The sequence below is a fragment of the Talpa europaea genome (genome assembly GCF_964194135.1).
Source record: "Talpa europaea genome assembly, chromosome: 9".
NCBI lineage: Eukaryota > Metazoa > Chordata > Mammalia > Eulipotyphla > Talpidae > Talpa > Talpa europaea.
The window spans coordinates 1,218,881-1,279,828 of NC_140076.1; the positions used below are offsets into that span (position 1 = coordinate 1,218,881).

At 69.8% G+C, this 60,948-nt stretch overlaps 3 protein-coding genes across 5 annotated transcripts in view; 2 read left to right on the forward strand and 1 right to left on the reverse strand.

Annotated features, from left to right (window-relative positions):
* The window catches only part of TPRG1L (tumor protein p63 regulated 1 like), a gene marked incomplete at its 5' end in the record, with an annotated part of 2,703 nt that extends 2,580 nt beyond the window's left edge, over positions 1 to 123 (forward strand). The window contains one exon of the mRNA XM_084244237.1: positions 1 to 123. This exon is cut by the window's left edge and continues 358 nt beyond it.
* Positions 124 to 1,262: 1,139 nt separating this feature from the next.
* WRAP73 (WD repeat containing, antisense to TP73) lies at positions 1,263 to 9,758 on the reverse strand (the record flags this gene model as incomplete). The annotated part of the gene is made up of 12 exons (XM_084244045.1): positions 1,263 to 1,405; positions 1,584 to 1,775; positions 2,137 to 2,262; positions 2,887 to 2,992; positions 3,513 to 3,590; positions 3,673 to 3,807; positions 4,007 to 4,093; positions 4,432 to 4,535; positions 5,035 to 5,107; positions 6,476 to 6,592; positions 6,961 to 7,113; positions 9,690 to 9,758. The coding sequence occupies 12 exons, from the start codon at positions 9,756 to 9,758 to the stop codon at positions 1,263 to 1,265; spliced, it is 1,383 nt and encodes a 460-aa protein (XP_084100171.1).
* A 20,635-nt stretch (positions 9,759 to 30,393) lies between these two features.
* TP73 (tumor protein p73) lies at positions 30,394 to 60,548 on the forward strand (the record flags this gene model as incomplete). Of its 3 annotated transcripts, XM_084243295.1 has the most annotated exons (13): positions 30,394 to 30,452; positions 30,765 to 30,885; positions 46,658 to 46,900; positions 55,017 to 55,203; positions 55,457 to 55,572; positions 56,758 to 56,867; positions 57,069 to 57,211; positions 57,479 to 57,567; positions 58,099 to 58,223; positions 58,498 to 58,646; positions 58,809 to 58,947; positions 59,220 to 59,313; positions 60,219 to 60,548. In XM_084243295.1, the coding sequence occupies 13 exons, from the start codon at positions 30,394 to 30,396 to the stop codon at positions 60,546 to 60,548; spliced, it is 1,905 nt and encodes a 634-aa protein (XP_084099421.1). The 3 variants fall into 3 exon arrangements, with proteins under 3 accessions (XP_084099421.1, XP_084099422.1, XP_084099423.1); XM_084243296.1 differs by lacking the exons at positions 58,498 to 58,646; positions 59,220 to 59,313; XM_084243297.1 differs by lacking the exons at positions 58,498 to 58,646; positions 58,809 to 58,947.
* Between the last annotated feature and the right edge of the window lie 400 nt (positions 60,549 to 60,948).

A 60,948-nucleotide genomic window follows, 5' to 3' on the forward strand; every position in this document is an offset into this window, starting at 1 on the left:
CCTGCTCCTTCCCGCCCGGCCCCACAGCATGTCAACCACTGCCCCGAGAGTCCAGGAGCGCACCCGCTGGCACCTCCCTGGTCTACCCCTGGTAGGCCCCTGGTAGGCCCCCTGGTAGCCCGGGGGCCTGGGCCTGAGCCCACGTGCCTGCACACATGGTGTCCAGGTTTGTATTTTGAAACTTGGTCCATTTTCTCAAAACTGAGCAGAAAAGCAGGCAGCGGGCGGGTGGGCTGGGCAAGCGACGTCTGCTGTCAGCTCAGAAAGCAGCTCCTTCTGTGTAAGCGCGTCTGACATTCATCTACACGACTTCCCAGGCCCAGAAAGATCTGCAGGCGGCCATGCCAGGCCCTGCTGTCAGTGTGGACGGTCACCTTAGTGGTGGCTCACGCGAGGCTGCGCTGGCATGTGCCAGCACCCCCACTGAAGGGCCCAGTCTGCCCTCTGGGGCAGCGGTAGAGGCAGCAAGGCCTGCGGTTTTCCCAGGCGGGGGACGCACTCCCCGGCGGGCTCAGGCTGGGACTCGGGGCTTCTCTGGGGCCCTGGCACCCCACACCCTCCTTGCTTGCTGGCTTGATTGGAGCCTCTGTGGATAAACTCTGTGTGCTCGCACGTGTCTGCCTCCTTGTTTCCCGCACAGCAGCACCCACTGGTATGCGAGAGCTGGGCATGGAGCCTGCCCGTGTGGGCCGAGCCTTGGCTGTCTGCCAGTGGAGCCACGGGGATGGGTGGGCGGCCGGCGGCGCTCTAGGGAAGGACCGCGATCAGGAAACGGACCTTTTATGTGGCTGCACTTGAGGCTTCAGCTGTGTCCTGGGAGTGGGCTCAGGACGCGAGGGGCTACCCCCCACAACTGGGCAGACCCGGGTCAGGCCCGCCCCACCCCACCCTGGGCTAAGCCCAGAGGGCTGGCCCTGTTCCCGGCAGGGGCACACCACAGTCAGGCTGGGGACCCCAGCCTGCCCCTCCCCACACTGCAGGGCAGACCCCGCAGGCCGGGCCACTTAGGGCTCACCGAGTCCCTAAAACAGTGAACCTAACAATTTAAAACCAATCCAGAAAACCTCCCTGTGACTGAAATTGCTCCAAAAAAATAAGCATCAACCATTTCATAAATTATCATTTATTTTAAGTAAGAAAAGCCAGTTTATACCATACATATTTACAAAGACCCTGAATATAGAAAAATAAAAGCAAGTGGTTCCGCGTGGAGCAGGCCCGGGCAGCGACCCCCGCCCAGAGGTCCTGGCGGTGCACAGCACCTACATGTGGTCCCCCAGCTGCCCCAAGGCCGCGCGGACCCCCTCCTCCAGCTCCAGGAAGCACAGGCAGAAGTGGTCCCTGCTGAGGAGGGCCAGCGCGTCCCCGCGGCACTGCCAGCACAGAGACAGCACCTGGAAGTCACCTGGAGGACACAGGCCCGAGGGTTAGTGCAGAGGGCCGGGGTCAAAGGTGAGCACGGCCCCTGCCAGACTTCACGGGCGCACGATGGCCACCCCAGTCAGGCAGGGCCCCCTCCTCGCCGTGCCTGGCACTGGTCACCCAGAGACAGCAGCCTCCGGTGCCTGTGGCCTGGGACTCACCTTCCCCGGGCACCTGCACCGACAGGCAGCCGGCGGGCGACCACAGGTACACCTTGCTGCCCGCCGTGCAGACGGCCAGCCGGGGCCGCTGCGGGTCCCACTGGAAGGCGCGCACGGGGGCCCGCTGCTCCAGCACCACGGACAGCCTCAGCTTCCGCACGTCCCAGATCCAGACGGCGTTGGGCACATTGTCTAGGGGCAGAAGCAGCCCGTCTCAGCTCCCCACAGGAGGCACGGGGGGAAGGGGTGGCAGTGCTCTGAGGTAAGAGCAGGCGCCAGGCCCTCCCCGGGGATGGTCGCTCCCTCAGGCTTAAGGAGGCTCAAAAGCACACGTGTGGCTTTTCCGACGGTCCTATAAACGTAGGCCCGTCTCGTCCAGAGCGGGCAGGACACTGCTCTTCACCGTCAGAGGTGGGCGGGGTGGAGATCAGGCCGGCCCTGCTGCCTGCCCAGGCCGAGAGGTTCCTGTGGGCTCTGGCCACACTCAGCAGTGCCCGCGCAGCCCTGGCCTGCCCAGCCCTGGGGATGGTGGGCACACGGTGGTGACACTGACCGTTCCTCGTCGCCAGGAAGCAGTTGTCGGGACTGAAGGCCAGTGCGCCAATGCCAATTTTAGGGTTCGCCCTGTCAGTCACGGGCTTCAGGGCCTGCAGGGACACTGGTACCGAGGCGATCTCGACTAGAACACGAGAGGGCCGCGGTCAGCTCGGCGGGGCGCGCCATCCCGGATGCCTGGGCCTATGAGCGCTCGGCTCGAGGGAAGACAAAGCCTGGACATTAAAAGCAGGGGGGTCCCTGCAGGGGTGCCCGCGAGTCCCCTGGATGAGAGGGCGGCCGTCACCCTGGGGCTGGCGGGAGGGGCCTCCCTGCGGACGCACTCGGCTGGGGGCCTGGCAGCTCACGCCTCGGCACGGAGGCGCCGTCCACAGCTTTCCTCGCGCCGTCACGGCTGCAGCTGGGTTCCTGCTGGTCCGCAGGCCGGCCACGTCTGGCCCCGACTGCCCACTTTGCAGTTGGGACTGGGACACCTGCTGCCCGCTGGGGCCACAGCTGCCCACAAGCCTCGCTGCCTGGACCCCCACCCTCTGGGCTCGTGACTGACGGGAGCTGCCCTAGGAGCTGGGCAGCCGTGGAGTCTGGATTCTGGAGACTCCGTCTGCGCAACAAAAGCCTCCCGGCGGCCCCCACACCGTCCTCGCCACCAGCCGCGTGGCGCCCAGAGAGGAGCGCACACTGAACAGAGCACCCAGCACCCTCGCCCGGAGCACCCAGCACCACCTGGAGGCCCAGCCCGGCTGCTCACACTTGCTCTCGGCCGAGGAGCGGGGGCCTGCGGCGGCCCGGGGCGGCGGGAAGGGGTGGCGGCCCAGCGCCAGCCGCGGGCTCTTCTCAGCCTCCCGGTACACCACCTGGGGGACGCGAGGATACTCAGGGGCGGCGCCGGCTTGGGCCTGGCTCCCCAGGGGCTCCCTGGTGCGGGCACAGGCACCTCTGCCTGCTCCCCGCAACACCCACCTGTGACTCATGGGGGTGCGCGGAGTCCCGAGGGTGGGGCTCGGCCTGCCCCCCAGGGTCTGCTGAGCGAGCAGATGCACACAACCCTCAGGACCTCTGCGCCCCCATGCCCGCAGGCCTCTACTGGCCCCATCACCTCCTCTGGATGTCAGCCCCGCAACCCCGGCCACCCCGGGGAGACGCCCAGGCAGGGCAGGGGACACAGGCCTGTGGGAGGTGGGGGCCGCCCACGGCGCAGACCAGGAGCGCAGCAGCAGCCCGGGGGAGGGAGGCTGCGCTGGCCAGGAGAAGCCCAGGCCACAGGCAGAGGGCGAGGCGGAGGGTGGTGGCGTGACGCCGGTGTCCCAGCGAGTCCCGAGGGTGACGAGAGCTCCCTCCCCCAGGACAAGGCCCAACGAGCAGGCGCACACTCACGACTTTGGGGTCAGTGACGGCGGCGGGGTGCCCGAACTCCGTGAGCATCTTCCAGGTCACGTGGTTAAGGATGCGCACCTGGCGGAGGGGGGGGGGGGGGCGCGGTCAGGCCCGTCTGGCCGTCCGCCCCCGCCCCAGCCGTCACCCGCGCGGTCCTCACCTTCCCGTCATAGCTCCCCACCGCCAGGAACTGACTGCTGGGGCTCCAGGCCACGGCCTTGATGCCCAGCGACCACTCGTAAGCGGAGAACGCGGACAGCAGCCGGCCGTCCAGGGAGTACAGCAGGATCTTGTACTGCGGGCGAGAGCGCCTGTCAGCCCGCGTCCAGAGGCGCCAGCCCTGCGCGCGCCGAGGTGGGCAGTGCAGTGGACAGCGTCCCAGGGCGGGGATGGGGCCCCCAGCAGCACCGAGGCTGAGGCGGGGAGCAGGGCGGCGCGTGGCGGGCTGCACGGGGAAGCGCGGCGAAGGCTGGGCTGGGCCGCGCCCGCACTACCTCCAGACAGCTGTCCCAGGCCGCCAGCACGCAGCCGTTGGGGGCCCACTCGATCCCGGCCAGGTCCTGGGTGTCCGTGTCAAAGTGCTTCCGAGGGGAGAGAGAACAGTCACTTTGGAGCTACTCCCTCCAGCACACCCGCCAGCCCGGCGGCGCCTCTGCCTGGGGCCTGCCCGCGGCGGTGACCGAGGCTCGGCCTCTCCCCGGCTCCTCCCGGCCGGCCGGGCCAGCTCCTTCCAGACCAGCCAGCAGACGCTGCCTGCGGGTGAGGGGCCCTCGGGGCTGGCCGCATTCCAGAGGTTTCCCCCAGACCCTGGGGGCCCATGGCCCTGCCCCGTCAGCAGGAGGCCCCGGTGCGTGCGGACCAGTCCTCCGAGCGGGCCGGGAAACAGCGGCCACCCCTCCGCGGCGCCGCCCCGGCTCACCCTCAGCAGCTGCCAGTCGCTGCAGACGAAGATGCTCACGTAGTCCCGGCAGTCCCGCCGCTCGGCCAGGGCCAGGTAGCGGCCGTCCCGCGTGAAGGCCAGCCCTGCAGCAGGGGCGACACCGCAGGGGGGGCTGAGGGCCGGGCCGAGCCCGCCCCGCACCCCGCCCCGGGCGCAGGGCACGGGACCCCGGCCAGCGGCCTGCCTGCCGTCGCCCTGGGGCCGGACTCCCTGAGGGAAGCACGCGAGGTAAGAATGTGGAAATACACTGGCTGGAAATGAGACACCGGGGCTGCCGGCGGCCGGGTGTCCCCAGGACGCCTGTCGCCTGTCCCTCCCCGGGAGCACGTGGGACAGAGCTCCCGGCCGGCCAGCCTGGGGCGACGGGCCTGGCCTCGGGAAGGGCTGGACCCAGCGCGGCGCGGAGCTGGCAGGGAGGACATGTCACCCCCGTCCTCGACACGGCGTCCTGGAGTCTCTGGGGACAGATGAGCCAGCGCAGGGGGCACAGGCGGCACCGAGGCTGCGTCAGCGTACGCTGCAGCTCCCCAGGAGGAAACGGTCAAAGAACCGCGAGAACGGGCTCTCCAAGAGCCGACTCACCCTGCTGGCAGGACTTGGGGTACTTGATGTAGGACACGGACTTGGTGCACAAGGACCACACGGTGATCCGCAGCTGTTGGGGGGAGGTGGCAAAGGGTCAGGTTCTTGGAAAGACTCCAGACGCCACGCCCGGCGCTGCTCACTGGCTGACAGTCGCGCCCGTGTTCTCGACCTCAAAGCGCCACCATGTCCACCGGTGATCCCAGAGCCCGTCGGCCAGCAGGACGCATGGCCTCCCGTGGGGGACGAGCCCTCTGCTCCTGGACACAGTGACCCCCAGGCGCGGGGGCAGAAGGCGCGTCTCTCACCTCACAGCCGGGGGGGGGGGGCTGCCCTTGCTGGCCCGGCCGCCCTGCTCCTGGGACAGCGGGAACCTGAGCCTCCTGTGGTGCTGGGAGCCGCCCGGGGCTCCTGCCCGCACCCCGGTCCCCATCCTGACGCCCGCTCAGGCAGCCACAGCCCAGACGCAGCACAGCCCCTCAGCTACTGGCTGGGCACGGCCGGGCCCCGGGCCCATCACCATCTCAACAGCCACCACGGGAGACCAGCGGAGCGGCCACCACGCTGGTCTCGGGGGACGCCCGCTCCTGCTGACCCGCCGCAGCTGAGTCCACGTGGGCGTCGCAGGGAGGGCTCTGGGAGACGCACCCCGTCCTGGGGCTCGGTTCTGCAGGTGCCGACCTCCCCTCTGGGGTGCGAGCGGGAGCGGAGGTCACACCTCAGGCGCCCCGCAAGGCAGGACGTGGCCCAAAGGACCTGAGCGCGAAGCCTCAGGCTGGGCCAGGGGAGCTCAGATAACCCCTCTGAAAGCGCCCCGGGGCCTTGGGCACGTCAACGGACGGCAGGCACGTGTCCAAGGGACGCGCGTGCAGCCACACAACGTGGGCGAGGCCTTCAGCTGCCCCTGCAGGGCTGAGACGTGTGCCCGCCGTGCAGGCCAGGCAGAGCCGAGATGTCCCGGAAGGGCGCCCACACGCCTGCGGCTGGGAGCAGCCCCGCGCCCCGTCGCACAGGCCGGCCCCAGCAGCCTGACGGTCGGCAGTGAGGCCCAAGGCAGCAGCGTCACCCCTCCCCGCAGGCCGCCGGTCACGGCACTCCTGCTTCTCCCCGCATTTAGAGACACGGCAACAGCCTGCGGCCGAGGCCCTCCCCCGTCAGGCTGGGGCGCCTCAGCACCAGACCAGGCAGCGTCTAGGCCGGGCCGGAGTAGCGCAGAGTCCGCGGAGCAAAAGGGCGAAGCCGCCACCCCCAGACCAGAGCCCCGGGGGAGCGCAGGCTCGCGCGGCAGCGCCGTCGCTGAAGGAAAGGACGGCTTCAGCCCTAACCACCCAGAGAGGGGCGCTGAGCGAAGACGCATGTTTTCTGAGCTGGGCGCAAAGAGACGACACGCGCCTCCAGACCGCGGAGCTCCGACCCCAGGCGCCCCGCAGCCCCCGCTCACGTGGAACTCCGTGGTGTTGAGGATGTGCCGGCCGTCCGGGCTCCAGCAGGAAGCCACCAGCCCCGCGGAGCCTTCGTCGATTTTGCAGTGCCACTCGGGCTGCTCCAGGGACCACACCTGGGAGCAGGCGCAGGACGCGGCGGTCAGCGACCGTCAAGCTAAGGACCGCCACGCCCCACAAGGGCCGCGCCGGCAGCCCACAGGACCCTGCCCGCACCTGTCTGTCCCGCCCACCCGCCCGTGCGGACAGGCACCGGGTCCCTCCCAAGACGGACCCGCTGGGCACCGGGGGGGCCCTCTAGACGCATCCACGACACCCCTGCTGCTGAACTGACCGTCACGAGCTCAGGATGTTTCTGCATTTGGGAAGCCCGCGTCAAGCTGGTGGAGACCCAGCACGACGTCAAAGAAAACCACACTGCCTTCTCCCCTAAACTAGGAGAGGCCGCCTGGCCCCACGCTGGGGCCCCGCTAAGAGGGGGTACCTGGACGAGCCCCCGTCTGTACATGGCACACAGGATGAAGAGGGAGTCGGCCGACCACTCGACATGCTGGATCTGGTCCAGGCACGTGTACAGCTGCAGGATCTGCAGGGAGTGCGCATCCCGGACCACCAGTCGGTACTGGACGCAGGAAGCCTGGCCATGGGGAGGGAAGCGCTGAGGTCCCACGCTCTCTGGCCCGGCCCCTGCACCCCCACTCTGGCTCGTCACGCCTGGATGGTGCGTCCCCACCACGCAGGTGCACAGTCGGCGCGTCCCAGGCCCAAGCCGGCCGAGACTCTGTGGAGTCATTCCCTACCTGAGCCGGCAGCCTAGACGCCCACAGGAGAGGGGCTGGAAAAGCTCTTCTGTGAGCTTAAGGAACCCTCTCCTAGTTTTACCACCCTCAGGCGATTTATGGGGAGAAGCCTCACGGTCAGTGAGAAGACACGGCTGCCCCTGGTGTGCACCAGGCTCAGGGCCACCCCGTCTGAAAGGCGAGATCTAGGGTTCAATTCTGCCAATGGGGAGTGCTCCACGGGGCTCTCCCACCTACTGAGAAGCCGCCGTAGCACAGGCTGGCCTCTGCCCTGGTTCTCGACTTGGATGTCCAAACCCTGGCATGTCCTAACGCAGGAGCTGGGACCCATGCCGTCCACTGGGGCAGCTATGCGGAGCTTTGGGCGGGGCCTGGACACTGGGAAGACGGAGCCTTGAGGAGGAAGAACTCGAATGTCCCTCCCCCTTACTCAGTGTCCACAGGAGGGAGTCCCAGAAACAGTGGGGTGCACAGTGCTGCAGGTGGGGAGCACATCCATGCTGGAGGGGGCGCCCTGTTCCCCAGGGGCAGAGACCGCTGCACCCGGGCCCCCCAGCCTGTGCCCTCTCCACCTGCTGTCCACCTGCGTCCAATCTCTCACCCTTTCAGACACCGGGACACGGAGCTGCCGCTTCCGAGGCCCATGAGCTTCCCCCTAAACTAACAGAACCCAGGAGGGCCGTGGGTCCCTCTGATCTGCAGCCATGCTGGCCAGAGGTGTGACCTTGGGCCCTGCCACCTGTGACTGGTGTGGGGGCGCAGTCTGGGACTGGCGGGGCCTCCAGGGGGGCGGTGCAGGACCTGAGCTCAGCTGTAAGCTGGCTGGCCACAGAGACAACCGCCATCTGGTGGCAACAGGGGAGCGGTAGCCTCCCAGGGGACAGCAGAGGCCCCCACACCTGTGTCAGCTTATCCCTAGTGCCAACTGTGAGTGTTCACATTACTGCTGTTTCCTTAAAGACAGTTTGTGTTGCGTTTACCAGCAATACAAGTGAATTAAGTGAATCTAAGTGAATTAAGTTTTATGTTGAGTATATTCATCTGCTGATTTAGATTAGTTTTCTAATGTTAATTGCTTCATTTTTTGTAACTCTTATTTAAAGTCAAAGAAGATCATTCGTTTGTATTTTACAGATGTCCCTTAAAAGGAAAGTCACCTGAGTTTTCTATGGAAAAAGGAAGAGAGGCTGCAGAGGGCAACTAGCATGTCACTATTTCCGTCACGCTGTAGCTTTGCAAACTGCAGCCTGTAACAACCACATCTTCTGAAATGGTGTCTCTGTACCAACACTGGGAGAAACCACACTGAATCTGTTGCAAGACATTAAAACCGCTAACAGGGATCTACTTTCTTCAGAGTTTAGGACAGAACTCTGAGAGACCGACTCCAATGAGGTTATTAAGGATCCCAATCTTTTGATCAGAAGGTAAAACGCACCAAACTCAGGGGGGACACATCACCCTTCTCTTTATAATTCACTGAGACTTTCGTAAGTGACTTAAAAATTAATTTATGGGGTGAACTTCGAAAACATACCAAGGTTTCTGGATGCTATTTAAGCTAGACTGTGTCTGGTGCACCTGCGGGGTGCCCCTGCTCACCCCCCTGCTCACCCCCCTGCGGGGTGCCCCTGCTCACCCCCCTGCGGGCTCCCCTGCTCACCCCTCCCTGCGGGCGCCCCTGCTCACCCCCCCCTGCGGGGCGTCCCTGCTCAGCCCCCCCTGCGGGGCGCCCCTGCTCACCCCCCCCTGTGGGGCGCCCCTGCTCACCCCCCCCTGCGGGGCGCCCCTGCTCACCCCCCCCTGCGGGGCGCCCCTGCTCACCCCCCCCTGCGGGGCGCCCCTGCTCACCCCCCTGCGGGCTCCCCTGCTCACCCCCCCCGCGGGCGCCCCTGCTCACCCCCCCCTGCGGGGCGCCCCTGCTCAGCCCCCCCTGCGGGGCGCCCCTGCTCACCCCCCCCTGCGGGGCGCCCCTGCTCACCCCCCTGCGGGGCGCCCCTGCTCACCCCCCTGCGGGCGCCCCTGCTCATCCTCCCCTGCGGGGCGCCCCTGCTCATCCCCCCCTGCGGGGCGCCCCTGCTCATCCCCCCCTGCGGGGCGCCCCTGCTCACCCCCCCCTGCGGGGCGCCCCTGCTCACCCCCCTGCGGGCGCCCCTGCTCATCCCCCCCTGCGGGGCGCCCCTGCTCATCCCCCCCTGCGGGGCGCCCCTGCTCATCCCCCCCTGCGGGGTGCCCCTGCTCACCCCCCTGCGGGCGCCCCTGCTCATCCCCCCCTGCGGGGCGCCCCTGCTCACCCCCCTGCGGCACCTGCGGCGCCTGCCCCGGCCCCCGAGCCCCGAGCCGCTCCGCCCGGGAGGCAGCGACCCCGCCGCCCCGCGGGGTCCCGCCCTGGCCGGGCCCCGCGGACGCTCACCAGGTACTTGCCGTCGGGGGAGAACTTGCAGAGCAGGCCGGAGAGCTTGAACACCTCGGAGAAATTCATGGCCGCCGCCCCGGGGCGCGCGGGGCCGCGCCGAGAGCAGCCGAGCGCCCGCCGACCCGCTGCAACCGCCGCCGCGCGCCCGGAAGTGACGAGGCGGAAGCGCGCGCCCGCCAATCAGGGCTCCCGGCGGCCGCGCGGCATTCTGGGCCTTGTAGTTCGCGCGCCCCGCGCCGCCGGGCTCCTCGCGAGCCGGGATTTCCCGGGAGCCGCGGATGCGCCCCTGGGTCCGCCCGCGGGCGGGGCGCGCGGTCCGGTTTGAATTTCGCGGGAACGGTCGCTCGTTTCTCGGCACGAACCCGTGCCCCGGGGCGCCGCGCGGCCAGCCTTGCAGAGAAATGATCCGCCGACCCGAAATTCAGATCTAACTGGGCGACCGCGGGGTCACCTGCGTTCGGGGCGCGTCCCCGACGGGGAAGTGGGGCGCACGCACCCCGCGCTCCTGCGCCAGGGCCGCCACGGGCCGCGGGTGCGCACCGCGTAGGCTTCACCTTCCAGGTGGGCAAGAGCAGACGTCCGCGCCGTCGGTGTTGGCGCAGTCCGGTCCCCCGGGACCCCGGCCCCCCCTCGGTCCCTCCCCGGTCCCCCCCCCCGAGCCTGCACCTGCCGCAGGCGCGCGAGCCCGAGCGAGGGGACCCGCCCCCCCCGCGCCCTCCCCCCCCGAGGGGCCGCCCCGCCGGCCGCCCCCGCTGTCCCTCGCGGCCTGGCCCGCCCCGGCGTTCCCGGGGCGCGCACCCCGCCCGGCCGCCTCCTGCCCCGCCGCGGCCCCGGCCCGAGCAAAGGGCAGGGCCGGCGAGTGCGCCCCGCCCGGCTCCGCGCCCTCCCCGCGCAGGTGAGCAGGAGGGCGCGGGGGCGCCGGAGGGGCCGCCTCGCCGGGTCAGCGCCGGCCCCGGGCCCCAGAGGCAGGTGCCGGCCCCGGGTGCTGCTCCGGGCGGGGGTCCTCCGAGCCCGGCCGCGCGCGGGCCCGGGGCCCGGGGCCGGCGCTGGAGCGAGCGGCGGGCGCGGGGGGCTCCGGGCGGCGGGGGCTCCGGGCGCAGGGCCCCTGCCTGGTGCTGGGGCGGCGGGGAGCGCGCAGGGTGCAGAGGGGACCTGCGGCGTACTCGGGGGCACGGGGCACCCCAGGACGAGGGGGCCGGGAGGGAGTGTGGCGCCCGGAGGGGCCGCAGGCCAGGAGGCCGGGCAGGGGCGAGCCTGGGGCCGCGCGCCCCAGGAAGAGGAGGAGGAGCCGCGCTCGGGCCACCCGGATGCCGGCGGCTCCCCGACCGCACCCCGGCCTCGCCCCCCGGGCGCCGCGGCTCCCCCCCCGCCCCGGGGCAGCGCCCCGCGGGAAGCCGGGCGCCTGCAGGGCGGAGGGCGGCCGGGGTGGGGGGACGGCGCTGGGGGCGAGCGCCTCGGGCGCGGTGTCTGCCTCCCCGCAGCCTCGCCGCGCCCCGCGCGCCCCAGCCCAGCCCGAGCCCCGCGCCCCCGAGGGCGGCGAGCGCGTCCTGGCCGCGGGGCCGGGGCCGGCAGGGGCGCCGCGCGCCAAAAGGTGGCGGGAAGGCGGCGGGGCGGGGCTCCCGGGACCCCGACTCGGACGCGGCCAGCTGGGGGGGCGGGGACCAGGCCCGGCCCGGCCGGCGCGCCGCCCCCTCCCGCCACGGCTGAGCGGCCCGCGCTGCCTTCCCGCCCGCCCGGCGGCGGGTGCTCGTGCCGGCCGCCCCTCCCCGCGCCTCCGCCCCGCGCCCATATAACCCGCCGCGCGGCCCCCGCCGCCCTGTCTCCCGCCGCCGCCGGCCGCGCCCGCCGCCCGCGCCCTCGCGGCCCGCCCCGGGGCTCCGCGGTGACCGGCGGACGCGCGGCTGGCGCTCGGAGCCCATGCCCCGGCCGCACGGCACAGGTAGGCAGCGCGGGACCCGCGGGTCCCCGGGCGCCCCTGGGCTCCGCCGCCCGCTGCGGCGCGCTGGGGAGGGGCCTCCCGGGTCCCGGCCGCGCCTCGGACCAGTGCCTGGGGCCTGGCACGTGGCGCAGGAGTGAACCCCGGGATGCGGCCTCCCGGCCAGGAGCATCCTCGCTGGGGGACCCGCAGGGCCTCCTCCTGCCGCCCCGCCCCACACCCTGGCATCTGAGAAGGGGCGCTGAGGTGGCCCTGGGGGTCAGGAGTCCTCCAGGCACTGCCCCCGCGCCCAGGCTGGGGAGACCAGGTCCTCCCGGCCGGGGCACGCCACAGCTAGAGCGGACCAGGGACCTGCCCAGGCCGTGGAGCGACACTGAGGGCACCCTGGTGCCTGCCTGCCTCCTGAGGAGGGGCGGCCGGGCCGGCGAGGGGCTGCCTGGCCCTCCCGGCTGTAGCCACTGCCCGCCCGGCCTTCGCTCTGCGTGGGGCCGCTGCCTGCGGCGAGCCTGGCTTGTTTGTCCCTTCCGAGGTCGAGTGCAGGGGCCGGCGTCGAGGTGGGGGACAGCGGGTCAGCCAGCAGGGGCGGGAGAGCTGCCGGCGCCCACTCGGACCCAGGTGGTCAGGTCCAAGGGGGCTGGCGTGGCCGCTGGGCAGGGCCCCAGCACACAGCTGGGGTTTGCTGCCGCCTTGACGGTTGGATTTGGGGGCTGAGCGAGCCAGGACAAAGCGGGCAGCTCCGAGGGCACCACACTCCCCCGTCTTTTGATCTAGCTAAAAGTGGCCGAGGGGGGCGCGCACTGCGCGGAGAGCATGGACAGGTGTGGGGGACGCGTGTGATTTTGAACAAAGATCAAGGCGGAGCGCGGCGCCGCGTCTGCCCACCTGATGGGGTCGAGCTAACGGCAGGCCTGGGGTCAACCCCAGGACGCTTGCCCTGCCTTTGGGTCCTTCTGGAAACTCCCGAGGGCTGCCTGGCCGGACCGGGCAGCGGTCAGGGGCGGAGCCCGTGTCCACTTAGCGGGCATGGAGCAAGCCACCCGCTTGGGCCGCGTTTACCGTGGGTCAGGAAGGGAGACGCAGTCCCTGCCCACGATGCCACACTAGAGGGTTTCGTTCCCAGAGTGGGCCCAGAGCGAGACCCGGAGAGCCGGAGCCCCGGGTGGGGGGCACAGCCCTGGGAGCCAGCAGGGCTCCCCAGGAAGAACGGGGGGCTGGCGGTAAGGCAGGGGTCTGCGCGTGACTCGGGTGGAGGAGGGTAGCGTTGGGCAGGGCCAGTGGCCGGGCCCTCTGTTCTGTTCCGTCCGTCCTTCCAGTGTGTGCCCCCACACCCAAGGGGGGGCACAGGGGCCGGGCGGGGAGGGGAGCTGAGGGAGGGAGCCACAAACCCCAGAAGGCGGTGGAGGTCTCGCCCGGGGCCAGGGACAAAGATGTCCACCCTGAGACCCCACCCCCAAAGCCCACCCGAGCCCCCACCGGCTGGTGCTGAGAGGAAGCTCCCTGCCCTGCGCTGGGGCAGTTTGCAGTTTGCGGTCGCCGCCTCCCAGGGGGGCCCGTTGCTCAGAGGCTGCATTGAAACTTGGGGTTTCAAACAACCAGAAAGTCTTCAAATGACTATTTCTTCTTAGAATTCCCTCGGAAAGGGCACACTTCTAATATTTTCAAGTCGAGTCAGCGTGATAAGGTATCGTTTCCTCGTGGTTGAGCTTCATAGAAAGAAAGTAAAAAACGTGGCTCCGCGTTCCGCCCTCACCCGCGTCCTGATGTGGCCCACGTGGCCCGGGTGACCGGCCGAAAGGCCCTGCCCAGCGCTGCCACCCTGCATGGCCTTCCACAAACCCGGGGACACGCCTGTCGCTGGCAGGGTCCACTCGAGTGTCCCCGAAACACGCCTTTTCTTTTTTACATTTGTCTTGTTAAGGGGGTTACACAGGACGCCCAGAAAGTTCCTCCTGTGGGCATTCCGTAGAGGAGAGTGGTCTAGTTACCGTACGTGCCCTCTGCTCCCTGGCCAGCGAGGACAGCAGCTCCCGCTGGGCTGCGGACGGGACAGCAGTGCCCCCCCCCCGCCCTCCACCTGGCTGGTGTTCACGTGCACATCAGGCATTCGCACATCAAAACTACTTTCTTTTCCTGGACATGCCCCCCAAGTCAGAGACCCAAAGGGGAAAACACATCCAGTTTTGTGGCTGTGTGGGGAGCACGGTGCGGGGGGGCAGCTCAGGGGTGGGGGCAGCTCGGGGTCAGTGTGGTGGCACCAGCTCCCGAAACGCACATGGAGGAGAGAGGGCTGCAGGCTGCCCCCGACGTCTATCCCGGCCCACAAATGTCCAGGGCGCGTCTCTCCTGATTCCCGCCTTCTCTGCCCCCACCCGCAGGGCCCCTTCCCCTTCCGGCCTCTCGGCCCCCCCTCTGTGGCCTCCCCCATGCCCTCCCCCCTGCCCAGGCCATACCCCCCACCACTGCTGAGCACCCCAGACAGCACCACCCGGCTGGGCTCTGTGTCCGCTCTCTCCTGGCTCGGGCCGTGGCCACGGGGAGGGGTGCAGTGCGGGGAGGAGCCTCCTCTGGCCTCCCACAGGCCAGCGCTGGGCGCTTGTCCACTCAGAAACCGGTAGGACGCCAGGAAGCCCAAAGGGCGTGGCTGAGCTCAGCTGCGGGGGTCCATCCGGCAGCTGGTGCCCAGCACGCCCAGGCAGAGGACTGGGGTGCGGCCCCTGGGCTGGGCGAGTGCAGAAGCGGCCCCACCACTACAAACCCCTTGGTGGCGTTTCCCACGGGGTCAGCCCAGGGGTCAGTGCACCAGTGCCGGGAACGGGGAATGTCGGGAGCCCGGATCCGGCCTCCTCCTCCTCTGTGCGTCCTGGGCTGCCCTCCCGAGCCCTCTGGGAGGCTGTGCAGGCTCCTCCAGGGAGCTGGTGTTGAGGAACCCCTGGGAGCATCCCCTAGGGCCCCGAGAATGTCCAGAGCAGGGGCACGGCCAGGAGGGAGGCTCAGCTCCTCCCTCCCCCTCTCCCCCCACCCTGGGCCCCGGCCGTCCAGCCAGGAGTGGGGAGGGCCCGTGGGCCGCCCAGCAGGGGTCTCGCCTTTGCTCCTGGGAAGGCCTCCCTAGTGTGTCCGGCACAGCACCAGCTGGCGACTGGCCCCTTGAGGTCCTGGGTGCCAGGGGGAGGGGGCGGGACTCTAATTGGTCACCTGCTGCAAAGGGCAGGAGGGGCGGGGGCTCTGGCTAATGGGCAGGTGGCTGCCCTGGGGGAGGGATGTCTGGGTGGCAGCAGCAGGCGGGGAGGGTCTCCTCGCTCCTCCTGGGACTTTAGCGGGGACTCGCTGGACTAAGGGGGTCTCCTTTGCAGCGCCCTGAGCTGAGGGCTCTCCTGAGTGGTGCCCCTGCTCCCCGAACTTCTCGGCTCCGGGGGACTGGGGCACAGGCAGCCTGTCCCTAGGGGTCCTGTCTGCCTGCTAGGTGAGGTGGCCGGCGCCCCAGGGCTCCCCCCCTCAGCAGCCCTCCCTGATCCGGTCCAGGAAGTGAGAAACTGAGAAACCGGCCCCCCTCCGCCTGGCCTGCCCTCACGCCCTTCTCTGGCCTTTGCAAATTTGGAGCCGCCTCCCCAAGCACAGCGGAGGGGGGGGCAGGGCCAGCGGTGGCTGCATAAATCAGGAGAACCGACTCCCCCGTTCCGACCGAGCCGCCCTGGCGGCCAGAGCAGGCTCCGTCCCTCTCCCGCGCCCGCTGCCTCGGAAGGGCACCCACAAACCCCACAAACTCCGTCTTTCCTTCGGAGGGAGGCGTGCCCCGACTTGTTCTGGGTTCTTAATTTTTGATCAGGGACGCTCCTCGGCTAATTATTTGGCAGTAATGAGGGAGGAGGAATCAAGCTGTGAAAGTTGCCCAGCGCTTCTACAGCGAAGCTGCAAATTAGAAACCGAGGTATTGGTAAACAGGACGCTAATTGGATTAATGTGGAAATAATGAAATCGGATAAAAATAGCAAAGTAGACCGGTGCGAGATGGGGTCAGCGCAATTCCAGGAAGGGGCCTGACCCGCGGCGGGTCGGTTCGGGTTCTGAAAGTCTTGGGCTGAGTCTGGCGGGGCAGCGAAACCGAAAGCCGAAAGCGGTGGGCGCGGAGCCCCTGCCGCCAGCCCGGGGCTCCTGACCCCAGCGCGGGCCCCGCGGAAGGCACAGCTGCCGAGGGGGCGGGGGCGGGGCCCTTTGGTGCCTTCTGAACTTGGCGCTGTCCCCCAGCAGGAATCCACAGCGCGAAAACTATGTGGGTTTTGGAGACTTCGGGCTTGGGAGCAGGGCCCTTGGGTTCACCCTGGGAAGGCTCCCCGGCGCTCCCCGCAAGTTCCCAGGTGAGTTTCTCCAGGACAGTGCCAAGGGCAGGCTGCTGGGCAGAGGGGTGAAGAAGGACACTTGCCCGACGCTGGGGGGGGGGGGGGGTCAGATTTGGTAAATGAGAGGCCTGCAGGGTCCCAGGGGCGCTGGGGAGGAAGCTGCTGCTGCTGCACAGGGGCGGGGAAGTGAAACCTGGGCCCGGCCACAGGTTGCGTCAGCGGGCCGGAGGCTGTGCCCTGCGGGGAGCTGGGGGCAGGACCTGGTAGAACCTTGGGCAGAGGGCGCACCCGGTGGGGGCAGAGATCACCCTGCAGGTCTTCATCTCCCCGGGAGGGCTCATCTTTCCTGGAAGCTGCAGACTTCACAGCAGCTGCAGAATCAGGAAGGACTAGAGATCCTGCCCCGCTCCCTCTCCGCGTCCCCCAAGGGCCCGGACCCCGGATGGAACTCAGGCCGGTGACTGGCGGCAGCTTCATAGCACTGACACTTCAACCCCTGCCCCACCAGAGAGGCCCCCCAAGTTTTCTACTCTTAACCTCCATCAAAAGGGGGCAGAAGTTGAGGTGCAGGTGCCCGACTGTGGAATTGTCCAGAGTGGGCTCAGGTGCAACCCAGATCTGTCACATAATGTGACCCTTCCAAGTTAACCTTTGTGAGATGAGGGGGGTGTATCTCCCCGACGAGGGGTGTGTGCTGACGCTGGCCACCGCGGTGATGTGGTCCCGCGGGCCTCCCTCTCCAGAGGGGTCTGCGCCACCAGCTGCAGGCGGGGCCCCTGTGCCATTGTAACAGGGGGTCCCTGGGAACTGGGGAGCTTCCAGGTTCCCTGCCCCACCCAAGGGAGGGTGGGGCTGAGCAGTGGGAGAAGCTGGAGAGGAGGCTGGGGAGGAAGGAAGAGGATGGGGGGCAGGAGGAGCCTGGGAGAGGCGCGCGGGGCAGAGACAGTGGAGACGCTGCGCTGGCACCTCCATCACCTCCATCGGGGCGGGTTGGAGCCGATGCGGGCGGCCGTGGGGGGGGCGGGGCCGGCCGATCTTGATGTTGATTTTGCTCTTTCCCTTCCACCCTTGTCTGGCTGTTCCTGCCCCTTTCCTGTGGGTGCCACCACGAGGGGCCTGAGACGTGGCAGCTTTCGGGCCTCAGAAACCCTGCTTTGGGCCACCCCGACGGGCTGGGCCTTACCCGCGCGGGCACGGAGACTGCGGGTGCTGGGTTGCCACGTGTTCCCTGTCCCCGTCCTGTGGCTCGTGAACCGTATTAAAGTTCCTTCCCATTGAAGAGTTTGTTTTGTCTCGATGCGGCGCATGGCCTGTTTCGATGCGGTGCAGAACCTATTTAGAGTGGGCAGGTTTGGGGGTTCTGGGTAACCCTCACCCTGCCCTGTAAGAGTCTCCCCAGGTCCTGGTGTCCAGAGTTCAGATCTCTTGAAAGTGACCTTAGAAAAGTAACGCAGAGCCTGGATCCCCCACACGCCCGGCCCTCGCCGCGCCCGGTGTCTTCACACTAAGGGGACCCGAGCTGCACCCCCGGGCCCAAGGGCCGGACCCCACATCAGGAAATGCTTGTTTCGGTTCTCAGAATTCTCCCTCGTTGGTCATTCACCATTACTCTTGCGCTTTCGGCTCAAGCCCGTGGGTAGGGCCTGGGCAGGGCTGCAGCGCCGCCCTCTGGCGGAAGCCCCCTCCTGGGACAGGCAGGGGCTGGGGGGGACACGCCAGCACGTGGGGGGAGCCGGGTGGGTGCTTGGGCCATAGGGACGGCTGGCAGCCCGGGAGCATCTGCCCGTGGGCCCCTCCCTGCCCCTGGAGGCCTCCTGAGAGAGGGCCGGGAGGCAGCAGCAGGCCAGGGATGTGGCTGAAGAGCCAGGGGCCGTGTGTGCGGGACCGCGGCGCCACCCAGGCCAGCCCCGAGGGGCTCTGTGAGGCCTCCGGTCCTGGCTGCCCTTCACTGACCGCAAGGTCCCCTGCGCAACGGGGGTGGTGGCCCTCCGGGCCCGCGTGCAGGGTGCTCCCGGGCCTGTGCTCCCGAGGCAGGCTGCTGTGCGACCCTCCACCGCGCCTTAGGGAACCGGAGGCGCCGACCGGAGGGGCTGAGGGTGAGTGAAGCCCAGTGGTGGAGGCCATGAGAGTGCCTGGGGAGTAACGGGGAGACGCGGCCTGACCCCACCAGCCCTCCTGCCCTGCCCACGGGTCCCCAGGGCAACCTCTGTCCTCAGAGACCCTGAGCATCCCCCTGGCCTGACATCTGCCCCGCGCCGGGGCTGTCTGCAGGCCCCAGCTGACCCCACACGGAGGCCTCACGGGCGGTGTCTCAGAAGGAGGCAATCGTGGAGCCGAGGCTCTTGAAGGCTCAGGTGCTGGCCTCATCCACGGCCACAGGCGCTGTGCCAGGCGGCCCCGGAGAGCTAGGTGGGCCAAGGGGTTCCTAAAAGGGAGGCTGAGGGGGCGTCAGAGCAGCTGGGCTGGGGCAGGGAGGACGTTCTTGGAGGAGCTGGGTTCCCTCGAGGCAGCTCCCGGGGTGGGGAGCTGCCACTCCTTGACTTGGGTCCCGCGAGCTCCCTGGGACGCTGGCCACGGGAAGGGGGGTGAGTGTGCTCCCCAGCCTCTGGCCGCCTGCGCCCTACCCCATAGCACCAGACAGTGAGGGGGCCTGCAGGGGTCCCCCGAAGGAGCAGAGGCTGCTGACCTCGCCGGAACCCCGGCAGGAGACTGGAGGAGGGCCCCGCGGTGCCCCCAGAGCTGCCCGGTCCCCATGTCAAGACTCTTCGGCCCGGGGCCCAGTGTGCCGGCGCCGCTGAAGCCGCCCGCCGCACTGTCTCCAGGGGAGGTCGGGCGAGCCGGCTAGACCCGGTGTTGGGGCTGCCCCTGCTTCCCGGCTCACCGGCCAGCGGGCCCCATGGGCAGGCCCTCCCTCTCTGTGGGGGCGGCCGGGGGTCACCCCTACCCCCGCCGGGAAGGGCAGTGAGCACCCCCCAGAGTGCCAGGCCCTTGCGGCCCCTGCTGAGGAAGGGCAGCCGCACCCGTCCTGGGGTGAAGGGGAGGGAACGTGGTGGGGGGCTGGGATTGCCCCGCTTCTCTGCCTCTTTCCTGGGACCAGGAAACCCATGATTTCCACCACCGCTCATTCTGCTCTGTGTGGGGGGGGTGCGCGTGGTGTGTGTGTGGTGCCTGGTGTGTGTGTGGTGCCTGGTGTGTGTGTGGTGCCTGGTGTGTGTGTGGTGCGTGGTGTGGTGTGTGTGTGGTGCGTGGTGTGTGTGTGGGGTGCATGTGGTATGTGTGTGGTGCGTGGTGTGATATATATGTGGTGTGTGTGAGTGTGTGTGGTGTGCGGTATATGTGTGGTGTGTGATATGAGTGGGGGGATGTAGTGTGTGTGTGGTGTGTGTGGGATGTGGTGTGGTGTGGGGGGTGTGGTGTGCGGGGGTGTGGTGTGGGGGGGTGTATGTGTGGTGTTTGTGGAGTGTATGGGGTGTTGTATGTGGGCGTGTGGGGTGTGTGTGGGGTGTGTGTGGGGTGTGTGTGGGGTGAGGGGTATGTGTGTGGTGTGGTATGTGGGTGGTGTGTAGGGTGTATGTGGTGTGTGTAGGGTGTATGTGGTGTGTGTGGTATATGTGAGGGGTGTATGGGGTGTGGTGTGTGTGGGGTGTATGTGTGGTGTGTGTGGTATAGTGGTGTGGTATGTGTGGTGTGGTGGGGTGTGTGTGGTGTGGTATGCATATGGTGTGTAGGGTGTATGTGGTGTGTGTGGTATATGTGGGTGGTGTGTGTGGAGTATGGTGTGTGTGTGGTGTGGTATATGTATGGTATGTGTGTGTGAGTGTGTGTGGGATGTGGTGTGGGGGGGTATGTGGTGTGTGTGGGATGTGGTGTGGTGTGCGGGTGTGTGGTGGGGGGGGTGTGGTGTGCGGGTGTGTCGGGTATATGTGTGGTGTGTGTGTGGGGTGTGTGGAGGGTGTGGGGTGTGTTTGCAGTGTATGTGTGTGGTGTGTAGGGCTTATGTGATGTGTGTGGTGTATGTGGGGTGTGTGGGGTGTGGTGTGTGTGGCGTATAGGGTGTATGTGGTGTGTGGGGTGTATGTGGGTGGGGTGTGGGGTGTGTGGTATGTATTGTGTGTATGGCGTGGGCTGCGTGGTGTGTGGTGTGGTGTGTGTGGGGTGTGTGTGTGGGGGGGTCTGTGTGCTGTGGGGTGTGTGTGCTGTGTGCTGTCTCAGTTGCTCTGGGCTGGCCGGTGGGGGCGATGTCCACCTCTGCGGAGGGTCCCTCTGGCGGGGTCATGGCCACCCATGCCCACTTGGCCCTGGGCCTTGCTCTGCTCTGCTGGGGAGTGAGGGGAGCGTGGGCCACCCTGGGCTCCCGGGGGAGCAGCGCCCTGGCCCGGCCACGAGGAGGGCAGGGCTGACCGGCCCCCCCAGCCTGAGGCTGGGCCCCGCCCCGCCCAGGCCAGCCTGAGGCTCCGGCCCAGCTGCCTCGGCTCCAATGTCATCGCCTAGGCGACCAGGACGCCGCGGGTCTGCCTGGCCGCCCGAGGGCCTCTGCCCGCTGCACCGACCCGGGCCCGCTGGCCAAGGTAGGCTGGGGCTCCGCTGGGCCGGGGCGGCTCCCCTTGCAGGCCCCAGCAGGGTCCTGCCCCGCCCGCTGCGGTGGCTCCTGGGGTCACCGTGTGAGGGACCCCCCACCCCCCGTGCTGGAGGGGCTGCTGGGCCCGGGCAGCGGGTAGGGGCAGGCATGTGGTGCCCATGGGCCAGGGCTGCAGCGTGGCCTCTGGAGCCCGGCACCCGGGGGGTGGCCATGGCTCACAAAGCCTGATGGACGGGGCGGGGGCTCGTCCTCCGCCTCCTGGGACCTGCCGGCAGCCCCTCCACTTCCTGCCGAGGAGCCCGTGGTGCCCAGGCCAGCACCAGGGCTGTCCCGCGGGGGACCCTCCTCAGCCTCACGGGGCCTCCAGCACCCCAAGTCCTGCACCCGTGTGTGGCCCCAGCCAGCCCGGCCTCCTGGCAGTCACCACTGCCTCCAGGGTCACTCGGGACCTGCACGCGGGCGTCTGCTTCCTCTCCCTGGCCCCTGCACCTGGTCCCCGGCCTGAGGGGGGCTGGCGGGGCGGGCTGTGACGCGGGCAGCATGAGTGCACGTGGGTGAGCCTCGCCCAGCGTGGCCCCATGGACAACAGGCAGCGCAGGTGCAGCCAGAGAGGGCGGGCACCTCCCGGGGCACCAGCCCCTGGTCCCCCACCCCTCCGCCTGTCCTCGGAGCACCGGCCTGTGCTGGGCCTCCTGGGCGGACAGACAGAGGAAGCCATCCAGTGCTGGGCACTGCGGGAGGCACCCAGGAGGGCTGAGGGGCAGGGGCGCAGGGGAGACCCCCCCAAGGGGATGTGAAGTGTGCTCGGCACAGGCAGCCTGACCTTGCCAGGACAGCCGGCTCCAGCCTGGGCTCTGCCCTCGAGGGGCCTGGAGGGTGCCCAGCGAGGGGGTAGCCCCGGAAGCAGCCCTCCCAGGGCAGGACGGGGGTCCCTGGGACTTGGCCCCCGGTTACCAGCAGGCACACCCGGTGCAGCAGCAGCGGCCCCAGGCTGCAGGGACAGGTCCTGTCCCCGGGGCACGGCCACCCCTTGGACGTGGGCAGAAACCAGGCCTGTCCAGATGTTGAGAGGCGGCCGGAGGCACGGACCCTGCAGCTGCTGAGCGGGACTTGATGCCCACCCGCCCCCAGCGTCAGCCCCGCTGGCTTGTTCGTGGGGGCCTCAGCCGCCCCCCGCCACCCCCAGCACCACCCCAATCTGTCCTGGGCCCACTGTGACCCGCTTCACTGGCCACCAGCTTCTGGGCTCCCCACAAGGTCCCCTGTGCCTTGCCCCTCCCTGGGCCCGCAGATACGGGCCAGGACCTCAGGGCCCCTCTGCCGCCACCCCACATTCCTGCTCCTGCTGACCCGCAGGGCTGGCCGGCCTGACCTCCGGGCGCCTGGCACGGGGGAGACTGGCCTCTGGGGCTCGCCCAGGACAGGCTGCTGCCGGGGGTGGCAAGGTGGCTGCCCGAGTCCAGCTCAAGCCTCCACTGGCACTTCTGGGCTGCGTGGCCCTGGGCGAGGGTCCCCCCCACCCTGTGCTTCTGTGGGAACCTCTGGAGGGGGCACAGCAGGGCTGGCCCAGGATCTCTGCGAGGATGGAGATCAGCCCCGAGCGGGGGCCCAGGAGGTGGTCTTGGGGAGAGACGCGGGGGAGGGGCGTGCAGAGGCGGGGGGCGCTGAGGGCGCTGCGGCCGCTGTCACCTGTGGGTCGGGGGCAGCAGGGGGCCTGGACGCCAGAAGTCCCTGGACCGAGCTCCTGGGTTCGGGGCGTGGAGGAGGCGGCACCGGCAGGGCGGGCAGTCCTCGCTGCCGTCTGCGCTGCACACGGCACGTGCCCCCGGCGGGGGAGGGGCTGCTGCGATGGGCGCAGGCGGGCGGTGCCTTTGGGGCGCCCTCGGGTGGGCCCCGGGTGCAGCCTGCGGGACCCAGGTAGGGGCAGGCGGCTTCCGGAGACGGCCTGCCTGGGCCTGCCCGGGCCTGCCCTCGCCCGCCTGCCTCTCCCCTCCGCGCTGCTCTCGCTCAGACGACCCACTTTGTCGCTTCCCCTCGGCTCTGGGCTGGGCCTTCCCGGCGGGCCCGGTGTGGTGCCGTGAGGTGCCGCCCGGGGCTCAGCCGCGTGACTCCCCGGGCCGTGCCGAGCCGAGCCGGGCGCCGGCGGTGGGGGCAGAGGCCGCGGCCGCAAGCCTGGGTCTCGTCAGGCACCGAGCGCCGGGCCTGGGCTGGGCTGAGGCCTGCGGTGCAGAGCGGGAGGGTGTGGGCGCCGCGCGGACAGTGGGAGCAGCAACAGCAGCTCGTATCTCCGTCTGAACGCTGCCCCTGCCCTGCGGGCGGGACCGAGAGCGGGCACTCCGCACTGCCCACGGGGCAGGGAATGGGGGGGGCCTTTATTTTTTCTAAAGGTTTACTTTGATTTATTTATGCATATAAGAGCTGGGGTGCAGGCCAGAGGTACAGGGGTGAGAGGGTTCCCCAGAGACAGAGTGGGGAGCAGAACAGGCAGGTAGAAGCGCACTGCTGAGGGGAGCAGCGGGGAGACAGGCGAGGTCTGCCACGCCCCGTGGGCAGCTCCTGGCCGGGGATGGACTCGGGCCGCAGTGGCTCCATGGGCCGCCAGGCGGGGGTGGAGGTGGCGGGTGTTGAGAGCGGGACGGGGGGCGTCCGGGGGTCCTCACCACGCCTGCAATGGCTCCGCGGTGGACCCGGCAGTTCTGTTCCCGGGGCCCGTCCGTTCTCGTTATCCCCCCGTTGAGCAGTTCCCAGCCCCATCCAGGAAAGGAGACGCGTCCGTCTGCCCCTGCTGGAGGCCGCCACCTGGGCCTCGGCCGGACACCCCCGAGCCGGAAAGGACCCTTTGGTCTGTTGAGACTTGCCTTGAGGCTCTGGGGGTCAGTCTGGGGGTGGTGAGGCTTGGCTACCAGCCGCAGGATCCCAGGAGCAAGTTCATCCTGATCTCCAGGCATCGGGGGGCCGGGGTACCCACAAACGATGGTGCATAAGGCCCCAGAGAGGTCCGCGGCCTGGGGCCAGACGTGAGCGGGGGCGCACGGGCCGCGGGAAGGCCGGCTGCGGGCTGCTTCGTCTTCCCAGGAGTTTCTCCGCTGGCCGCTGGAATGCCAGCAGCTGTTTTCCGTGCGTGTGTTTACACACGCGCTCCACGCGAGCTTGCTCCCGGCTGCAGTGAGCGCCGTCCGTGGTCTCGGGAATGAGACGGCCTGTCTGCACATGGAGGTGGTTGCCAGCGCTGCTGACGACTTAGGGGTGAAGGGTCTCACTTCTTCAGATGTACGTCATCACCCACCCCCACCCCAAACCCCGATGATCTTCCCCCTTAGCCCTTTGAGGGCCTCCCCCTTTGCTCCCTCCCCTGCCCTCCCCGCCTGCAGCCTCAGTTCCGTAGCCGGATGCCAGGGTCTTGCTCTGGGTGGGTCGGTCTCTTCCTGTGCGTTGTTTCTCCTGTCCTGGGCGGGGGGAGGGGGGAGCTCCCCGCATTTCTCTTCCTCCTCCGATTCATTTCGTCAGCGTCATCCCCTCCAGGTCCAGCCAGCTGGGCACAGGTGGCAGGGTCCATCTTGTTCACGGCCGAGTAGTACTCCGCAGTGTCTGCCGCGCCTTCCTCTCCGCGTCCTCGGGCCCCCGGTGTTCCGTGACCCGGCGTTGCGCAGCGCCGCAGCCTACACAGGGGTGCAGCTGCTCCCCGGAGTTGGGGCTTTAGTGTTACTTGCGTGGACTCCTAGGAGGGGGTGCTGGGTCCCCCCGCACCCTGTGCGGTGGGACGCGGGGTGGCGCTGCCGGCAGGGCTCGAATTCACTTGGCCGTCCGGAGAGGCGGGGGCAGGGCTCCGGGTCGCAGGCGGCCCTGTCGCTGGCCGGTCTCGGGGCTGAGTGTGACAGGGAAGGTGGGGAGTGGGGGGGGCTCCTGTGCAAGCAGACCTGGGGGGTCGATGCTCCTGCCCCGCCGCGGGCGAGGTGAGGTTGAACGGCAGCAGGAGCAGAGTCCCTCCGGAGCGCGGAGAACGGGGTGGTACGTGGCTCCCGGCAGACGCTGGGGGCCGTCTGCGAAAACCACAAAATCCACAGGGTGGGAGAGGGCGGGTGGCCCCGGGCCCGCCGGGTGAGCCAGCCCCAGCACCCAGTACTCAGGCGCATCCTCCAGGCCCCGGGCGCGGGAGGACGGTGAGGGCGGGGTGCAGGGTGCGGTGGCCCCAGGGTCAAGCAGGAGGGGGTGCGCGGGAGGCCGTGGTCCCCGTCGGAGAAGATGGGGCGCACTCGGGTCTCCCACAGGGCAGCCGTGCCCCCTGCCTCGCCAGAGCCCAGAGGACCGGCTCCCAGGGCGGAGCAGGGGCGCCTGGGGACTCAGGGCCGGGACGAGAGCCCTGGCCTCAGGGATGCGGGGTTTGGCGACAGGAAAGGGTTGGGTCAGAGACCGGCCAGCAGGGGAACCTGGGCTGGTCAGCAGCTGGCTCTGGCACCTGGGTGCGGGCGCCTGGGCCTCCGTGACGCTTTGACGGTTCTGGTTTCCGCGGCTGCCCGTGCGTCCCCACCGGGCGCTGGCTGCCCTGGACATCGGGCACTCGCTGGGGGCCCCCCGAGAGTCTGCCCACACAGGCCTGTGTGTACGGGGTCCGCGCCCTGGAGGTGCGGTTGGTACCGTTGCCCTGCGGAGGAAGGGCGGCACCCCTCCGCCCCGAGTGGGCCCTGCGCCCGCCGTCAGTTGCGGCAGCCCGCGGGGCGCCTCGCTCCTCCAGACCCCGGTGGCCCCACTGGAAGGGCGGCTGTTTCCCGGGTGAGGCAGGCGGGTGAGCCTGGCAGGGTGAGCCGAAGCCGGGTGGGGGTTCCCCGGGCACTCCCGGAGCCCGCCTCCTCGCCCCGGGCCAGCTGCTTCCGCATCACACGGCGCCCTGCCCCGGGGTGGGAGCTAAATCCGCTCTCCCTGCCAGCCGGGCTCCATGGGCGCAGGGGGTGGCTGCCGTCTTGGGGTGACTGAGGGCCCCAGCCACGCCCTCCTCGCCGGGTCTGGCAGGAGGTCAGGGCAGTTCTGTCCTGGCCCCACGTGGTGAGCCTGGACACAGGCTGCCCAGCGCTCCCAGCCATGTGGCCGGGACACGCAGGGGGCAGGTGAAGATGGCCGCCGCCCCTGCTCTGGGGGGCGGGGGGCACTGCTGACCCTCACTCCAGGAGGGACCTGGCCCCCGCCGCCCACCGGGCAAGGACAGCCCTCTTCCAGGGGCGCTGGGGGAGCAGAAGCCAGTCAGCACCGGGCGCCCCAGGAGGCAAGGCTCTGAGTGTCCTCTGGGAGCCCGGCTGGGTCACCTGCCCGGAGGAGGCCATTTTGCAGAAGGGCCAGGTACCTCCCTTGGTCCCGGCGACGTGCATGGGCACCCGGCCCCTCCACCCAGGTAGGGACCTCTGCACCCTCCAGACCAGGCCAGGTGGCCCCGGGTCTAGCTGCCCCACGGCCTCGGGCTGGTCAGCGGGCGTCTGAATGGCTGGGAGGGGCAAGGGACAGTGGAGAGAGGCAGGCTGGGGGCGGGGGGTGCAGGGCGGAGTCCTTTGGGTCCCGTCCTTGCTGGCCTCCGCGAGCCCCGAGCCTGGGCCCTTGCTGAGGGGAGGAGGCCCTCTTCCTTGGCACACGGGGCCCAGGTTTTTGGGCGTGCTTTGGGGGCCTGCATGGGGTAGGGCCACAGGGACACGCAGGCCCAGATCCTGCCTGGCCGGCGAGGGTCCGTGTGAGTCACACGGGGAGCAGGTTTGTCCCCCCGGGTGGTGAGGGCTGTGTGGGGCCAGGCCCTCAGCTGAGCCGGGGAGCTGAGCCTGGCCTCCCCTGTGGTCGCGCTGCCAAGGCCCTGTCCTGCCAGCCTCCGTCTGTCCCTGGCCCGGCGGGCAGCGGCTGATGAGTGCAATGAGAGCCAGGGGCCTTCGGGCGCCAGGGGCCTGTCTCCACAGGGCAGGGTGCCTCCTGGGCGAGAGCCGCACCCCTCCCCCACTTGTGTGACACCGAAAATGTGGGCAGATGTGGCCAGGTGGCCCCAGGGAGCAGAGCCGTTGGGCTGAGGTCTGAGAGCCAGTGGGGCGTGGAGCCGGGGTGACGCTGGCTTGGTGGGGCCCTGGGGCCGCGCGGACGGTGCACCAGGAGTCCTGGGCGGGGGGTGTTTGGGCTCCCCCCAAGGGTGATAGTACAAAGGTAGAGTGTGCACCCCCTGGATTTGGGGGCCCCGGACCACCGCATCCTCGTCACGGCCGGGGACTCGGTGTGGCCTGTTCCCCGGCACCTGCCGCCTGGGCGGGACAAGGTGGCCAGTATCCAGAGGGTCCTGGGCAGCGCCCACCGGCACAGCCAGGCGCGGGGCAGGCATCTCGGAGGCCACAGCTCCGGAAGAGGGCCGGGTGGCCGTGTCCCCCAGAGCTGGCATGCACACCCCACGCACCCCCAGGCTGCTCTGGAGGAAGTGAGGTACAGGACTGGCGTGGGGAGGCCAGTCCCTCAGCCTCACGGGGAGATGCCGACTTGGTTTCCCCAAACCTGGGCGGCAGGTGCTGCTGAGAACGTGGGCTTTGGGGGTGCCCCTCCACGCGGCAGTGCTGCTTTTCCCCAGGCCCCACCCAGAGCGTTTCTTCCATGAAAAGCCACTTCTGCGTGCGGGTGAAATTCACAGACATGAAGCCGACCCTTTTAAAGCACATGGTTGGGGACACCTAGCGCAGCCCCCCAGGCCTGTAGCCGCCCCACCTGCTTCCAGAGCACTCTCCTCCCCCAAAGGACCCCTGCCTGCTTCCGGAGGGCGAGCCCCCTGCCCCCGCAGCCACCGCCCTGATGTCCGCCTCGAGGTTTATCTGTTCTGGACACTTCGCGTAGAAGGGTCACGGCACGCGGGCCTCCCGCGCGGTCCGTGGCTTGGGACGGCACTTGGCACCCCGGCTCCAGGGGTGCGGGACAGGGACTGCCGCTTGCGTGCCATCCCAGATGATCGCCACCGCGCGCTTTCTCAGGATTCTGTGTGATTTTTAGAATTTGCGAGCGCCACCTGGGGACGTCCGGCCAATCACGGTCACCTCAGAGACGGCGGCCCCAATAGGCCGCCCCTGGCTGCCAGCTGGGCGCGAGGCCGTGCGGGCAGGTGTGTGCGCCCTCGTGACGTCACACCCTCGCCAGCCTGACAGCACGTTTCTCAGCGGCGGTCCCCTGCGAGCGCGAGGCCTCCCTGGGATCACCCACCTCCTAGAGGGAGGTCGACGCCCCCTGGTCCCCTTCACTCATTTCACGCGCCCCACCCTCTGGTAGTGCCGCCTGCTCTCCCTGAGTTTCCCTTTGTCCGCTTTGTTTTGTAGAGTCCACGTCTAAGTGAAATAGTGTCCTTCCCGGGTGGGCTGTGTGGCAGGTGTCCGCGCGCCACCCTTTGTACAGCTGCGTAGTATTCCACCGCGCACATGTCCTCCCATTCCCCACCCCTCACCGGTAGCGCGTAGGCCGTTTCCACCCTAAACAGTGGGACATGGGTGCACATGTCATCTCAAATTAGTGTTTTTGCTTTCCTCAGGTAGTGCCCAGAAGTGGCGTGGGCGGGTCACCCGTGATTCTATTTTAGTTTCTTGAGGAGCTGCCACCGTTCTCCACCCCCGCCGCAGCTCACTCCACACCCTCCCCAGCACTTTCATCTCTGTCTTTTTGGTAATAGCCGCTCTCAGGTTGAGGGGAGATGGCGCTGACCTCCCTTCTGCTCTGGTCAGTGACGCTGAGCTTTTCCCGTGCCTGCTGGCCACCTGGACATCTGCCCTGGAGAGGTGTCCATTCAGAGTTCCCACTCGTGTCTTTTTTTTAAAGATTCATTTATTTATACAAGCACTGGGTACAGGTCAGAAGCGCGGGAGGGTGAGAGAATCCACCAGAGCCAGAGCGGGGAGCAGAGCAGGCAGAAGGACCGAAGGACACTGCTGAGGGGAGCAGCGGGCGGCAGGAGAGGTCTGCTGCGCCATGTGGGGTTCTCCCTGGCCAGCGGGGAATCGAACCTGCGCTGCAGAGGCTGCAGACAGCTTCACAGTGCGGCCCTCAACCGCTGCGCCACCGAGGAGGCCCCCACTCATGTTTTAACTGGATTGTTGCCGCTGCAGAGTCGCGTGAGTTCCGTAACTGCTTCAGGGGTTGGATACTGACCGCATCACATACGTGAGCTGCAGGCCCGCCCCTTCTCTGGACTCCTGCTGTCTTTTGAAGGCGGCCGCTCGCCGGGAGCAAGAACATAATGCTCTGAGATTCCTCAACGCCGTGGCCTGGCAGCCCCCCTTTTCGTGGCTGAGTAATGCTCCACACTGTGGCCCGCACCCCGTTGTTTATCCTGGCGGGTTGCCCCAGGCCAGGCCGTGCCCTCGGTGACCGGAGGGAAACGAGCGCTGCCCGGGCAGTGTGGCCAGGCGCCTTCCCTCCTGGCTGGGCCGACCCATCGCAAAGGGCCCCGACCTGTGAGCCTCGTGTTGGCGCGGCCCACCCACCCCGAGCAGTGGCCCAAGCCAAGCCTGCCCACCCCGAATGGCCAGCCCTGAGGAACAGGTAGCAGGGTCCCTCCAGCCCGCGCCAGGGCCAGGCGGCCACGGTGGTGCTGCTGCCCACCAGGCCCCGTTCGGAATGGCCGGCGGCTGGCTCCGCTGGGTTTCAGACTGCTCGGCCCGGGGCGGGAGTGACGTCCTGTGGTAGAGGCCTGCAGGCCAGCCCTGGCCGCCCGGTGGACTCCTGCGGCTCGTGTGCTGCAGAGCCGGGGAGGGGGCGACTTGGGCAGTTTCCAACTGAGAAAACCGCCGCATCTTTCCTCTGCTTGCAACTGTGCTGTGTGACCTCAGCAGGCCACGCAACCTCTCCGAGCTTGACTCTCCCGAGCAGTCGTACGAGCCATGTGTGTATTTGGGTACTAGCCCCGATCAGGGCAGTGATCTGCAGACCGGGAGGCCTGGGCCCGCAGGTCAGCTGATCTGCGGCGGTGCTTTCTGCACGGCCTGTTCCTGGCCATTGTGCTTGGCCTCAGCCTCCCCCCGGTGCCCAGCCCAGCCCCTGCAGCACTCCTGGCTCGTGCCGCTGCCCGGGGCTGGCAGTCTGGCACGTGGCTGCCCCAGGAGCGTGTCACAGGCCACCGCAGCACCTGCCCTCCCGGGGACAGAAAGCAACAGATTGAGGGCCGGCCCCTCCCCCACATGCCGCGGGCAGGTCTGGGCCTGCCTGCTTGGGCACTGCCAGGCGCTGGCCCAGCTGACTCCCACAGCCCCTCGCCAAGGGCCCGGAGGCGCCCTGGGAGCCCTGGCGGGGGCAGGTGGCCTCAGGTTTCCTGCCCCTCCCCCCACCGCAGGACAAGGGGCCCCCGCTGTGCCCCCGGCAGCGTCCTCCTGGGTGGCGGGCCCCATGGGTGGAGCTGGGCATGGAGGCAACAGAGGAGACGGGGTCAGCGGGCCTGGCCAGCGGGCCTGGGGTCTCCTGTGAGGCAGGGCCACGGGTGGGTCACCCCGGCCGGCAGCTTTACCGCCTCGGCGGCCTCTCCCATGGCCAGACGGCCCTGGAGGCGGAAGGCTGTGGCATCCCTGCAGCCGTGGGCACGCGCCCGCCCCATGGCCCCGGCATCCAAGCAGCCCCAGGGCCTGGGGTCAGGAGCGCCGTGACCAGACACTCCTCAGGGCCACGAGGGGTGCCTCGGGGGCTGCCGTCCCCAGCAAGGGCTGCTGCTGCCCCCACCTCCCAGCCGGTGGTCCCCAGGCCAGAGGCCAGGCCAGGCCCTCTCCGAGGTCGAGCCCGGCGGGTGGGCAGGAGGGTCCCGCTGCAAAGGAGGGGCCTTGCTCACCGTGCACCTCCTGCCCCACAGAGCGAGCCCTCGGGCCGGCGTGGGCCGAGATGTCCCAGCCGTCCTCTGCCGACGAGGGGGCCACCTTCGAGCACCTCTGGAGCTCCCTGTGAGTATGCCCTCCATGGCAGGGCCGGGCTCGCGGCCCCTCTCGGGCGGGAGGGGCAGGCGAGGGTGGGCAGGAAGCGGCCGGCTCGGGCCTTGTCCTGGGGATGCCTCCCAGGGGTGGGTGCTGGGAGAGGTGAGTGCCCAGGCCTCGCTGGCACTCGCACCAGGCCTGCAGAGCCAGGCCGGGATGGGGAGGCAGGAGCTGAGGGTCAGCAGGGAGGAGCAGGCGAGATGATGGCCTTTGGGGCAGGAGCTTCGGATGGGCTCCGGGCCTGGGGGTGTGGGGCTGACGGCGCTGACCCCCTCCTCCCAGGGAGCCAGACAGCACCTACTTCGACCTTGCCTCGTCCAGCCGGGGGAATAATGAGGCGGCGGGCAGCGCGGAGACCAGCATGGACGTCTTCCACCTTCAGGGCATGACCACGTCTGTCATGGTGAGTGGAGCGGGGCGGTAAGTGCTTGTGCTCTCGGGAGCCTGAGCTTGAGGCACAGCTTCCGTGGTGGGTTTGGAGGTTGCGAAAGAGAAAAAGCGTGTCAGCCCCAGTCACGTTCAGACGGGCGGCAGGAGTCGATGAGGCAAGGCTGGGTGCAGGTGCAGGAAGGACTTCAGGCATGGCTGCATCCAGGTGTCCACCAGCTTCCTCTCTGTCTCTGTCTTGCTTTTGCTTGGTGTTTTGTTCTTTGGCTCCATCTCCTCTCATGAAGGGTACCAGACCCCACCAGCACCCCCTTCTTGTGGGAGATGACTCCTCTTTGCCCAGAGTCCAACAGACCTGCCTCTCATTGGTCTGTGTGGTCCTGTGCCCATTTCTGAGCCGGCCCTGCGCCTCTGATGAGTCTGGGTCCCCTGAACAGGGTCCGGATGGAACAGAGGGGTGGGGCTCCCCACCACAGGCACTGAGTTATGGGAGAAGACCCTGAAGGAGGACTGAGCTGGTGTTTCCAGAGACAAGGGGCAGGTTGGGGGCCACGCAGGGCCCTCCTCTTGGCCAGAAGGCAGGTGCTGGTCCAGGAGGTGCTGCTGATGCCCACTGCCAGGTGTGCTGGGCCAGAAAGGGGATGATGGCGGCAGCAGGGGGGTGCAGGGACCCAGGCCTTGGGGAGCCTCTACTGTCCCAGTCACCTCTGCTGGCCCCGACTGTTCCTCCTGCCCAGACTTGCTGCTGGGCACCCTGGGTCAGCTTGCGGAGTCAGCTGGCGACGGAATCCAGAACCCAGGGAGGGCCTGTACGGCATGAGCTGCCTCTGCCTTCCCAGGCTGAGCTCTCAGCCCCAGCGCTGGTCCAGGGCCGCATGCAGGGAGGGGGTGCTGGGAACCCTAGATGCCCTACCCCCCAAAGGCCCCTCTTCCAGAAGACCCTCACCCCAACACACACCTGTCCCGGGCACCTTGGGCATCTGGCAAATAATGGGGGCCATGGGGACTCCCATCCCAAGCACCACCATGCAGGGCGAGGGGAGGCAGGAGCTGACCGGCCCTGTCTGCCTCACGGACGCTGGGCGGCGCAGCACCCACGGGCGCCCCTGGACCCAGAGGGGGTGGTTTCGGGGCTGGTGCAGCTGGGGTGGGGTGGGCTGGCAGGCACTGAGCCTGTGAATTCCCCTTCTCTGGTCTGAGGGATCCGGCCTCACTCAGGTGGGGAAACCAGGGCAGGGGCTTGGTGGGGCCGGCCGTGTCCTGCCCCGGGGCCAGGGCCGAAGCGTGTCTCCCGTGGGGGCGTTCCTGTTCAGCCACTGCTCCCGGGGCTGAGGGCCTGGCCTTTTATAGATGTGCAACTCTGCCGTTACTGGGGTCAAGGGTTGTGTATGGGGGTTTGTGGGTTCACAATTAATACATAAAATATATGGAATTATGTTAGCCCAGGGGAGGAACAGGCGGGCTACACAGGCGGGCGGGCTACACTGGGGGCCTCCCGCCTGGGCCGGCTCGGAGCTCTGCAGAAGTCTTTGAAATGGGGCCGGGTGACCAAGCTGACGCCAGACTGCGTTACAGCCGGAAACCGAGTGTCAGGCCTCAAACGAGTCCCCTGGGAGGTTGTGGGGGAGGAGGAGCTGCCCCAGGCCCCAAGTGCAGGCCCTGGGAGGCCCGCGTCCGGCCCGCACACCTGTCCAGCCTCCCAGTTCCCCTCTTCGGGGGCAGAAGGCCTGGAGACCCCACAGATGCAGGGTTGGGGATCCTGGACTTGGGAGGTAAAAGGGTCAGTTTTAGGTCCCTGCGGGACGGGTGCGCTGCCCGCTCCAGCGGGCGGGGCGGGCTGCTGGGACGCAGGCTCGCAGTGAGGTGAGCGGGACGCCCTCTCCTCTGCTAACCGCAAGAAGGCAAATCTGTCTTCCAGTGACGGTTTTCTTAGCAAAAGTTGTGCCTGACAGCTGCCGGCAAAGTCCGGTCCCAAGGTGGGGTGTCCTTGGCCCTCTCTGGCCCGGCCGGGGAAGGAGAGCCAGGCCCGCCTCACCCTGACCCTGGCAGGCCTATCTTGACCAGTAGGGTTGGTGCGGGGCCGTGGGCTGCCCAACCCACCCCACCCTCACGCAGCCCAGACGGAGGCTGAGAGAGGCGTGTGGTCAGGTGGAGCTGGCTGCAGAGCCCCTGGGGTCATGGACCTGGCCCAAGAGCCCCCCAGTGCAGGACTGGAGGGGAACAGGGCCCAGGGAGCAGCGGACCACAGAGCTGAATCAGCCTCTCCTCCCAGGATGTGGCCCTGGAGCCTGGACACGGTTCAGGTGAAGCTCAGGCCTCCTGAGTGCCCACTGCCCCGACTGATGCAGTCATGGCCCAGCAGGAGAGCCTCCTTGGGGGGCCCCTGAGTCGGCCCCCAGGCCCTGGCCTTGACCAAGAGTCCCTCGGGGACCCCTCCCACCCTTGGTGGGTCTCAGGACAAGGTCGAGGATGGGTGGAGGCTCAGACGCCCTCCGGTGTCCCGCGCAGACCATGTCTGGCGCCTCCAGAGGCTGTCCTGGTGCTGACGGTGCTGGCCCTGGCCCCCAGGCTTTGGGTGCCCTGCCCCGGCCATGCTGAGGCGGCACATCCTTGAGGGCAGGGACATGGTCTCTGGGGCGGTGCCGCCCTGGATGGTAACCCTGGCGACCGGGCCTGCAGGTTGCCGAGTGGCGTCTACTGGCCTCTCAGAGGACAGCCCAGGGCTGGCCCCAGACACCCTTGGTGCCACCAGGGACGGCGGGGGAGCGACCCTGGCTCAAGTGCCCCACACCAGGGTCTTGGCGCGTCCTCACTTGTGAAGTTGGGGGAGCAGAGAGTGTGGGGTCCAGTCTGCGGGGACACCCAGCCCTGGGCCTCAGGCCTCTCTCCCGCCACGCGGCTGGCTGACGAGGAAGCCGGTGCAGATGGGCCTCGGAGGGCCGCCCCAGAGTAGACTCCCGCGGGGACGGTGAGCTCCATGCAGCTGAGCCACACCCTCTGCACTCACGCCGCGAGCTGTGTGCCTGGCTGGGGACCCCCAGGCCAAGTCTTGGGCTCAGGCCCGCCCCTTCCATGTGGACTGTCCCGGAGAACCAGCCTCTGCCGGCCTCCCGGCTGTAGAAGCGCTCGCCCGGGCCCCAGCTGCCCGGGCCCAGGAGCACTAGGAGGGGGTGATGGATGCTGGGTGTGCGGAGCCAGCCCTGCCCAAGGGGCCCACGCTCAGGGCCCACCCCAGCCCGCCTTGGTGGAGAGCTGGCCCCTGTGGTGGCCTGCGGCTTGGCTGTCCTCGCAGACCTGAGGTGGCGCCCCGACACAGGGGCCCGACACAGGGGCCGCCTCGAGCAACGCCTGCAGGGTGCTGGCCTCTCCGGGGCTGCGGGGAGTGTGGGACCCTGGGAAGGGGGCTGGAGCTCGAGGGTCTCTGGCCCCGAGGGAGGAGTACAGACGGCGGGAAGGAAGCTCCATCATGAGAGCTCGGTGAGCCCCCGGCTGGCATGGGGGTGCCCTCGGAAGCAGAAGGCCTGTTCCCGTCCAGACACCCCCATGCCGGCCTGGACACTGGTCCCAAGCCCCCAAGTCTAGACAAAGGGGAACATTGCTCTGGGGGGAGACCCCTCCAGCTCTGAGGCTGCACAAAGGGGGAGTCAGTGAGGGAGGCCAGAGGTGCTCTGCGAGGCCGAGGCCCCTCCTTCTGCCACTCCCTGTCTGGGGACTCCCCTCAGCCAGGTCTGTCGCCCTCTCCCTCCCGCCCCTTCCCGCCTCTCCTGGCGCCTTTCTCTGGCGACAGCTGGCCTGGGCGGTGGCCTGGGCGGGGCTGCAGGGGCAGATGCTCCCTCCCCCACCCCGGGTGCCCACCGGGAGCCTCGCTACAGAACAGACTCTTTTGGGGGGGGGCTGGGCAGCCCAGCTTTTTCCCAGGGAGGAAGAATTGCCAGGAGACCGGGGTGTGAGGGACTTGCTGGACGACGGCCTCCCTTCTGCCCCACTCTGCCCCCACGTTGGGGGGTGGGAGGAGCCGGCAGCTCCCTGGGTGGGGACCTTGGGGTGCCTTGAGGCTGAATCCCCACACCTGAGGTCTCCTTCCCGCCACCCTGGGCCCGTTGGTGTCTTTCACCTCAAATTCCTCTTACCTTTACTCTCCCCCTTCTGCTGCTTATGTAACTTGCCGGTTGAGGGACCAGCCGAGCCTCCCCAGCCCGGCAGAGGGCTCTGCCTGCCCGTGGGTCCCGGCAGGACACCGGCTGTGGGATGCGGGGGCCTGCCGAGTGCGTGCAGTGCCCGTGGGGCCGGGGTCCCCGCTCCAGCCCGCTCTGCGCCCACCCGGCTCTGTATCCTTCATCCCCCTCTGGAGGCCCCACCCAGACCCTCTTTGGTGTAAGGCCCAGGCACACCCGCCCTACTCCTGGCAGGACCTCCCTGCACGGGCCTTCTGGGGTGTCGTGAGGGCCCCTGCCCCGTGCTGCTCGCTGGAGTATCTGGCTAGTGGGTGCACAGCTGCTGCCTCCCGCCAGCCCGGCCCCCAGGTCCGTAACGTCCGCGCGCCGGCCTCCCCTGGGGGTCGTCACGCGTGACAGGTGCACACTAGGAGCTGACCGCCATGGTCAGTGGGGCTCAGCCCCGAGAGTGTGGCCTGGGTGTGTGACCCCAGCCCCCACCGGCCCCGGGGCTCTGGTCCCTCAGCGGGAGTAGCTGGGGCTGGCACGTCAGCTGGTTCCTGGGGCACCCCTCTGTGCGAAGCCGCCCCTAGGGGCCTGGGCGGTCTGGGAGGGGCAGGAACAGACCAGGACACGGGGTCTCTGCTGCGCTCCTGTGGGTTTTCCTGTGGGTGCGAGAGCGGCTGTGCTTTGGGGCCTGGGGGGGTTGGGCCCCTGTGCCAAGGGCCGCTTCCCGCCAGACAGAGATGGTGATGTTATAGTGGGGGTTCAGGCTCCACACCGGGCGCCGGCCCACGCTCAGGCCTCCTCGGGTCTTGTGAGGAGCCCAGCGACCCTCTGGGCCACTCCACTCGGCGGTCAGGGCGCGTGGGCTCGGGGCTCTGCAGCTCGATCCTGCTTGGTGCCGCACCCGCTGCTCCCCGCGGCCACCAGACACACCGCGGGGCCAGGAGGAGCTGTTCCTTTCCGTTGGGCCTCTGGGGTGCCCCTGGAGGACCGTGGGTCCCTGGGCAGGAGGCGAGGTGCTCTCTTTTCCCTTCGGGGTGGCCTGGCCTGGCCTGCGGGGTCTCCAGGGCCAGGACTGGCCCCCTGTGCTGGGGGTGGGGGCCGAGGTCCCGAGCCTCAGGGGTGGCACCTGAGCAGGAGCGGGTGGGGTTTGATGTGGCGGAGCTGGGCCCGGCTGGCGCCCCCTCCCCGGCAGCTCGTGGTGCGGTGCCGCACATCCTCGGGCAAGCTGGGACCTGCCTGGCACTGATGAATAGTCATGAGGAGTACGGGGTGGGCCGCGGTTTGTTGTTGGATGCAGCTAGTTGACAGAACCCGGGCGGAGGAGAGAGCGAAGATGCCGGCCCGCGGCCCACATGTTCCGGGGCACCCGCAGCTGCCGCTGCCTTAGCCACGGAGGCTCCCCACCCGGCCCCACCCCGCCACGGAGCCCATGCCCGGCCCCACGGCGCGCCAGCCCCCGGCGAGAGCGGCCCCCGCGCCCACCATGCTGCGCGCCAGCGACCCGATGCAGCGCTTCGCCACGGTAGGCGCGGGCGGCTCGGCCTGCCTGGGCGCCCTCTCCACCCCCGGGACCCCGCGGGGCCTTCGCACACACAGGGCTCATGGCCACTCGCTGCCCGTCTCCCTAGCCGGGCACCTGCCGCCCGTAGCCGGGCGGTCACCCAGCGGAAGCCAGGGCGGGCTATGGGTGCCACGCAGGGGCTGGGCAGCTTCCGGGCATGGGGCAGACGCCCGCCCTCCTGGGGAGCCGGGAGCAGCGGCTATGCGGGGCCTGGGTGGTGCGGTCCCCGGTGTGGCCTCCTGGTGCCCCCGCTGCAGGCTGGCAGCCCCGCTATCCAGGCTCAGGTCCACGGCAGCCCCGCCTGGCCGGGCTCGGCGTGCGGGGTGGGCTCCGCTCCGGCCGGCTGTGAGCGCCCGGGGGTCTGCTCGCTCGGGGCACGGAGTCGGCTGGGTGGGGCGTGGGCCTGACTTGGTGGGGTCGAGCTGGGGCAAGGACTCGCTGCCGTCCTGTGGCCGGGGCAGGGCAGCGGCCAGGCAGAGGAGAGGAGGCTGCAGGCTGCAGGGACCCCTGCGGCCCGGCCCCGGGGACTGGGCTTGCTTCAGGCTTGTCGGTCCCGGGAGCCCTCGGGCTCTGGCTGCTAATTGAGCAGGTCGGGCGGGTGCAGCTGCTCCACGCCGGCCATTCCCTGCCAGGGAGGCAGCTGGGGTGCGTGGGGCCCCCGGGACTGTGTGGCTCGCTGGGGGCCTGGCTGGGCAGGGGTCAGGAGAGCCAGGGGTCCCTGAGCCTCCGGGCTGCAGACAGAGCTGGGGCCCACAGCCTCTCGGGTGTCGACGTGCACGGGTGTCGGTGTGCACGGGTGTCAGTGTGCACGGGTGTTGGTGTGCACGGGTGTTGGCATGCACGGCGTGCTTGGAGGGCTGCCCGCTCGTGCACGTGCGGCGTGCGTGTGCTGGGACAGGGAAGTGCGCTGTGGCTCGGGCCTGTGTCCCGGGCAAGGCCCTGGCCCAGAACAGGTGAAGGGCGCGGGTCACCAGCCTCCGCGGCCTGCCCTGGGTGCCGTGCCCTCTGGCAACGCCGTGACCGCTCCACGCCCTGGCCCTGGGGGGGCCGCAGCGGGGCGAGGATCCGTCCTTTCTGCCACCCCCAAATGCTCCCCTGCTTGCCCGTTTGCCCCCAGCATGGCCCTGGGCAGCCTGCAGCTGAGGGCCCCCGGTGGTGGGTGAGCCGGGCTGTCTCCTGCCCAACCCCCCCACCCATGTCTGCTGCCACGCGCAGACAGACCCGAAGGCTTGGTCCCGAGGCCGGTGTCCCTGTCCGGCCAGTCAAGAAGCTGGGGACTCGGGGCTTCCCGCGCCCCCTTCCTCTCCCTGATGTGGACTTGAGTGGGGCCCCGTGTCCGGGAGACCGGCAGTGGCCACCACGCATGCCTGGCCCGGTGTGACCCCCTCCTCCGCCTGGCCCTCAGCCGCGCTGAGTGTCAGTGCCCGGGTGGGTGCTGAGCGTCCAGGAAGGCCGCTGGCCGGGGCTGGTCCTGCTGGTCTGAGGCGTCTCAGCTTCCCGCCCCAGCGAGGGGAGCTCTTCCCCCCCAGAGAGGCCACACTACCCCGCGCTACCCTGCGAACTCGAGCAAACCACAGGCCGTCCTGAGGCTGAGCTGTCACCTCGCCCTCTGAGAGCCGGGCCCTGGGTCAGGAAGGACGCCAGGTCAGATGCCCAGCAGCGTGTCCGCAGGCCCTCCCCTTGTGAGCAGGGTGGCCGGCGCTAGGCCAGAAAGCTGTGGACTCGGGGGGAGGGGTCCTCTGAGCAGGTCCAGCGGCAGGAGGGGGGGTCCACTGAGCGGGTCCAGCAGCGGGGGGGGGTGCACTGTGCAGGTCCAGCAGCGGGGAGGGAGGGTGTCCCTCTGTGAGGGTCCAGCAGCGGGGGTGAGGTGCCCTCTGAGCAGGGCCAGCGGCAGCGCCCAGGGGCTAGATGCTCTGCCCAGAGCAGCTTCTGCATCCTGGGCACCAGGGCCTCCTGGCACTCAGGCCAAGCACTGGGACCTGCGAGGTCTCCCACTAGGGCAGGGTTGGGGGAGCAGCTGGGCGACATTCCCAATGGAACCGGGACCGGGGAGGGCCAGGCCATCTCCCCGAGGATCCCAAGCCCGCCCCAGCGCTCCAGGCCCCACAGACCGCAGGGAACTTCCTGGGCGGGAAAGGCCCAGGGCAAGGCGGAGCCTCCCGCAGAGCTGAGCACAGCCCCCTGAGGGAGCCAGGTGACCTGGAGGGTGGGCACCCGGCGGTGGGAGCTGGCCGGCAGGTCAGGGCTGCCGGCTGCCCAGGACCACAGGGTTGGCTGTGGCCTGCAGCGGCGAGGGGCCCTCGGGTTTGGGGTGGCGGCAGGTGGGGAGGTGCAGGGGCTTGGAGTGAGCAGAGGGTGAGGGAGACTCAGAGGGGGGGTGGGGAGGGGTGAGCAGAGGGAGGAAGGACCCAGCGTAGGTGCAGGGAGCAGGGGTGAGGGGAGGGGGCCTCAGGGCAAGGGCTGAGGAGGGTGACCCTCTGTCTGGAGCCCTGCTGAGGGGCAGGGCCGGGAAGGGCGGAGGTGGGAGGGTGACGGGCTGGATTGACGAGGTGGGCACTCAGGGAAGGTGCCCACGGGGCAGGAGGCTGGGCAGGGTGGCGTGGAGAGCCTGGGCTTCCCACCGGGACCCCAGCAGGAGGGGAGGAGGTGAGGGCTGCGGAAACTGCAGGGAAGGGGTGGGGCGCTGGGGATGCCTCAGGGAAGGGGTGGGGGCGCTGGGGACCCCTCAGGAAAGGGGTGGGGGCGCTGGGGGCTGCAGGAGGCGGTCCCAGCGAGGCAGGGCAGGGCACGTCCCCTGGGAAGGACTGGCTTTCCAGGCTCCACGTCCAGCACCAGCGGCCTCCCTGTGTCCCCTCCCCCACTTGCCAGCCCCAGCCCCCACCCCCTCCACGACGCACCCCTGCTCAGCTGGCGGAAAGTTCTCTCTTCTTAGCTTGGCCGAACCCTGGAACCTCAGTTCCTCCCTGAGCCAGTCCTGCTCGCCCCCTCGGCCCTTCCCCAGCACGGGCCCCTCCGCCCTCCGGACCCAGCCTGGACCCCTGCACCCCCCCCACGCTGCAGGGTGGCATCTGCACCTCCGCGGGGCCCTGCCCTGCCAGGCCTCTGCCAGCCGCCGCGTGACCTGCCGTCTCGCTGCCCGAGCCCGGCCTCACTCCTGCACCCAGTCTGCCTGCCCAGAGCCCTCGGGTGCAGCCCCGGGGCTCACGGAGCCTCTGCCCCCCGGGCCTCCGCTTTGAGCCCTGACCCTGGCTCTCTTTCCCCCACTTGGGGTCCCGGCTCAATGTGCCTCGCCAAGGGCTCGCGCCTCGCCTCTCCTGTCACTACCCAAGTCCTCGGCCAGCGGTTGGTGCCCAGCCTGCCCACGGGGGGGCCGGGAGCTGCCTGTGGCCCCTGGGGCCTGGTGGGCCAGTGCCAGAGAGACAGACAGACAGACAGACAGGTGACTGCAGAGCCTGGAGCTGCTGGCAGTGGTGCTAGGGAGGAGGGCACAGACACCCGCCGCACCCCACCGTCTGTGCCCCCCTCCACCGCCTGTCCCGTTTGACCCGCCTCCTGTGCTGCCCCGCAGGCACCCGCTGGCCCCGTCCTGCCCACACGCCAGGCCAGGCCCGAAGGCTCCCGCGGAGGCTGGAGGCTGGCAGGGGGAGGGGAGCGCGCAAGTGGCCAGAGGAGCCTCCTCGCAAGCCGGGTCTTGCTGGCGCCTGCAGGGGCCCGTCCCAGCCATGGTGCTGGGGGAGGTGCCAGGGACAGGCCGGGCCCTCGGGGGGCCTCGCCACGCGCAGCCCCAGCACGCCCCAGCCCTTCACTGACCACTGACGCGGGTCCTGCCCCTCCTGGGGGTCGGAGCAGATGCGGCTGTGGGGGCCTCGCACCTGGCTGCCGGCGTCCGCTGCTCACGTGGGCACACGTGGTCCCCACACCCCGATCCTCCCCGCGGGACAGGTGGGATCAGCACCTGAGCGGGCCCCTGCGTGGGGGCCTGGCTGGGGGCTCGGCGAGGAGCAGAGGGCGCCTGAGGGAGATGGGGGGCTCTGCGGTCCCTGCCTGCGCCGGTCACCTGAAGGCGTCACGCCGGCCCCTCCTGTGCACACTCACACTGGTGTGGGGGGAAGCCGCGTGGACGCTGTTCACCCACTTTCCAAAGACCAGGGAAGGGAACCCCCGGCCAGGCAGTGGTGAAGCTGGGGCGCGGGCCCTTCTGACTCCCTGGGCAGCCCAGGGCCCTGCTGGGGGCGCTGGAGAGAGGACCCCGGGCCTGCCCTGCAGGTCGTGAGGCTCAGCCTGGCCAGCCCCTGGGGAGGGCGGGGGGTGGGGGGGCGCGAGGCGGGGGCCAGCCTCCCTGGGGCCAAGCCGGCCGTGCAGGGGGATCCCTGGGCCACGCGGGAGTGTTTGCACGGCCAATGCGGTGGGTGTTCACCCCTGTGGCGCAGCAGGTGGGGTTGGGGTGTGGACCGTAGGTCTGCAGAGATGGGGTTGGACTGGCTCCCCTCCGGGGTGATTCTTGGAACCGTGTCGGGGGCCCCTGCGCCTTTGGAGGGACTTTGGGGATGCGCCCCCGCCGCGGGGTCTCAGAAGAGAGCCGGGGAGCAGAGACGCCAGCTCACAGCCAGACACCCCTTCTGGCTCTCCGGCGAGGTCCCTGGCGGTCGCCCTGAACTGCTGACGCCCCTGCCTGCGCTCTGGAGGCCGCAGGGACACGGCCAGCCCGCCGGACAGCTGGGGGCTTTAGGAGTGAACAGTCTGGCTCTTCCCAGCCAGAGACAAAAGGGACCCCCATCATACCCCTCCCACTTGGACCTGCAATGGGGGTCGGTGTGTGCCGGGTCTTCCTCCACTTGGGATCCCAGCTCAGTGTGCCTCGCAAAGGAGGCGGAGGAGCCAGCGGTGCTTCCTCCCACCGGCAGCCCTGGGGTGCATCCTGCCCGCCTGGGGATGGGGGAGTTAGCCGCAGGCGCCCTCACAGGACTGTTGTTACCGCGTGCCCTGCGGGACCTGCAGAGGTGACAGCCTGCAGGGTGGTGCCAGGAAGCCCATCCCCCAGGGGAGTGGGGAGGGGCCCACACCTGCGCAGAGGGAGCAAGCCTGGGGGGCTTCCAGAAGGCAGCGAGAGGCGTGCCGGGCTCTCTCGAGCCTCCGTGTCTGTGAGGAACGGTCTCCCTGAGTCCGTGAGCGAGCCAAGTCCCACCACCGACAGCCTGGTGCAGGCACAGGGATGGAGGGCCCCTCCCCAGGCCCGCCGCGGCGCGAGCGGGCTGAGACGGCCTCTGGGACACCCCGGAGGGGGCAGGCTGTCCATGGCCAGCGTCCCGGGCGAGCTCCAGGTGGTGCCTGTGCCCAGCCGCGCAGCCCACAGCCTCCGTCCCCCTGTCCGTCTCTGGTGTCCCCGCGGCGGTGCTGGAAGCCGGACACCAGGAGGGAGCTGGGGCAGGTTCCCAGGGTCCAGGCCCTGAGGGTCTTTCTGTGACTCGCGGGGTCAGTTCCTCTTACCCCAGCGTTTCTGAGAGCCCACCCGGGCGGGACAGGAACAGGGAGACCCTGCCCCTGCCCCAGGGGACCCAGCATCCTCGGGCATGGGGCCCTGCCCTGCTGGACCAGCTCTGCCCTCCCCTGCAGCCTCCCCTGCTGGCCTTAGTGCAGGTGCGGGGAGGTGGCTCCTGATGGTTTCGGGGAGCCCCTCCTGGTGGAGGGTTCCAGGTTCCTGGCCCTCTGCAAAGTGGGCGCTGGCTTCTCCCTCCTTACAGATGTGACACCTGGAGGCTGGGGAGGCAGGGGCTGGCCCCTCGGGGCCTGGGGCTCGGCCCCACCCATCTCCTCCTGACTCGAAGCCCTACCTGGGGGACCTGGGGCGCCTGACCCCCTCCACGGGGCACGTTCTCGCCAGGGCACCCACCTGGCCCTGGACTGGCAGGGCCTGCCCCAGGGGTGATGGGGAGGCAGCGGGCGCCAGGAGAAGGCCACTTCCTATGCCCATGACGGGGGCCCCGGCCCGTGCCATCCCCAGCTTGACTGGCAGAGGGCACCTGGGGCTCGGGGGTTTTCTCCAGCTCGCCCTTCCTAGCCAGGTGCCCAGAGGACCCTTGGGCAGCGCCCTCCCTTCCGGGACTCAGCGCCTGGCCCTGGGCAGAAGCGGACTCCCTGGGGAGGGGCTGACTCATCCTTCTGGAAGGCAGCCCCCCCCCACCCCGCAGACAGGTGGCCGCAGCCTGCGGTGCAGGCCGGTCCCGGGCCTCTGGCCTGGCTGGAGGGGAGCCCGCCACCCGGCCGCCCGCTCTCCGTGCTCGGCCTCCCTGGGCCCGGGCCAGGAGCCCCGCGCGTGTGGGCACATGTGGGCCGCCGCAGGCCGGGCGTGTCCTAATTAGCCTGCTCTCTGGGGAGTTCTCATTGAAAGCAAAACAAACCAAAAAAAGACCTGGTTTTGCCCGGTCCCTCCCCGCTGCCAAGTGGGTCTTGCCTCGGCTTCCGGAGCCTCTGGAGCCGGGGACTCCCCGACCCCATTCACGACAGCCCCCGCCGCCGCCGCCAGCCCACCTGGGCTCCCTGCCGGTGGCCGGAGGTGGCCCAGGCGAAGCTCCCCCGCCCGCGGGGAGGAGACACGGAAGCCCCCTGCGGGCAGGCGGGGCGGCTGCAGTGGCCACTTGCTGACCAGCGGGGTCCCGGCTGCCCCAAAGCCGCACCCACAGTGACACCAGAGGGGAAATCTGCCGCCTCCCGTGACTGCAGGCGCGGCCCCCCCAGAGCCCCAGGGCAGGGGGACCAGGGGGTCTGCGGAGGCACCTGGGTAGCATGCGGTCCTGACCCTGATCCCCAGGGGCCGTGTCGGGGCGCCCGCTGAGGAGGGCGAGCCCCACCTGGGGCTGTCGGAGGCCCCGTCCCGGCGGGACGCAGACTCAGCCCACCAGGGGGAGGCGCGGCCGGCTGTGCCTGAGCAACCTTCACGTCTCGATAGGAGCCGAGGCCAGCCCGGGAGCCTCCGGGTTCCCTCCCGCTCTGTGGCTGCTGGGTGGGGAGATCCTATCAGCCCCTCTCCTTCTGGTTCAGTGACTAATTCCCTGGCACCCACCTAAGAGCAGCAAAGAATGTGGACAAGTTAAAATCTGAACGGCGCTGTCGCGGGTCTGCTTCCTGCTCCTCCCGGACGCGGGGCCGGCCTGCTGCCGGGCGCCGAGCTGGGGCCAACCGGACCCCTGCTGTACCCCTGCCGGGGCGCATGTGCGACCAGGGGGAGGCAGGACCCCTACAGCCCTCGGGTAGCCAGGACCCCTCCCGGAGCAGGGCCGGCTCTCCACCCGGGAAGAGGACAGGGTCCGCGGCGGGGCGGGCCCCTCACTCCAGGACCTGCCAGGTTCTCCACACCTGGGAGGACACACGGCTGGGCCTCTGTGCCGGGGGCCTGTCCTGCTGCCCGTTGTACCCACCTTCGTCATCGTCCACCACCCGCGCGTCCACCCACCCGCCCACGCACCCACTCGCTTGCCCATTAATTCGGCAGCCCCGGGTCGCCACTGTGAGGAGAAGCCCCGGCTCTCCCTGCGACCTCGGCCTGCTGTCCCTCGGCAGCTGGGGGCCCGCTGGTGGCCGCGCACCCCACGAGAGGGCCTCGCGCGCTCACACCTCTGCATTCCCCAGTAGCCGCTTTGACGAGGTGGGGACGGGACAGTGGACGATAAGACGTGGTCGTCCCGCCGCGGTCATGCCGGCGTGTCCCTGCGGGTGTCTCCCGTCGTCCCCACCCCCGACGGGCCCCTGGGCCTTCCCTGGGCTGTCTCGTAGCCGGCGTGGCGGGTGCGGCCTGGTGGGTGGCCCGTGGCTCACGCCTGTCCGTGGAGGGCGTTTATTCGGCTTCGCTGGGGCAGTCCCGGGGGCGCGGCCCGAGAGCGCCGAGCACGAGGGGCTTCTAGCGACAAGCGAGGTGCGGTCCTGGCCCAGCCCCGCGCAGGCCTGTCGCCAAGTGCCGCCCGCGCTCGGGACGCCAGCTCCGTGGGCCGCAGGGGGCCGGGGGCCTCGTCCCGGAGGGTGGGCTTGGCCTCCTCCTGGAGGGGAGCGCCTGGGCCCCCTCCCCCAGCCCCCCCACCCCATGCCACTGCCTGGCCCTCCCCCAGCAGCTCCCCCTCTGCCGCAGGGTCCAGGGCGCAGCCCTCACCCCAGAATCCGGCAGGCTGGCTCTTGGGCCCCCCCACCACCTGGAGGGGGGCCCTAATCTCCTGGAGGGCAGCTGATGCTCTTCCCAGGCCCCCGCGTGCCGGGCCTGGGCCTGGGGTGGCGCCGGGGGCACCCTCTGCTGTCCCTGCCTTGGTGTGCAATTCACACAGCCTCCTCTCACCCCGTGGCTCTCGGGACAGGTGTGGCTGTCGCATGGACCATGCATTTTAGGCCGTTTTTGTCACCCCCAAAGGAAAGCTTGCGCCCCTAAGCCGTCACCCCGCTACGCGGTGCCCGCCCCGTCTGCCTGTCCCGTGAACCTGCGCAGCATGTGGGGCGTCAGCCTTCGAGTCCGGCTGCTGGGCCGGAGTCCCGAGGCCCCGGGTGCAGCTCGCACCGTACCTCACATTACCCACTGCGTTACCCCTTCACCTGCTGGTGACACTGGGGCCCCCCTCCCCGTGTCAAGGCTGAAGTTGCAGGAGACGAGGAAGGAGTGGGGAGCCGGGTCAGTGCCCGAGCCCCAGGCTGGCCGCGGCAGACACCTGAGGGCCCGCTGGTGGCATTTTAGCCCCGGCCGCTCAGCTGTGCGTGTTGGGGGAGCGTGGGCGGGCACAGGGCTCTGCCTGACTTGGGGGCCCTTGCCAAGGGGAGCTGGAGGGCTGGGGCTCTGGAGGAAAGGGCCTGCCTGGCCTCTGGGGGGTCAAAGGGTTTTCCCCACTGAAGACGCCCCTCCCTGGGCCGAGGGGCTCTGGGGGCTCTGCAGACCCTGGAGAAACTGGTGAGGTCGGAGCTGTATGCAGTGTCACCCCAGGCCTGGGGGTTCCTGGGGGGCAGGGGACGGCCAGGAAGGCTGTTTCCCAGTTTGGAGGAGGCAGCTGGTGGGAGGGGGGCAGGGCACGGGACTCCGCTCTGGCTGCCCCCCATGGACCCCCAACTCCTGCCTGCAGACGCTCCTGTCAGTCTGTTCTAGGGCTTCTGGCTCCCCCCACCCCGACCCCACCCTGGCACCCCCGGCAAGTCGCTGTCCACTCCGAGCCTCCTGTGCTCTGTCTGCACTGCGGGCCTGGGCTGCCACCCCTGCCAGAGCGGGGTCGGGCCCAGCCTGGGGGGGGGGGTTCAGCCACTCTGACCTCTGGCAACCACCCCCACCCCAGCTCCAGGAGGGAGAAGGGGCGTCCTGGCCAGCTCAGGCGGGGCCTGCTCTGCCAGGTTAGGGCACAGAAGAGCGAAGACAGGGCCCCTCTTCCCCTCGGTGGGGTTGCCCTAGCTCCAGGTGGAGGCTGGGCCCGCGGGGTCCCCACCCAGAGGGATGCAGCACCCCTTGTAACTTCCTGTTTTCTCAGGGGTGGGCCTGGGGGAGGGGCTGGGCTGCTGTGGGGAGCTGGGGGACTGGGGTGCGGGTCATTCTCATGCAGATGGAGCAGCTGCCTGTGGGGCGCTGACCATGAGCTGCCCCCACCTGCCCCCCTTGGGGGGGTTGAGAGTGGGGGGGCAGACATGGTTCCCTGGGGCCGGGGCAAGCCCTCCAAGAGGCTGGGGGTGCTCCCTGTCCACAGGGGTCCACCTCTGCCTGCCAGGCCCCGGGGCTCCCACTGCTGGCTCCCTGGGCCCGTCCTGCTTTGAGCCGAGTCAGAGGGAGTGCAGGGAGCGTGAGGGCGCGCGGGCAGGGATCCCCCCCCAGGCAGCTCCCCTCCAGGTGTGCCTGGTGGAGCCCCAGCCCCTGGCACCGATCGAGGGTGGAGAGGGAGGGCCAGGTGAAGATGTCAGTTCATCCCAACGCAAGCAGTGACCTGTCGGGTGGGGGGGACCGAGGAAATATTTGGGATGACTGAGCCCTGGCCCTTTAAGGCTCCTGTAACAGGACACCCCGGCCCTCGCTCCAGCCTGACTGTGTGCTCCCTCCCTCCGCCCCTCCCGCCCAGTCCCAGTTCAATTTGCTGAGCAGCACCATGGACCAGATGAGCAGCCGCGCAGCCTCGGCCAGCCCCTACCCCCCGGAGCACGCCGCCAGCGTGCCCACCCACTCGCCCTACGCCCAGCCCAGCTCCACCTTTGACACCATGTCGCCCGCGCCTGTCATCCCCTCCAACACCGACTACCCCGGCCCCCACCACTTCGAGGTCACCTTCCAGCAGTCCAGCACAGCCAAGTCGGCCACCTGGACGGTGAGTGGCCCTGCACGGGGCCTGGGGCGGGGCACGTCGCGGGGGGGCACGGCTGTCCCCGTGGCCTGGCCCCTGCTCGGTGGCGCGGGGCGGGCGGGCGGGAGGGCGTGTGCCGGGCCGCCAGGGGGAACCCATCAGGCTGCACGGGGCTCCCGCCTGGCCGGGAGGCGGGTGGCCCTGGGGCGCGGCGGGCAGTCTGAACCTGCCCGTCCCTCGGACGCGGGCCAGGGCCGGTCAGCCTCCCGCGGGACTCCAGGGAGGATGGACACGGTCGGAGGTGTGGGGGCATCCTCCCCAAGCCTGTGCTGCCCGCACCATGCGCTCAGGCAGGGGCTCGTCGGGATCCCCTCCTGGGAGGGAGGACCGTCTGCGCCAGCCCGGGTCCACGGAGGCCGCCCCTCAAGCGCGGCATGGCCAGCGCGGTGTGGCTGGCGTCAGCGGACTTGGGCTTTGCCTGCAAGTCTCGGGGTGTGAGGCCTGGCAAACCCCTGGACCCCGGGGCACCCCGGCCACGTGGACGTCGGCAGTTTTGCTGACTTCCCGATGCCCGTCGCCGCTGGCTCTGTGCTGGACCCAGCTAAGTGCTCCCATCTGTGCTGCCGCTGCCGCCCCGGGGTCCCACAGGCAGAGTCGCCACTTCCGCTTTGCGGCTGGGGCAGTAAAGGGGGTGTGGGCAGGGGAGCTGTACCCGAGCCCCCTCTGTGCTCCCAACCCTGAGGGGCACTGTCCGCAGTGCTGCTGGGGAAGACAGGCTGCCAGGCAGGGGAAGGCTGCGGGGTGCCCACACCCCAGGACAGATCCCAGCTGGCCTGAGTATGGGGTGCACGGGCGGGCTGTGGGGAGCAGGGCGGCCAGGGAGCCTCCAGGAGGGGCGCAAGAGCCCTGGCGAGGGCCTCCAGGCAGACCCTGGCAGCACCTCGGGGAAACAGCTCCGCACTCGCCCCAGGCCCTCCCCACGGGAACGGAGCTGAGGCTTCCTAAGCTTCCTTGTCCCTGCCCCCGGGGGCACTGAGCTGGTGCCCACCCCCTGCTCCACTGGTTTAAGACCCATCCCATGGGCTCCAGGCCGCCCAGCCCAGGCTGTGGTTTTCCCACGCTCGGGGGGCGGGAGGTGGGCGGAGGCAGACAGCGGGTCAGGCTGCAGGTGGCCTGGCTGGGCGGAGGCTCAGGCAAGGCCCCAGGGCTGGCCCGGCCCCTGGGCGGAGGCGGAGGGGCCCCATGGCTGCCGCCCAGAGGCCCTCCTGTGAGCATCTGCTGCGCTCTGTGCCCCCCCCCCCCCGGAGGCAGCTGGGGCCGTGGTGTTGCCTGGGCGGCCTCAAGGGAGCCTGGGCCCCTGCTGAGGCTTCTCTGGTCCCGTGGGGTCCTGTCACCCCCGCTCTGAGCTCCGCCCCAGGCCCCGCTCACACAGCCCAGCAGCCGAGCTCCAGGCCCAGAGCAGACGCCTCCCCGCGGGAGGTTGTTCTCACCCTGCTGGGGTCCCAGCACGGGAACTGTGGATCCCCAGGGAGCCGCCTTTCTGTGGTCTGGGGTGTCCGCAGTGTTGGGGGGCTGGGAGGGCCTCAGGTGGTCTGAGCTGATTCTTACGCGGGGGGGGGGGGGGGGAGCTGGGAGCCGCCCCTCTGCTGGCCACCTCTGCCAGCGGAGGCCACGGTGTGGGCACAGCAGCCCTGGTGCTGAGTCACCTGTGGGGTAGCCCCACGGCAGGCGGCCCAGGGGGCCACGGGTGGGTCGGCCCCAAGCCGGGGGTCTCCCTGCCGGAGCCCGAGCCCCCAGCGAGCTGAGCCCGGAGGAGGAGCCTCTGTTCCCTCCCAGCCCTAGAGGGTGGAGGTGGGACAAACATTGATAATGAGATTTTTGGCACCTCGGCTCTGGGGAGCAGACCCCCTGCAGGCTGTTGCCTCGCCCAGGGAGGGGGCGGCAGGCCTGGCTCTCAGGGCAGAAGGAACGGAGCCGCTGGCTCACAGCTCCGGGGCTCTGGCTGTGCGGCTGCTGCCTGGGCTTGCTGCCCGGTCCCTGTCCCCGAGCCAGGCCCCGCCGGCCGCCTGGTAACGGGCAGATAATTCCTATTTTTCTCAAGTGCAATTCCAGGTTGACCGCCCCACCCCTCCCCCACCCGGGAACACCCTCCCAGCCCCCAGGGGCCGCTGCAGTGGGGCTTTGGCCTCTGCCTGAGCTGGGGTGCTGTGGGGGGTTGGGGCGGGGATCCCCCAGCAGCCTCCCTCGGACTGGAGCCCACGCCTGCAAGGGGCCCGGAGCCTCGGTGCCCAGGCCTGGGTGTGAGCCTTCCTCGCCACGTGAACACACGGCACCCGCGTGAACACACGGCACCCGCGTGCACACACAGGCACACGCTCACGCCCACACGTGCACACACACGTGCAGGCCTCGCCTGGTGGCTGCGCGGGGCTCCGGCCGCCCTAGCGGGTCAGGGGTGGCAGCTGCGGGTCACTGAAAGGGCATGGAGTTCAGCTCCAGATGGCAGAGCTGGGCCCGGGAGGCTCCGGGAAGGAGTTTGGTGGAGGTGGTGATGGAGCCCGGCTGCCTTTGGGGTTCCAGGTGCCTGTTCTGCTCCAGGGCTCTGCACCCTCGTCTGTCAGGGGGTGCAGCCTGCGGGGCATGTGGGACTCGGGAGCGGGCCCTGGGACCTCTCAGCCTAGGGCCGGTTGCAGGGATGCCTCACACCGCTGCTGCGGTGGACACTGCGAGGCCTCCGGGAGGGACAGCGCATAGAAAGCCGCTGCGCGTCGGGTCAGGCGCCGTGACCAGGGACGCTCTTGGGGCCTGTGGAGGGCGGGGCTGGGCCCGGGGTGGTGACCTGGGTGCCTCTATCCCTGTCCCTCCCTCTCCAGGACGCTAGGGTGGGGGCCCGAAGGCCACTCCCCTCCTGGGCCCACTGCTGGCCGTGACCTGGACAGGAGTCAGAGGGGCCTCTGTCCAGGGGTGCCCTGCACAGTCCAGCCCAGCAGGGAAGGAGGCTGTCCTTGGTGTTTGGGGGGCTTGAGGGCAGACGGGAAGGCTGGGTGTGGCTGCAGCCGAGCGGCCTCGCAGGAGGGCCCCGGCAGGCCCGGGAGGGGTGCACGCGGGGCCAGCGGGCGGCCAGCGCACAGCCGCGGCCTGGCGGGGGGGTGTGGTCTGTCCCGGGAGCTGGTCCCAAGGAGGCGCCCGGCCCGGGGCACGGGCCTACGGAGGGGGCTGGGGACGCACGAGGCGGCTCTGGGCTCCTGGTGAAGGCGGCTGAGTCAACACTAATGGATTTGGGAGAAAACTTTCCAGCCCCTCGGAGGTTTGCAAGCAGGAAAATAATAGCGGAGATGTCCCGACACGACCGCGGTATCAATTGCGTTATCCTGAAAGTTTATGGAATGCAGCAGTGGAATTAATACCTTTTACTGGCACCAGGAGCAATTACGCGCATGGGAAGCCGAGGGAAGGGCGCTGACAATGTTTATTGTGGAGATGACACGCGGATTCTGACGGGGAAACGGGCACACTCGGGGGAAGCCGCCGTGGTCGCCTGCGCTGCTGTGGGGCGCCCCGAGCCCCACGCCCTCGCGCAGGGAGCGGCTGGGTTGGGGGGGGGTCACAGCACTGGCCCCTGGAGCTCCTAGTGGGGCTGAGGGGCCGGCCTGAGTCGCAGCTGCTGGGGGGCATGCGGGGCCCTGCGGAGCCCTGGGGGGGAGCCCTGGGGGAGTCCATGCTGCAGGGCGGGGCTGGAGCTGCCCCCAGCGGGTGTCCATGGGAATGATGGCCTTTCTGGGTCTTCTTCCCAAAACAGACACCGCTCCCCGGATTCTGGAGCGTGTGGTGGGGCGTTGGCAGCCCCCCCGGGGCCCCTCACCCCCGCCCCCCGCCCATCCTAAGCATCAGGAGTGGGGCAGCCTCTCCTGCCCTGCCCGTTGGGAGGTCTCCTTCCTCCCAGGCCGGGCCGCGGCACCCCCAGGGCAGAGCTCAGAGCTGACATCTCCTTGGCCCGCTGCGTCGCCGGACGTTCGCAACGCTCAGGAAAACCTGGGCTGCGGTCACCCGCTGCCTTACGAGCCGAGAAATGACCGTAGCTCACAGGCAACAGCTCCCTCTGGAGACCCCCGGCGCCTCCCCTTCTGGATGGGAAGCTTCTGAGGGGAGGGCCACCCTGGCCGCCGGCCTGCAAGAGGCGGGACCCAGGGCCCTGCTGTGGCCACAGCTGGCCTCCCTGCCCAGCCCCTGTCCCCAAGTGGGTACAGCCCCAGCCTGGAAGCTGTCCAGAGGGTCCTGAGGATGGCGGCGCCCATCTGTGTCTGCCCCTTGGCAGCCCCGTACCCCGAATTGGTGCCCACAGTCTGAGGCTCCCAAGACTGTCCTGTGTAGGGCCCAGGCAGGCTGACCCTGGTGACAACTGAGCTGCAAGGCCCAGCCGGCACGACAGGCCCCAGTGGTCAGCGGGCCCCCTGCTGTGGGCGAGGCGGGCAGGGCCGTCTCTCCGAGGCCTGGGCCAGGGTGTCCCGTGGCTTGGGTCACAGAACCAGCTGGATCCTGGGCCATCTGCGGACTGGACCCTTGCCAGAGCACCTTCTGGTGCGCCCGGGGCGGAGGAGAGGAGGCCAGGGCACCCTTGGCAGGCAGGATGCGCCCCCCCCCAGGTGGCCAGGACAGACCAGTGCAAGTGGGAGCAGCTGGGCCCAAGCGCCTCGGGCCACTGGGACGGGGGCGGGGGCGGGGGGTCAGCAAATTGACACGGCCCTTTGGGCTGGGGGCTCTTCCTACAGCTCCTCAGCCTGGGGTGGCCACCAGAGGCATCTGCCAGCCTGCGTCATGGGCAGGACCAGGGGCTGCATGGCCCAAGGCCTGCGGCTGGGGGAGCTGAGCACGGTGCCCCCAGATGGCAGGGGTCCCTGCTCACCCCTCTGGGAGGGGGTTGGGGGTGCGGCAGGCAGGCCTGCCAGCCCAAGACCTGCCCCACACAGAGGGCAGCTATTGTCCGCAGCCTCTGGGCATGCCCTGGACAGTAGGCAGGGCCTCTGGGCACCCCCCAGCATATTCTGCCTCATCCCCTTGAGCCCAAGGGGGTGTCAGCGGCCCCTCCCCAGCCAGGTTCTCCCGGGGCCCCACAGCAGCCTCCTCACTCTGGGGCATCCCTGAGGTCCAGTACTGGCAGCAGCAATGTGGCGTCCAGGAACGCCTGGAGGCTCCAGCAGCCAGGCCCCTGGCAAAGTGGGGTGTTGGCTGGTCCTTGTGTGTGGACCCTCACACCTCCTGATGGTAGTGGGGGGCAACTGTCACGGCACAGCACAGCCCCTCCAGGCTGGTGACTTCCGTCACCCGCCAGCCCCCAGCGAGCCTGGGCGCCGGCCGGGGCTCTCGGCTCTCCACTGAGTGCGCGTGTGGGTGCGGCGGGGGACGTGGTGGGGACAGAACAGGACAAGGTCCTTGGGGCACAGTAGCCAGTGCCCTTGGCGGCTGCTGAATCGGGGGCATCACCCAGTGAACCCAGAGTGTCTTGCCACGGGCCCCGCGCATCAGCTGTGGTGTCTAAGGCGGGAGAGGGTCTGCGGAGGCCTCTGAGGCCCTCGCGGGCTGCGAGCCCGGGGCGGGGAGACGCACGCGGACGCGCACACGCAGACGCAGATAAAAGTGGGCTGCAAAAAAAACCATTTAAAAAATAAAAGCCCCCACGGCAGGCCCCAGCTCCAGAATCTGTTGTAACAGACTCACCCAAGCTGGTTAACGGTATTTGCGGTTTGCAAGATGCTACACGTCCCTGGAAAATGACAGACAAGTCATTATCACCTCGCCACTCCTCCTGCCCAAACCTGCCCGCGCCGGGCACCCAGCTGCCGAGCGAGCGCGCGAGGAAATTAACAGCCACCGCGCAGCCCGCCACCCCCGCGCCCGCCGGGCCCGGGGCGCCCAGCCAGGCCGGCCGAGGGGCGGGCCGGGAGAGACGGCCGTGGGGGGCAGGCCCGCCCGCGCGGAGGGGTGCGCATCCTGGAGCAGGCAAGTCTAGACGACGCCGTGTCAACAGTCGAAGATAAATAAGATTTTATCGGCTGGGAATCTGTTGAAACACATCCATCTAGCGGTTCTGGGCAAGGAGGCGGGCGGGAGGGCCCACGTGGCCCGCTCTGCCGTGCAGCTGGGCCAGGAGTGTCCGCGGCCCGGCGCGGCCCGGGGCGGCGAGGCTGGAGGCAGGGGAGCTGGGCCGGGCCGGGCTGGGGGCTCACGGCCTCCTGGGTCAGGGCTGGCCCTGGGAAGGGCTTGGGCATTCTGGGGGGCCTTCCTCTTTCACAGGTCTCACCCCACACCCCACCCAGGATTGCCCCCCAGGGATCTCTCCCAGGCCCCCCCCGGCCCTGTCACCCAGCACCCTCTTCTCTGCCTGATGCCGCGGGCGTGGCGGCCACGGGCACCCCTGACGCTGCCGGGCTCAGCCCTGCTGGGCCTTGCGGGGTGCGGGCGGGCGGGTGTGCGTCCGGGGCCACGGCAGCCGCCGAGCGGGGCAGCGCTGGTGGGGACACCCTGTGGGTCGTGGGGACGGGCCAGTCCGCGGTGACCCTGCCCGGGCCCGCGGCGGGAGGGCCTGTCCCCTGCGCGGGGCGGTCCCGGCTGGAGCGCGGCGGTCCCGGCCCGCGGCCCGGCCGGTACCAGGGACAGCTCCCGGCGCTCCTCCCCGGGGCGGGGCGTCCCCGCGCGCCACCCCCCCACCCCGACCGGCCATGGCCCGCGTTTTGCAGCCTCTGGCTGGGGAGTCGGACATCGCGGGGGGTCGGGACATCGCGGGGGTGGGGCACCCCGCCTGGGCCTGCACGCACTGGAAGTGGGGGTTCGCGCGCTGTCCCGCCCCCTCGGCAGGGGCCCCCGAGTTCCGGAGCCTGAGCGGTTGATGCTGCGGCGGAGCAGGGGTGGGGGGCGGAGGGGGGCGGGCCTTGAAGCCCCCGCCCACCCCCCTCCTTCGGGGCCATCTGTTGGGTGAGGAGGGAGGGGGCGCCTCTCAGGCTCCGTCCTTGTGGCTGGCGGACACCTGGCAGCCCCAGCCCCAGCCCGCCGGGCCCCCCCGGGCCTGATGACCCAGGAGAGGGGTCCACGCAGGAGGCCAGAGGCCAGCCGTGAGTGGCCTGACCCCAGAGGGGCTGCTGGGCCCACCCCGCTGCGGCGGGCTGCTCTGCTCTGAGCCCCCTGTGGGTGGACGCGAGCTGGCGCTAAGCCCGGCTGCTCTGCGCCTGCGAACTCGCCCCCGAGCCTCTTGGGGGGCCCCAGGAAGGCCCCCGGCTGCCCCGCCATGCTCTGGTGCCAGGAGGCACTTGCTGGGGCCGAGGGGGTGCAGGGGGTGCGAGGACGGGTCCTGAGAACCTGAGACCCGGACCGTCCCCCTTAGGCCCCGGGGAAGGAGGCAGGAGGGACCCGGATGGGCCCCCGGCCAGCTGTTGGGGTTCAGGTAGCGGGGCAGCAGCCCTGTGCTCACCTCCAGGTCACCTCCAGCGCAGCCAGCCTGCGCTCTCCGCTGGGCGACCTGGACCCCGGGGTGCTCCGGAGGTGCCTGCGAGCAGGTGCCCAGCAGTGTCTGCTGAGGCCAGGGAAGGCGTCACTGGCCCTCCCGGAGCAGGTCCTGGGCTGGGGGTACCGGGACGGTGGCCGGGCACCTGCTCCCCAGTGCCCACACCCAGCTGCAGGACTCACCCCAGACGCCCACTCCAGGGGCGCTCTCAAAGCCCAGCCTGACACGGGGGCGGCGGCCCGGCCACGACGCCTGACACCCGCCTGCAAAGACAGACGAGATGCTCCAAACCCCGCGGCTCTCAGAGCTGAGCGCCCTGCAGGCGGGTCCAGGGAGCCCCCCCACAGCAGTGGCCCCTCTTGCTCTCCTGCCTTTACCATCCTCATGCACGAAGGAGGCACGGTGCCCCCGCCGTCCGGCCGGTGGGCTCAGGGAGCGGCCCCGGGCCCGGGGCACTGCGGTCACCACGTCCACACCCGCCAGCCCTTGCGGAGTGGGGTGCAGGCGGGTGCTCGGGGGCAGGACAGCGGGGCTGTGGGTGGCGCGCCCCGGGCGGCCTCAGAGCTGGGCGGCATCCCGGCGTGTGACCGGCAGCTCCGGGCGGGGCGTGGGCCGGGGTGACGCCTCGCCCGGGCTCCCCCCCAGTACTCCCCGCTGCTGAAGAAGCTGTACTGCCAAATCGCCAAGACCTGCCCCATCCAGATCAAGGTGTCCAGCCCGCCGCCCCCAGGCACCGCCATCCGCGCCATGCCCGTGTACAAGAAGGCGGAGCACGTGACGGAGGTGGTGAAGCGCTGCCCCAACCACGAGCTGGGCCGGGACTTCAATGAAGGTGAGGCCCCCGTGCCCCCCGCGGCCCGTGTCCCCCGCGGCTCGTGCCCCCTGCATGCCAGGCGCCCCGCGGGAGGCAGGGGCGTTTCAAGGCCGCCAGCGGGCTCAGCTCTTCCCACCCATGCCCCGCCCCGGCGGGTCCTGGGGGGGACGAGGAGCCCCAGCTCCTCGGGCTGGGCCCCGGGGTCCCCAGTCTGCGGTGCCGGCCGCGGTGGCTGGCTGGGCTCCCCCTGAAGCGGCCACCCCTCCGGCAGGACAGTCCGCGCCGGCCAGCCACCTCATCCGCGTGGAGGGCAACAACCTCTCCCAGTACGTGGAGGACCCCGTGACCGGCCGGCAAAGCGTCATGGTGCCCTACGAGCCCCCACAGGTGCGCGGGGCCCTGCTGCCACCCTCAGGCTGGGGGGCTGCTGTTGCCTTGGGAGCCCTCCCTGCCTCCGCCCCCGACCTCTCTGGGCATCGGTCCCCAGCCCTGGAGTGGGGTGGGCCCGCCGACCCTGAGCTTCCCCCTCTGCTTCCCGTCCTGCCCCACGCCTGGGCCTGCGCTGGGGCTGCAGCTGGAGGGGTGAGGCCGGAGGACAGGGTTGGCTGGGACGGGGGTGGGGGAGCCTGCTAGGGGGAGAGGCCTGTGAGGGGTACGTATGGAGCTGGGGGTGGGGGGCTGCAAGAGGTAGGCAGGGCAGAGAGACCCTGGGGGTCTGACCTTGGCCTGACAGTAGCAGAAGATCCTGGTGGGGGTTGGTGAGGGCCCAGCTGGGCGAAGAGCAGGGGTGGAGGAGCCGCAGCAGAAGGGGCCGGGACGAGGGGTGTAGAGAGCACCCTGGCCGTGCTCCCCAGGCGGGCTGGGCAGCGGCGAGCCCCCACCTTCCTCTACCAGAGTCCCTAGACCCCAAAGCTGTACTCCGCCCCCAGCCCCTCTCGGTCCTCAGCCCCACCCGATCCCCACCCTGGTGCCCAGGCCCGGCCCCCTGGCCCCACCCGCCCAGGATCTTCCCTCAGTCCTCTGAGAGCAGCAGCCTCAGCACCGCCAGGGACCACCTGCGCCTCCCGCGGACGCGGGGCTCCCCCGCCCCCTGGCGGCCGCCCTGCGCCGCCGTTTGGGGAAAGGCCAGGTCTTTACACAGGGCCCTGGCTCAGGGCAGCCGGGACAAGGGCCTCCGGTTTGTGGTTCTGGGGTGCCGAGGGTCACCTGCTGGGCTCACACCTCAGCCTCTGCCAACTCCCTGGGGCGGAGGGGAGGAGCCAGAGGCCTCCGAGCACCCCACTCAACCACAGACCCAGATGCCCTGCGGCCCGTGCCAGGGAGCGTGGGGGCAGCCAGACCGCAGCCCGCGCCTCCCGAGAGCCGTGAGCAGGACGGAGCCGCTGGGCCCCGAGCCAGCCCGGCGCCAGTGGGAGGGGCGGGAGGGCGGCGATGAATCATGGGGGGTGGGGGGCAGAGAACCTCAGATCAGGGCCAGGCCCCCGGGCCCCCCCGGAACCAGGTCCAGGGGCTGGACAGGGACGCCGCGCCCGGGAGCCCGCGTGACGCCGCGGGGTCTGCCTGCCCGTGCAGGTGGGGACGGAGTTCACCACCATCCTGTACAACTTCATGTGCAACAGCAGCTGCGTGGGCGGCATGAACCGGCGGCCCATCCTCATCATCATCACGCTGGAGGCGCGGGAGTGAGTCCGGGCCGGGCCCAGGTGGCAGCGGGAGGTGCCGAGCCTGGGGCGGGGCTGCGGGCCGTGCGCCCGGGGTTGGGGGGGGCCGGGCGCTCCACTCTGACCCGGGGCCCTTCGGGCCAAGCCCATGGGGTCTGGGGTGGGGGGGGGGGCGACAGAATCGAGGGGCCCTAAAGCCCACAGCGGCGGCTGTGCCGACAGCGGACAGGTGCTGGGCCGGCGGTCCTTCGAGGGCCGCATCTGTGCCTGCCCCGGCCGGGACCGCAAGGCCGACGAGGACCACTACCGGGAGCAGCAGGCCCTGAACGAGAGCGCCGCCAAGAACGGGGCCGCCAGCAAGCGTGGTGAGCAGCGGGGCCGTCGGGGGGCCCAGCACGTCACCCCTCGGGCTCAGGAGAGAGGCTGGGGGGGTGGTGAGCCTGCGTCTGTGCTCAGGGCCTGCCCCTCGGGCCCCGCATGCCCTGCAGCCTCCCTCGCCCCAGCTGCATGCTGCATGCCCGGCCCCAGCGCCCATCGAGCGGACGGGCCCCCTCGGGCGCACGCACCTGCGGGTCCTGGTGGTCTCGCCTTCTCCCTGCCCGCGCCCGACGTCCCTCGCCTCGGCCTTGCAGCCTTCAAGCAGAGCCCCCCGGCCATCCCTGCCCTGGGCACCAACGTGAAGAAGCGGCGGCACGGGGACGAGGACATGTTCTACATGCACGTGAGTGTGCTGCCGCCTGCCGGGCGGGCGGGGGCGAGGGCGGGGCGGGCAGCAGCCACCCAGCGGCCCAGGCCAGGCCGGGCCCGGGAGGACGGCCTCGGGACTCGCCTCCAAACACAGTCTCGCTGCAGACGGACCCGGGAGTGATGCGAGTCCCCAGCGGGGGCCGGGACTTAGGGCCCCATGTCCTCAGCCCCAGTTCCGGTGCGTGGGGCCTCCTCCCGCAGTGAGCGGCTGCCTCCTGAGACCTTCGGGAATCAGCCCCCCTGTTCTCAAAACTTGTGTTTGTTGGGTGCCCCGGCCCAGCACCCCAAGTGTGCTGAGAGCAGGGAGGGGTCAGGAACGGTGGGCGTGGCTTCCGGGGGCAGGACCGCTCACACCTGCTTCTGGGAAGAGGCAGGAAGGGGGTGCTGGGAACCCCACAAAAGAGGAGACACTTTGCTGGAAGCCCAGGGTGCCCCTGGGGGCGGGGGTGGGGGTCCGGCGGGAGGAGCCCGTGCTCGCCGGCCCAGAGTCCGCCTCCTTGCTCAGGTGCGGGGCCGCGAGAACTTCGAGATCCTGATGAAGGTCAAGGAGAGCCTGGAGCTGATGGAGCTGGTGCCGCAGCAGCTGGTCGACTCCTACCGGCAGCAGCAGCAGCAGCTCCTGCAGAGGCCGTGAGCGCCCCGCCCCAGCCCCGGCCCCCGCCCCCGCCCCCACCACGTGCCCGCCACACCAGGAGCCCCGCAAACCGCTGGCCTCCCTGGGGCCTCCCGGACAGGCTGATCCCAGGCGCGTGACCCCCACACCCCGTCCCTCCCTCGCCCTGCGGCGTCCCGAGGAGGGCGGCCTCCCTGACCCTGGGTGGGACCAGCTCAGTCCCCTGCGGCCCGGGGTCTAGCGCGGGGTGTAGCCGGTGCGTCTCACCCAGGCCAGCCATCGCCCCAGCAGGAGCCACCTGCAGCCGGCGTCCTACGGGCCGGTGCTCTCGCCAGTGAGCAAAGTACACGGGTCCATGAACAAGCTGCCCCCCGTCGCTCAGCTGGTGGGCCAGCCGCCCCCGCACAGCACGGCCGCCGGGCCCAACCTGGGGCCCATGGGTGAGTCGCCGGGCAGCAGGGGCCATGGGGGAGGCCCAAAGGGCGGCCTGGTCCAGGCACCTGCCCGCTCAGGCCCCGGCCTGCAGGCGGAGGCATGGCCACGCGCGTCCCTTCTGTCCACGCCGGCTGGCTCGCGCCGACCCTCGGCCTGCCTTTTGCCAGGCCCCGGGATACTCAACAATCACGGCCACGCCTTGCCAGCCAACGGGGAGATGAACGGAGCACACGGCTCGCAGCCCATGGTCTCGGGGTCCCACTGCACCCCACCACCCCCCTACCACGCCGACCCCAGCCTGGTCAGGTACGTGGCTGCTGCCGGGCCCAGCCAGTAACTCACTCACCGTGGCCCCATGGCAGCTCCGGGCCCTGGCCTGGGGGTGTCCCTGCCGCCTCCCCGGGACAGGCAGAGGCAGGAGTGAGTGTCTGGCAGATACTCGGGGGAGTGCGGGGTCCGTGTGGGTGCGGCCGAACACCGTGACGCCCACGTGCATGACCTGTGGGCGCGGGATCACCCCCAGGCCTCCCCCCAGGCACCGAGGGTTAACACTTTTATTTCCCGAATTCTCTCTGCAGTTTCTTAACGGGATTGGGGTGTCCCAACTGCATCGAGTATTTCACCTCCCAAGGGCTGCAGAACATTTACCACCTGCAGAACCTGACCATAGAGGTAACTGCCTGGCCCCCCGTGTGGCAGGGCTGCGCCCACTGGGCCCTGGCTCCTCACCCCCGCCCGCCCCCTGAGGGGAGCGGAACCCTAAAGCCCTCCTCCGAGCGATCCCAGGTCCCCGCTCTGGCCAGCGAGCCCTGGTCGCGGGGCGAGGTGGACAACCAGGCCTCCCCACAGGGGTCTGTTGCTTGGACTGGACAGTCTCGGGCCGGGCTCATTAGCACCCACCGGCCCGGCTACCTTCACTTTTGGGGAGACAAGCCCAGAGTACAGAATGGGGGTGCCTTCAGGCTGGTCTACACAGTGCCAGCTACGGGGCAGCCCAGCACCTGCCCGAGGCCATGCCCTCCCCAGACACCCTGGGCCTCGGCTCACTTTGGGTTAAACAAGGAGACCGGCCAAGGGGGTCCCTCTGGGCTCCCAACTTGCTGGTAGGAGCTGCTCCAGCTGTAGCACCCTTAGCCTGGGGCCACCCGAGCCCCGAGACGCAGCGCACCCTGGGGGGCGGGACTTCCCACTCAATGTCTGAGCCCTCTGCAGTCCTGGCCCCCGGTCAGGCTCGGCTCCGCCTGGCCCGGCTCCCTCAGGCCCCACCCACCCTGGTGACCCCCTGCCGAGTCCGGCTGACCCCCCTCGCCATACAGTCCTCTCCAGCGCCTCTGAGCCAGCCTCTGTCCTGTCTCCGATGCGGCCCCAGGCCCCATGTGGACAAGCCACACCACTCCTCAGGGGGTGGCGAGGGGCCAGGGCCGCCCCGTGGCCACACCGCTGGCACAGGCTGGCCACTCCCACCCACATCATCCCCACCCTCCGGGCCGCAGGGGCTGGGCCTGGGCAGGGTCCCGGGAGGGCAGCGCCCAGACTCAGACCCTCCAACGGCGGCTGCGGGCCCCACACTCTTGCAGGACCTGGGGGCGCTGAAGATCCCGGACCAGTACCGCATGACCATCTGGCGGGGCCTCCAGGACCTGAAGCAGAGCCACGACTATGGGGGCGCCCCGCAGCTGATCCGCACCAGCAGCAACGCAGCCACCATCTCCATCGGAGGCGCCGGGGAGCTGCAGCGCCAGCGCGTCATGGAGGCCGTGCACTTCCGCGTGCGCCACACCATCACCATCCCCAACCGCGGAGCCGCTGGCCCGGATGAGTGGGCGGACTTCGGCTTCGACCTCCCGGACTGCAAGTCGCGCCGCCAGCCCATCAAGGAGGAGCTGACGGAGAGCGAGATCCACTGAGGCGCCTGCGCCCCTTCCAGGACTGCGCCGAGGCCTCGGGCTGGGCTCCCAGACGCCTCCGGGACAGGGCAGGCCGCAGGGACCCCGGGCGCCCAGGGTGAGCCCCCAGGGCCTCCAGAGCCGCTCCTCCCGGCCCGTCCTTCCCAACTCGCCCCCTCAAAAAAGAGACCCCCCAGGAGACGCTGCGGAATAGCGGGGCGCCTCTGCTGACGGACTGCCGCAAAGTATTCCTCCAGCTCCGGCCCGGGCGGCCGGGGCAGCTGGCGTGTCTACACCGCGCGTGTTTTCAGGTCCGTGCGCCGGACTGTCTGCTCGAGCCGGGTCCCTCTGCTGGACGTGAGGGCCCGTCTGCCCTCCAACACGTGTCCGCTAGCCCGCGCCCCACCGGCTGCCTCCGCGG